Source organism: Callithrix jacchus, chromosome 19 (genome assembly GCF_049354715.1).
Source record: "Callithrix jacchus isolate 240 chromosome 19, calJac240_pri, whole genome shotgun sequence".
Taxonomy (NCBI): domain Eukaryota; kingdom Metazoa; phylum Chordata; class Mammalia; order Primates; family Cebidae; genus Callithrix; species Callithrix jacchus.
The window spans coordinates 21646571-21718659 of NC_133520.1; the positions used below are offsets into that span (position 1 = coordinate 21646571).

A 72089-nucleotide genomic window follows, 5' to 3' on the forward strand; every position below is an offset into this window, starting at 1 on the left:
TTATTCCTAATCAAGTTCTTCAGACAAAGCTACAAAATTCCTCTGAATAAAACAGACAAAGGCATCAGATAATGCACCTTTTTTTTTTTTTTTTTTTTTCGGAAACATCCCTCCTGAAGCCTCCTATCTTCTTGACCCACCTGCACGGGGTATTCCCCAGGCCTGCCCCACACACCTGGGGCTCCACCCATCACAACCTGGTAACTCCCTGTGATTCCCTCTTGTGTGGGACCTGAATCCCAAATCGTTTTTCTCAGTTTACTTCTTTTAAGTTTATTAAGAAGGATGCATGGAAAATACATGTTTTTTTAGACCTTACCTGTCTGAAATTGTCTTAATCAGACCATTTGACTATACCCAGTTGACTGCATATAGAATTCTAGGATAGATGTCATTTTCCCTCAGAAATCTGAAGGCCCGCTACTCAGTTTCTAAGCTTCCAACAGGACTGTTGGAAAGTCCAACAGTATTTGAATTTTCATTCTCTGTATGTGAGCTATGTTTTCCCCTGTGCAGTGTTTTTAAACCTTCTTATCTCAGCCTCTGAGCACACATGCTGACATACTTTGCTGATGTGTTTTCTACTCATCGCGTGCTGGCATGTGGCAGGTAGACCCTGAGGCCTTGCATCTTTCATTTCTAAAATTTTTATTTAAATGACATCATTGACAAACTCTTCCCTCCATTTCCCACATTCTCACTTGGAATTCCTTTTAGTAGGATGTTGCGCCTTGTGGATAGATAATTTAATTTTGTCTTTTTCTCCTATTTTTAAAATGTCTTTCTATTTTTGCTCCAGTTCCTAGATTTTCTCATCTTTATCCTACAGTATTTCTCTTTATTTTTTCCATGTTAAATTTTATTTTAATGGGCTTAAAATTCTGAGTCCAATTTTTGGTCATGTTGTTTCCATTTTAAAACATCAATTTTAGGCCGGGCACAGTGGCTCACACCTGTAATCCCAGCACTTTGGGAGGCAGGTAGATCACAAGGTCAAGAGATTGAGACCATCCTGGCCAACACAGTGAAACCCCACCTCTACTAAAAAATACAAAAAAATTAGCCGGGTGTGGTGGCATGTGCCTGTGGTGCCAGCTACTTGGGAGGCTGAGGCAGAAGAATCACTTGAACCCAGAAGGCAGAGGTTGCAGTGAGCTGAGATTGCACCACTGCACTCCAGCCTGGTGACAGAGCAAGACTCCATCTCAAACAAACAAACAAACAAAAATCAATTTTAAAATCTAAAAATTTACTATTAGAGTGAAACAACTAGTCCACAAAACATTTTTTTCCTCTTGAAGCTTTTACGATGCATTGTACCAATAGCTGTCATTTTACTCTTGAACACAAATGACTCAAATTGTCCATCAGGACAAATGGTGCCAAGTCAGTTCTGGGTCAGATTGAGACTAGGGCACAGATGTGGGATGGAATACTCTTTTAACCTCTGAGATTTCTGGATGGACTTTTCACCTTGCTGCCTCCATCGGCCTTGTTGCTAACTGTCTCATCACACCCACAGCTGCAGACTCTGTCATATCTTGGACAGCAAAACTCTCCCGGGCCTGAGAAGCTCTTCACACTTGAGACCCTGGAAGGAACCACGCCAACTGCAGTGTCATCATGAGACTTCCATATTTTGTTCCTTTTCCAGCTTCTTGCCAGATCTAACTTCTCCTTGCAAACCACTGAACAGTGTGGCCGCTCAGCCCCAGGGTTGGCCAACTCTGATTTGGCCTAGATACCCAGGGTTCTCAACTACGCAGCAAAGTTGAAAGCTTCCAGAGCAGGGAGAAGCCATTCCTTCTGCAATGAGCACTGCTGATGGACAGGTCTTTGGTGCTGAATCCTATGCCGTCATGAGGCAGAGCTTTGCTATAAGCAAAGCATTTCAATAGAAGTAGCCTTGGTCATTGTTTTGACTGGGAAAAAGTGACCACCAGATCTGTGCCTAGAGTACCAGTCACCACTTGACCCATGGGGACAACATTCATTGCCCTGGAGGAATGGTCAGAGGCCCCGTTGGTTTCACGCAGTTGGCAGTGCATTCCCACGGCACCAGCATTCTCATGGTGATGTTAGCAAACAGCTCCCACATGTTGTCACCTGAAAGTGATGCCAACGCTACTGTCGGGGCTGTGGCAATTTTTGAAGGGGGGCCACAGAGTCTCACTCTGTTGCTCAGGCTGGAGTACAGTGGCACAATCTTGGCTCACTGCATTTTCTGCCTCCCAGATTCAAGCAATTCTCCTGCCTCAGCCTCCCAAGTAGCTGGGATTACAGGCATGTGCCAACACACCTGGCTAATTTTTGTATTTTTAGTAGAGACAGGGTTTCATCACATTGGCCAGACTGGTCTTGAACTCCTGACCTCAAGTGATCCGCCCGCCTCTGCCTCCCAAAGTGCTGGGATTACAGGCGTGAGCCACCGTGCCCAGCTCTATGGCAACATTTTAAAAACATGCCTTGGACTGCTTTGGTGGCTTCCTCATGTTTCTCCTGGCCCAGTGGAATCTGCCTTCTAACACAAGCAATGAATCATTTCACACCCAAGGTGTAGGACAAAGAACACACTCTAGGTCTGCTAATGCTTTGCGTTACCAGCTGCAAATTCTTCAACACCACAGCAACAGTCAGAGGGGTCGGCCCGAGATGTGTGTGTGCTCCTGCTTCTGGTAAGGTCTCTTTTCTCTGAGGTGTGATAGGCCAAATAACAGCCACCAGAGATATCCATGCCCTGGTCCCTGGAACCCATTATGTTATACAACAAAGGGCGCTTTGCAGATGTGGTTACAGACCTCAAGATGGGACAATTATCTCAAATTAACTAGGAGGGCACAGTCTATGAGCCCTTAAAAGTAGAGAACTGGCTGATGTCACAGAGATGAGAAGACGGGAGAGATTCAAAGCATGAGAGGGACTCAACTTGCTGTTGCTGGTTTGAAGATGGAGGAAGAGGCCAAAGTCGGGGGATGAAAGGGTGGTCTCTAGAAGCTGGGAATGACCCCACTGATAGCCAGCCAGGAAATAGGGACCTCAGTCCCACAATCACAAAGAACTGAATTCCACCAATGATCGCAATGCTCAAGGAAACAGATTCTCCCCTTGAGCCTCCAGAAAGGAATGCAGTCCTGCTGACACCTTGAGTGTAGCCCAGTGAGACCCACAGAGAACGCGTTTGTAGCGGGGCACAGTGGCTCACACCTGTATTCCCAACTCCTGAGGCAGGAGTGAGGGAAGAGGGGCAGAGGCAGACAGGAGGATCACTTGAGCCCAGGAGTTTAAGTCCAGCCTGAGTAACATAGAAAGACCCTGTCCCTAAAATAAGAAAACACACACACACACACACACACACACCACAAGATAATACGTTTGTGTTTTTTTAAGCCACAAAATTTGTGGTATTTTGTTACAGCAGCGATAGGAGACTAATACACAAGGCATCCGTGGTGGTCGCTCAGTACTTGCTGGTCTCTGACTCACACACGGACCCATCAGTGGGGATCCACGTTCCTGTTTAGCTGTTAATTTATGACCCAAGTGTATTTGGAAGCCCTTTGCCCATGAGGGTCCTTCTCAGGTTTAACTAGCTACAGACCTTTGGTCTGGGTTTCCTGCTTACTAACCACAGTACAGGCTTCTGTGTGCCTTTTGCTTCTCCTCTATATTAGACTCAGGGTCAAGAGGGCTCTGACTTCTTCCATCTCCCCTGATTTTACCAACACATTGCAATGGGTGAGCCCGCCAGTAGGCCGTCAGGTGCAGGGGAGGGGAAGGGGCGAGGCAAACCCTCTTTAGAAGACAAGTGTGTCAAAAGCACTTAGTTCTCTAAGACCCAGGGGGTCTCACACCCCACCATGCCTCCTCCACAGGTTGTTGTCAGGAAATTAAATGAGATCGTTTATGTGAACATTCCCTCTCTCTAGCTTTCTCGCTCTCTTGCTCCCTCTTCCCTTCTGTCTTGAGAGTGTGTATGTGTGTGTGTGTGTATGTGTGAGAGAGAGAGAGAGGTTACTCTCTTTTTGTTTAACTTTTTAATGAAATGCAAACTATTTACAAAAAAAAAGTATACAACTTTCACTGACCTAATTCAAAGTGAATAAACTCAGTATCAAAAATAGAACATCTTCAGACCCCAGATGGCCCCTTCCTGCCCTCACACGACTACCCCAACTCTAACTGCTGTAACCAGCTCCCGCCATTACCCCCAATTATAACCACTATAACCACCCTCCATCACTACCACCAACTATAACCACTCTGGTCTTCTAACGCCACAGGTCGGTTTTGTCTGTTTCTGTTTTGTTCAGATAACTATTACATAAATAGAATAATAATGCAGAATCTTTGGGGCCTGGATTCTTTTGCTCAGCATCACATTTGTGAGGTGCATCCATGTTGTCATACATATCTGTCATTATTATAAATGTTTTAAATACAAAACAATAGATAAAATTGGGTTTCACTGTACACTTCAAATGCCATTTAGAATAATCATTTCCTCCAGTTGTCTTAAAAGCTATCAGCGTGAGCAATAAATCGCTTGTGTTTTAAACATATTCATGTAATATATCTAAAATTATTTCCTTTATACAAAAGAAGTGGCAAGGGAACCATAATTTGTCCGTATCAATTCTCCAGGTGCCTAATGGGCTTTGTCTGAATGTCTCTTGCCTGCTTCCCTCCCACAAGTCCCGGGGAGGGTCCCTTTGCTCCAGGCAGTCCCTCCCCACAAAGAAGCATCCCCTGATTACCCTAAGAACAGACAGGAGAACAATAACAGTAACCAATCTTAGATGCTGCTTTTTCATCTATGTTTATAGAGCTGTGAAAATTAGCAGGGCCATGCCATCCATCTCTAAGGGAAATATAAAGAATAAACTGAATGGGAACAGTGTAACTACCTGCTCACACCAGAGTCTACCATCCAATACAGTTCAGAGTCTACCATCCAATACAGTTACGAGGTCACTAAAATTAATGAAACTTTTCTTTAGCTAACAAAATAGCCTGTGGCCAGATCGAATACCAGCAAAATTCATTAACTTCTAATCTAGGGAGCAGGAGAGCCAAATTGAGTTTCACATGCTAATGTTTCCTGAAACAAAGCAAAATCAAAAACCTCGGCAAAAAGAAATGAGACATTTAGAAGCTTATCAACGGGCTGCCAACATTGCCTTTCTCTTCACCCTCCCATCATGCCTGACTGTTGAACCTTGTCATGTTCTACGTTAGCAAAGTAACCCCACACACCCTATAAAAATTTCTGTAAAGTAGTAAAGAGCCTAGAACAGATATAGTTATTACCTACTGGGCAATTCATGAGAATAGCAGACAGTTTTACAGCAGAGAGAGAAGGAAGATTGATGACAGCTTGGATGAGTGCAATTCACAGATGCTGTGTTGGGTATGCAGGAGCAGGACACAGGCAGCCAGCTTTCACCCCAAATACTTGTTACTTTATTATCTAATTTCAACTCACTTTTTATTATATTTGCTCTAGAAGTCAAGGCACTTTTGTGGCAATGAATCCAACTCAGTGACTTTCTTTTATAAAACAAATTCCCGTCAGTGGCAATATTTGAAGAAATGAGAATGTAACGACACTGATTACAGACCTGACACTAAAGAAAAACAAGACTGTCTCCCAGGGACATAGCAAGCACACACTGGGCCCACTGGGTCTGCAAACTGGTCATTTAACCCAGCAGATGCAACAAGGCCACTTGGAAACACCAAACTGCATGATCTGGGCTCCTAGCGCAGCTGCTAATTTGTTGAAGGCAGAAGTGACCCTGTGAGCCATTCAAAGGTGTACGTTACTGCGAGAGGAGAAGTGAAAATATGGACTAGAAATTGCTCCAAGAAAAAGGAAATCAGATGAGAGAGGAGGAAAACTTCTATGTCGTGACAGTCTATTTGCAAATAAAATATCTAAACATACACCTCTGGGAGCTCTCTTTCTTGTGGATCTCAACCACAGACAGTGTACAAGAGATAAGTGCATATCGGAGTTAAAACTGACAGCTTCCATCTCACACCTTTGGACTTCTTTCTATTGATTTCCATTCCAGAATGTTCATGATAATTTGAATGAGCATGGGTGCTGGCTTCCAGATTTTGATTTCTGATGTCTGCCACCATCCCTCCTGAGCACTGTCACCAGATTCCTCTGCAGAGAACAAGGCAACCTGCACCCGACATTGACACAGTGGAATCTCTCCACTCAGAGAAGTGCAAGCTTCTCTACCAAGCACACAGGACCCTTTGCAATCCAACACCACACCTCCCTCCAGTTTCCCCAGTACCTCCTAACACAAACCCTCTAGTCCAGCCTGCCTGGCCCCTCACTGTGTTCCCTATAGACCATGCACGGTTCTAGGTCTGTCCCGTTCCACCCTCCCCACTAGCCTCCATTCTACTGAATTCTGATAATCTTTTGTGTTGCAACCCAGATGTTGTTCTCTCTGCTCAGGGTGCTCCTGGGGCCAGGCAGGCAGTGTAGAAGCATGATACACATGCAAAAAAGGATTTTGTGTTTTAGGGTATTCCAGGGATCAGACTGGACAAAGAGAGACTCACTCAAGATGGGTAAGGAAAAAAATCTAAATCCTAGCCAACAAGTAGCACTAGGGCACAGGAGTCTGGGAAGTGGCACGAAGCTTCAGGTCCAAAGGGTGGAAGAGGGCACAATGACAAATCCCCTGCACGCATGGTGGGACTGCACACTGCCCCTGCCTGCCACGTGGGTTAGGTGTGGCCACAGGCCAATGGAATGGAAGTGATAATCCTGAATCAGCGTTATTCCTCTTTGCTCTTTGGCTTTGTTTTACAGGATATTGGTGCATACTATTTCACTTGACTTCCTTTCTCCTAACTGCAGTTGATAAATTTATTTAGTATTTGGTCACTCACAGCCACAAGCTATAGACTTCCTTTATTTTCACAATCTCATGATACTGAGTGACAGTATGTGAGAGGAAGAATCTGTTGTGAGCAAGGAGCTCCGAGTTCTTGGGTTAATTTTGTGTGTGGAAATGGCATGCACCTCTTTTTATTTAATTTATATAAACGTTTTCCTTAAGAAGACTTTGACTTACAGAAAAGTTCCGAGGATAGCATACGGAGTTTCCATGTGCCTCTCCCCCAGTTCCTTCTACTAGTAACATCTTACATTTTCTGGCCACCTTTGTCATAGTTAAGGAACCAAGCTTTGTACATTAACTAAAGTCTACACACTACCCAGACTTCGCTAGACCCAGACCCTAAGGTCTATTTTCTGTCCGGGGTCCCATCCAGGACATCACATCTCTTTTTAGCCTCCTCTGGGCTGTGGCAGTTTCTCAGACTTTCCTCGTTTTTGATGACCTTGAGAGTTCTGAGGAATCCAGGGCAGGTATTTTGTAGAATATGCTTCAATTTGAGTTTGTCTGATGCTTCCACCATGATTGAGGCTATAGGTTTGGGGTGGGAAGACCACAGAGGTGAGACGCCCTTCCCATCACTTCCCATTAGGATCATGCTACCAACATGCCTCCTCAAGGATGCACTGGCCTTGGTCACTGGGCCTATGTGACGTTTTCCCGGCTTCACGGAGATTACGGTAAGGTACTATATTAGCTTCTCCACTCTGAGGTCTTCACAGGGATTACGGTAGGGTACTATGTGGTGTTCTCCTGGCTTCACTGTGAGGTCTTCACAGGGATTACGGTAGGGTACTATGTGGCGTTCTCCCGGCTTCTCCACTGTGAGGGCTTCACAGGGATTACGGTAGGGTACTATGTGATGTTCTCCCGGCTTCCCCACTGTGAGGGCTTCACAGTGACTACGGTAGGGTAATATGTGGTGTTCTCCCGGCTTCTCCACTGTGAGGGCTTCACAGTGATTACGGTAGGGTACTATGTGGCGTTCTCCCGGCTTCTCCACTGTGAGGGCTTCACAGTGATTACGGTAGGGTACTATGTGGCGTTCTCCCGGCTTCTCCACTGTGAGGGCTTCACAGTGATTACGGTAGGGTACTATATGGTGTTCTCCCGGCTTCTCCACTGTGAGGGCTTCACAGTGATTACGGTAGGGTACTATGTGGTGTTCTCCCGGCTTCTCCACTGTGAGGGCTTCACAGTGATTACGGTAGGGTACTATGTGGTGTTCTCCCGGCTTCTCCACTGTGAGGGCTTCACAGTGATTACGGTAGGGTACTATGTGGCGTTCTCCCGGCTTCTCCACTGTGAGGGCTTCACGCTCTTCAGGGTGATTATGGTAGGGCACAGCAGTTAAGCCCCGCTACCTTTATATCTGTCCTCTGGAATCCTTCCACCCAGGAGGTGTGTCTCTCGGTGATTGGGCCTCTCTGGAATGAAAGTTTTAAGTGAACAGGAAGGCTTTGCCGTCTTCATGATGCCATGATGACTATAAACAGCAGCTCCATGGCCTGGGTCCAGAGGGAGGACAATGACCCCACGATGTGTAATGTGAACAAGAAATAAATCTTTATTTTTTTGAGCCATTGAGACTTTGGGATTTTTAATGGGTGACTAAGCAAGGCAGTGCTTCAAAAAAAAAAAAAAACAATAAAGAGAAAGAAAAGCCTTCTTTAAATCTAGCCTTCAGCAGAAGAGGGGAAGAAAACGGGCATGCCCTATATTAAAAGAGGCTATCAGGGACTGCTCAGCAAATCTTTTTTCTTAAAGCTGTTTATGCCATGTAATTAAGTTTAAAATTTTCTATTAAGACCCAAATAGGTTACATAACCAAAAGCCAAAGTCAAGTGATTCTTATGAACAGACAACATATAGTTAATCTATAAAATTCTTTTGAGACCTCATACTGTTATAAAGTTTTGTTTCCACAGAAACAAAAGCTTCTTCCCATAACATCCTTCTTTATTCTTTATGATATCTCTTTCGACAGCTCACAGTGTATTTGGTCCTCTGAGAAATCTCTGAGCAAATACAGCAGTCATTAGCCCCAGGTGGTGCCTCTCTTCTTTACTAAACCTCATCAATTCTTCTAGCTCTTATTTATGTGAGATGTATATAGAGTCTATGTTTATGTAAAATATATCTTTATAAAAATGCGTGCACTCTCTACATGGATGCACAAGTACATGATGCACTGATAATCCACACACAAGTTCCTTTGGGATGGACTCTGGTAGGCTTAATGGGAATACACTATACAGTTGATCTTTGAACAACACAGGTTTGAACTGCGTGGGTTCACTTAGACATGAATTTTTTTCAGTACAAATTACAAAGAATGCACCGGCCTCTCCTGCTTCCCCTTCCACCTCCATCACCTCTTCTGCTTCGACCAGCCCTGAGACACCAAGACCAACCCCTCCTCTTCCTCCTCCTCCTCCTCCTCCTCCACCTACTCGACATCAAGGCAAAGAAAAGGAAGACCTTTATGATGATCCACTTCCACTAAATAAATAGTAAATATATTTTCTCTTCCTTGGGAATATTTTCTTTGCTCCAGCTTACTTTATTGTAAGAATACAGTATATAATACATATAACATACAAAACACATGTTAATCGACAGTTCTGTTATTAGTAATTTGCCTCCTGTGGCCAAGCTTGTTATTGGTAAGGCTTCTGGTCAACAGTAGGCTATTAGGAGTTAGGTTTTGGGGCAGTCATGCACGGATCTTCCACTGTGTGCGGTGCCAATCTCCAGCCCCACACTGTGCAGGGGTCAGCTGACTGGCAGTGGGGCCTCTTTTCTCCTCGGGGTACAGTCAGCACGCATGTCATTACAGTTTTACTTTCTCCCAAGTGTATTTCATTGCTTCAGTGTTTTTGTCTTGATTTGAATTTCATTGTTTCCTTCATCAGAATTTATAGACCATCTGCAAAGCAGTAACTTTGGAGGGATTACAATGCTTGTATCAGTCAGCATCCCAGCTGGAAAGAGATGACATACTCAAAGGGGTCACTGAAGGTACTTAAATTGACAGGCTATCTAGAGAAACCAGAACGGGATTAAGGAGACTGACAAGCTATGGCAAAGCCTCAGGGATCAACAAGGAAGGGCTTTATCACCCTTCAGCCTGTTGGGAAGTGGCAGGCAGGGGACAAATATGAGAACTCAGAGCTCTGACTATGAAGAGGGGCTCTTTGCAGGATCTGAGCCTCTACAAGAGGCACGGATTTATCTTAGGGAAGGAGGAGGCAAGAAACCCCCAAGCTCTCTCTACCTTCTTCCATCTCCCCAGTTCCTGCTGCAGACCAAACCCTGTGAAAAGCAGAAATCTAAAAGATGAAGGGGGAAGAAGTTAGTCTTCCAGGCCACACAGCAGGGTTGCCAGGAGTCTGGAGGAACAAAGAGGAAATCCAGGCCAGCACAAAATGCAGTGAGAGAAGCATAGTTTCCTAGAGAGCGGGCATTGTGCACTCTGCATCTTTTCATGACCGTATCTAGTGTCTAGTGCGTGGGTTGACACCTATAACATTGTTGACAAGGGTCTCGCTGAATCCACAAACGGATTAGAAATTAGTTGTTTCTGAAACAGAAGGCATTGTAACTGACGAGAGAACTCATGAACTCCAGCTTTTTTAAACAACCACATATTAGGATTATTTGCACTTCCTCTTTTAAAACAATGTCTTTCTTTTATTAATCAGCTAATATTAAAGGAGAATCTGATAACTATGATTTTTCTCTCTGTCAACGTGTTCTTAAGCTGCACACAGAAAAACTGTCTTCAGAAGGGAGTTGCTGACATCGTTAAGCACCTAAAATTTGGATAAGCAAATAAAACAGCAAAGCCCTCCTAAAGAGAGTACCCAGATTGCAAGACGTGGCCACGGGAGGCAAATTCCAGTTCAAGTCCTGATTCTACTGCCTGTGCTTCCTGGAGTAGGTTACCTATACTCCACATGCTCCCATTTCTTCAGCAAAAATAGGAGTAATAATAGTACCTGTCTCTTAGACACTCACTTCTCGTTCCTGTCCTGTCTTCACCAAATGCTATTATACAGCACACTGTATGTTTCAATCAGTCAATAACTTCTATTGCTTCCAACAACTCAAAATCTCCTGCTTTAATCTGTCATTGCTGGTTCTCTCTAATTGATCCCCTTGCCTGGTTACTAGAATCTACCTTTCTGTCTAGCTTACATGAACTGACACTTTGGCTCTGTTCTTTAGTCTTGGAGATTGTGATTAAAATAGGGATGCCAGATAGAATACAGAACTTTAAAATCCAAGTAAAGACAGGTAATATATAGATAAAATACAAAGTAAAAAAACTTTGAATTTCAGACAGACAACCAATAATTTTTTAGTATGCCTATATCCCAAACATTGCATGGCAACCCTAGATGGGAGGGCACCTCTCGAATCACTCAAGGTCAGGACGCAGCACCTCTCAGCTCATCCCATGCCATGTTCTCCCCCTTCCCTAGAGCCACCCTGGGTCTTGAGTACAAGTTCAGCAACTCAGCTCTTCTGGGAGGGATGTTTAAGTAAATACTGCCCATGGGAAGAAAGTGATCATTTCCCCTCACTTTTTAGATTTATGCCAAGGCTCAAGTGAGGGGAAATGATCACAACACCATAGATATTCTGGTTCTCAATATTGGACGTGTAGTAGCAGTGGGATAAGCTGTATGAAAGTGAGTAGAGGGATTCGGATGATTTAATGGTCAGCTTTTGCTCTCTGAGGATCTGTCAGAATTCCATCTTGAATGTCCTGAGAGAGAAGCTTCCTCTCCCATCTTTTGTCGATAAACCTAAATGGGCTCTGTTTGCTTTGTAAATGTATGGAAAAAGGGGCAGCCTTCCAGTTTAGGGTGTGATAAAGACTGTTGAAATCTGAAAGGCCTTGGCCAGGTTATGGAATTCTGAAGACACTACCTAGAATCTTATCAAATTCAAAGTGAACTATAGATGGTTATCGCTTTCTAAAATCTAAGTACCAGCCTAAGTACCTTGGAGGGAGAATGGAGTCTGTCCACCTGGAGGAGAATGGAGGCAGATGTTGCCATGTGCCCGACAAATCCAGTGAGACAGTTCCAGCTGACATATGGAGACCTCATTGTTACCATCACCATTAGCCAGAGAATCTGCCTTAACTGACTTCATAAAGGTAATTGAGCTGATTAGCAAATTCAAATTCAATAAGGCATGTGGGGAAGATGCTTTCTGCCACTCAAAGTTGTTTTTGAAGTTGTGGGCCCTAATTCTTGCCATCTTATTTATCACTGCTAAGTCTGCAGGTATCATTTTACCAGTCTTATTTCAACACATAGTCCTTTTTTTTTTATTTTAAGGGTAATCCCTTACTCCCTTTCAGTTACAAACTCTTCCTCTGTGCTTACTTTCTGAATGTTAATACGAGTTGGATTGTTGAGGCCAATATTCCAGCTGCAGTGGCCATGAAGATAACTGGCCCTTCTAGAACCACATACTGTTATGACCTCTGTCACATAATAATGTGATTAGTCCAAAAGCCCATCTTCCCTCCCTCCCTGTCCCACCCACAAACACTGTGACCAGGGCCAAAATCCCTACATTCTTTGGATAAGCTGAATGCATGCCCTCTACGTTTTTAAAATATAAGACAAGTTTCTAATCTCCATTGACAATCATTTCATTTCATCCGTTCAAATTCCCCGGTTCTGCCATTTTCTAGGCATCGGTTAAACTTGAACAAGTAACTTAACCTCTTACGTTTTCTCACCTTTCAAATGTAGAAAAAAAAACTAACTCAGAGTAGTCTTAAGGCGTAAATAAAATTATGTGAAACACTGTCAAGCATACTGGAGGCTAACACCCAATCACGGCTGTCACCACTGAGTTGTGAGCACAGCTCAGGTCTGAGGCTCACTCAGTTCGGAAGGCGGCCCCATCTTCCTCTGAGGAATAGCTTGCAGAACAGGTGAGAAGAGCAGATGACTTCCAGGCAGCCCTTTGAGCTGAGGCCACACTCCTCCCAGCCAGGCAGCCCCCAACTAGTCACCTAGCAGTGCAGAGTAATAGGGCTTGGTTACCCCTGCCCAATGTGGGGCTTCTCTGAAAGGCAGCCTGGCTCTGGACTTCCACTTGGATTGATAAGAGACTCCCACGTGTGTCACCAGAAGAGGCTGCCCTGTCAAGCCTACTTCCTTCCCTTTATCTTCCCCAGACATCACTCCCCTCCATAAACCTCTGACACCTCTTACCCCATCTCTTTGCCTACTTCCTAGAGAACTCCACAGTGAGGAAGTTTCCCCAGTGTATATCACTCTCAAATTCAGGTTCACATGGTGATGGTGCCCAGCATTCTGGGAAGGGAATAAAGGCAACTGGATTGGATTACAGCTGGCCTTGGAACAGCACAGGTTTCAACTTCGAGGATTCACTTATACCTGAATCTTCCTCCACCTTTGCCATCCCTGAGAAGGCAGCAAGAACAATCCCTTCTCTTCTTCCTCCCTCCATCCTACTCATCATGAAGACAATGAGGACAAAGACCTTTATGGTGACCACTTCCATTTAATGAATAGTAAATATATTTTCTCTTATGATTTTCTCAATAACATTTTCTTTTCTCTAGCTTACTTTATTATAAGACTATAATATCTGATATATGCAACATACCAAATATATGTTAATCAACTGTTTATGCTGTCAGCAAGGCTTCTGGTCAACAGTCGGCTATTAGTAGTTTAAGTTTTTGAGGGGTCAGTAGTTATACGTGACTACTGGGGGGGAAGCAGTGCCTCTAGTCCCAGCATGGTTCAAGGGTAAACTGTACTGTTAACAAGGAAAGACCTACCTGTATGTCTGGGGAGAGGGGGAGACATTTTGGAAGACAACAACAAAGGCAGTGCCCTGCTAAAGGGTTGGCCCCTGGAGGTCTTCTGGCTTCCGGAAGACCTCAGAGAATCTCTGCTGAAGCAGTATGACTTCACCTGTGGATTGTGTCCCATGCCTGGCTAGAATTCTAAACTGATTTGAAGTAAGCCCGTGACTCCATACTCTAGCCAGCTTTGAGCCTCTGAATTTCCAGTATCTGGCCAGTTTTCAGAAACCTGGTAATCATGTCAACTATTAGCAAACATGAGATTTTTTTTTTTAATCTGTAACTCCTTCCTGGTTCTTTACTCGGTTTTATTCTTATAGTCAGCCTTTGAGGAAGGATTTTTTTTCCATTGTGGAAGCGAAGGCCTAGAGAAGTTGAGTGGCCTGTCCAGGTCCTACAGCAATTAAGCGGTAGAGCCATGGGTTTGAGATTTGTCTGTCTGACCTCTAATCGCTCTAACCTCATGCCCCTGTATTAGGCATTTAGACCCTAACTAAATCTCTGATGCACGAAACAGTAGGAAGAGACCAAAACCAGGGTGGAAGTCAGTAGCCGCGATGCAAGACTGCTGCACCTTGCTGATCTTGATGCTGATAAAGTCACAGACTACAGCCTGTCATTCCGGGACTGCACTTGACCCTCGCCTCAGCAGCTCTGCCCATCACCAGCTGCATCCAGCACGCTCTCTCCGAGCACCATACAGCCGCAGGGCCTTTTGATCTTGTGAACTTATGGAGTCACAGGTATCCTGACTCTCATCTCCCCCTTGACACTGTCTGCAGAGACAAGTTTGGCCAGAATCACCTCCTGATTTGACAAGCCAGCAGGGATGCTCTTTGCTGTTGCTCAGCAAATCATGGTGAAGCGTCAAGACTCACCTCCTGCTAGCTGCCCACTCAGCTGCCGACTCCCAACTGTCACAGAATGTTCTGCTTCTGACAGTCCCTTTCTCCACAGTGACCGAGAGTTGGCACTGCTGCTCCCATCTGGGCAGTGGTGCTACGTGGCTCTCGCATAATTAGTTCATCTCTCAGAAAACTGTTTCCTGAATATTTTGCCAGCTCTACCTGGAATTGAAGCTGTGTTTTATCCTTAGCCTAACCACAGCTTAACAGGTCACAAACCTTAAGGGTGTGCAAATCTGTGCTTCACTCCAGTGAGTGCTTTCTCCCCTGCTCAGGGCTTCTGAGAAACTGTACCCAGGGAAAGTTTAGCCTCATGAAAGAGTGTCCCACAAAATCCACCTGCTCAAAGCTCACCCTGTCTATGCAAAAGCCAGCCTTGACTTGAATTTCTTATAAAACTGGAAATAAGGAAATGGGATCTGATAAAACATCTGATGCTTGTGAATGGTTTGTATGATATAATTGACAGCTACCATGGACGGTCGGGGCAGTGGGGACCTCAGCTGCGTGGGGAGCCACTTCCTGCAGGCCCTGGGAGCAATGCAGATGGGAGGAAGGGTCAACAGGAACTGTTTGTGACAAAATCATTTCACAGAACATGGAAAGAGAAGCTACCTCTAGCTGTTCTGTCTTTTCCTCCAAGGATCCTGGCAAAATGCAGGGTGAAAGGAAAATGCCACCTACTTGAAGTTCTCCCAGGAATGCCTCCAAGACCTAAATGCAGATACCGGAACATCCCCTTGGATTAATGGGGTCTCCTATAACCACTGCCCATTTGCCACTGGGCTCAGCCAGGGTCCGGCTCTCTAAGGTAATCCCAACCCTGATCTTTCCCTGCTCCCCAAGAGCTCATGGGCTGCTCTTGCTGGCTATTTAGGACTCCAAGCCAAAGACAAAGCCTTTTTTCTATAAAAGAATGTTTTATATTTCTAAAGAAAGCCCTTCTATAGAGGTTTTCCCTGTATATAAGCAGAATAACTTTAAAATGTCAAGAAAAGGGAGACTTTGAGAGATAATATAGCAGAAATTTAATACATTTTACCTCTAGAATAAATATGATGCCTTTATCTGTTTATGTGAATATCTGAAACAACAGGTCTATGGTGGGTGCTGATGATTGGTCTGCTCCATTCTTCTAAAGGGTCTTCAAGTACTGGAGAGTGTGGAAGACTAAAAGTTGCATTCACTAGACTCCCTTGCAGCTAGGGTTCTCTAGGGCGATCTTGGGATTTGAAAGGCAGTTGAAGCAGAAAGTTTCAAGATTCTGCATTCTAGTGCTAATTCTCCCACTCTGAGGAGTTGAGACACATTTTGGAAGGTGGCAGCAAATTTCAGACTTGGGGATTGAAGTTCTGGCTCCAATGGCTCCCTAAAAAGGAACCCATTCTATAAAGTTCTGAGAGTCAGTCCTGAAAGTCCAGATTAGTGCTCACCCCTCCAACCCTCCTAACTATTGTGTGAGCTCCTAGTTCCCTGTATTAAATATCTTTCTGCTTAAGATACATAAAGTGGTTGGTTTCATTTCCTGCACCAAATTCTGCCTGACATAAATCCTTTGTCTGAGATCCATTTGGTTGGAAGTTTTTTTGTTTTTGTTTTTTGTATGTTTAGTAGAGATGGGGTTTTCACCATGTTGCCCAGGCTGGTCTCAAACTCCTGACCTCAGTCAGATCATCTGCTCATCTTGGCCTCCGAAAGTGCTGGAATTACAGGTGTGAGCCACCACATCCAGCCTGGTCTGAGTTTAATAATGTGTTTAATCTTTCCCCACTTATTCCAATTTTTACCTCTTGAATTGTTTTCAATGTTCTATTCTTATCCTGCTTCTCATTTTATTTCCCCCTCTTTAGCATATTACTGAGCAGCCATAATAATTTAGAGGAAAATGTATACATTTTAGAGTCAAATAGATCTCATTGTAAAATCCTGCTCTTTCACTTATAATGTCACTTATAATGTCACAATAGATGAAGTTTTTAAAGTCTCCAGCCTCTGTTTTCTGATCTCTTAAACATGCCCAGGAATACCTTTCTTATCAGGTGGTGCAGTTTAGGTGAAAAGTCCTGGGGGCCCCCAGCAGGACAAACAGCAGGACTGAACAAATCTCAGTCTATTCCCCTCTTTCTCCTCCCTACACAAAGAATTCCCAGCATTATCTTCACTCATCATTAATAGTCAGTTCCAGTCCTGGGGATGGCCACTTTCCAGACCAAAGAGACAAGCTGAAGGCCCTCTCCATAGCTGGGATGAGTGAGAAGCTCAGTAGAGGGTCCTTCCCATCCCCATGCTCCTGAACTTAACAACACACACTTCAGCTCTCCCCCAGAGCTTCAAGGTCAAACAGCACTTCCTGTATACACTTCAAAAATATAAACTCCCATCCCTGAGGATCTGGACTCAAAAGCTTGACCACTCTTAATCTTGTTGTAGTCCATGTGTACAGTGCCCAAATCTACTTTTCTCTCTCTCTCCTTAGACATCTCTCTTTCCTTTGCTGGTTTTTACCCATTTTTGCATTTTCTCACTCTCCATGTCTGCTCACTATTTTGTTTCTCACATCTCTCTTTTCCACCACCTACAGGGTGTTTGGCCCCCATTCTGTTGCAACCTGTTTCACTTCCTGTCATTCTTGCTCCCCAAATTTTGATTGTCCCCTAAATGCATGCATTCCTGCATCTTTCTCCCCACCCATCTCTGTCCCCACCCTACCCTGTGGTCTCCCTGTCATACCCCGCTTCCTGAACTATGGCTTCTTACACTTACTAAGTGCTTTCCCTGTCACATTGCTCCTCTTTTTCCCTCCTGGCACCAGGTCTTTCTGTCTTCCATGGTCCCAATTCTTTTCTTTCTTTTCTTCTTTTTTTTTTTTTGAGATGGAGTTTTGCTCTTGTAGCCCAGGCTGGAGTGCAGTGGCTCAATCTTGGCTTACTGCAATCTCCCCGTCTTGGGTTCAAACGATTCTCCTGCCTCAGCCTCCCTAGTAACTGGGATTACAGGGCCATGCACCACCATGCCCAGCTAATTTTTGTATTTTTAGTAGAGACTGGGTTTCACCATGTTGGCTAAGATGTTCTCCACCTCCTGACCTTGTGATCTGCCAGCCTCCACCTCCCAAATTGCTGGGATTACAGGCGTGAGCAACTGCACCCGACCCCAATTATTTTATTCCCCTCACTCCATCGGATGTATCTTCCCTTTTCCAGACCACTTCTACTAGCCCTGGTCAAGATGCCCCCTCCCTGTTTCTCCCCTTCCTCCCTGGAGAGCCCTTTTCACTCTGTGTCTTCTGCTGCTTCTGCTGGTCCCACTCTTTTTCTCTGCTGTTAGTCTCTAAGTCCAACCTCTCAGTCCTCTATTTTGTATCTCATTCGTCTCCCCCACCCCAGACTTTCTAGCTGTCCCTCAGTCTGTCGGTTTCTGTCCCCGACGACCCAGCCTCATACACATTCACAGGTATGGGTGGGGGAAGAGGCCCTGCCTGAAAGAACACTTCCAGTGGTGCTGGGAAGGCAAACACACCGCAGCCAGCCCAGCCAGGGAAGCAATCTGTGCAAAAGAAACTCCGAGGTCACGGAACAAGTGCAAGTCACCTCCTCCAGCACAAGGGCTGGGGGTCCCCCAAGGCGGTGAGTGCTGTGGGGAGAACTAGGGAGCAGCATGGGTTGACCTGAGAGGTCACGAGGAGCTGGGAGTCTCAAGAGATGGTGCGGTCTGCAGAATTCCAGGGTCAGGAGGAAGACGCGGCCACCGGGGCTGCACGGGGTTGGGGGAGGTGGAGGGAGAGCAAAACACTTGAACCCACCCCCAGCTTTGCCCCACGTGGTTATACGAGGTGATGGAGAAGGACAGAAGTCACCCAAAAGGAAAACGACGCAGCAGGCGGTGTCTACCTGGACCTCAGACAGGCTGAGGAAGCAGACTGACTCAGAGCAATTTTAACCCAAAATAATCGCAAACCTGGCGAGGCGACCGAGCCTCGGAAAACCTCACAGCCACGAGGGACTCCACGTGCAGGGTGAGCAAGCCAAGATATTTCAACATACTGGGCAGCTCCTGAACCCCGGCTTCGACGGATCAGGGGGCTGCGGGGTAGCAAAGCACAGATTTGAACCAGAAAAACGGAGTCTTACTCACTCGGCTTTGCCGTTGCTGCGCTCGACATCCGAGGAGTTCATTTTGAGCCTCTTGCAACCAGCGGCAACAAGAAATCTTTAATTCTTTATCCCCAATCTCCCCAAATCTGGAACACAGTGAGACCTCAGACGAAATAAAGCTACCTCCCTGAGCCCTTTTCCCCAGGACGGGCACACCCACTCAGAGCTTGCAGACCCTTAAGACTTGGAGCCCAGGTGCCTTTTCCTACAAGCTGATGGCTCTATTTGCAGGCGGTCTCCAGGATGACGTCCTTACACAGCTTTTCCATATCCCGCTTTGATAGCTCCTTATCGTTTTCCTGAAACACCTGTTACTGCTTCTTTTCAGTGGATCCTTTACAGCAAAAATCTACTTAAAACCAAATGACTCTTAGGAAATAAGAATGTAGACAGAAACGACTAAAGAAAAATATTATATCCAATAGTCAATCATAAATTACATGTTGTATGGTTCTGAGATATAAACCCCCATCTCAAGAAAATTTCTAGCACACGGCTGATTTGTGTGAATATTATTGGGGGTGAGACACAGGGAGAAAAGATTACGAAAAGTTAATATGCTCTTGGCAGCAAGTAATAGGATGTTTGTCTCAAGAGGGCTTCAACTATAAAGGATTTTTGTCGGCTCACGTAAGTGAAGATTCGGAAGTTCAGGCTTTTTTATTTCCTCACTCTGTCCTCCATTTGAGAGCTCAATTCTTACAGAGGCAAGCGGTTGCCAACTGGGACAATATTCATGACAGGTAGGAGAGAGAGTCTCTTATCTAACTGCAGAATTAAACGCCCCCCTCCTTCAATCTCTTTGGAATAACTTACTGAATATACTTGCTCCTGAACCAAGAACTGTCACCAGGGAAATGCCATGCACGGATTGGCTTAAACCTGTTTTCTAAAATGATTCTTGGCAGAGGAATGGAATTGTCACGACTGGCTCAGGCTGGATCTGGAGTCAGTGCCCAAAAAACCATGTTATTTCCACTCTAAAGAGGCAGGGTGAAGCAGATGTTCACACACAAGAGAACTAAAGAGAGGGTCCAGTCCCTCGTTTGGATCAAATTACGGTGAAAGACTAAAGAACATTCGCAAGACAAAAAAGTCAAAATGGACATTACAGTGCAAGTAAGAAGTCCACACCAGAAACCCTGAGGTCTCTGAACGTCCTACAGGATATGGGAAGGGGAGTTGAAGTGGATTTTTTCAGTCACAAAGGCAGGACAGACTGACCCAGCTTTATGTGGGTAACACCTACAAAACGTGTATAACAATCAGTAGGCAAGGGAAAGGGGAACAGTGGGGAGGAAGCATAGTTGCACAAAAGAAAGTATTAGACTAAAAATGCCAAAATGTGCCAGTGTGGTTGTGTGTGCCTCAATCGCAGATACTCAGGAAGCCAAGGTGGGAGGATTGCTTGAGGCCAGGAGTTCAAGGCTGTGGTGAGCTTCAGGCATGCCTTTGAATAACCACTGCACCCCAGCCTGGGCAACACAGTGAAACCCTGTCTATAAAAAGAAATTAAATTAGGGGGAAAAAATGCAAAATATAATAGCATCTGCCCTTAGATGATGGAACTGTGATTGTTTTTCTCCCTTTTACAAGTTTTTCTGTTTTTCTAATAATCTTCTAATGATAATATATTTATTTTATAATTAGAAAGTATTAATATAAATAGTTAATGGTGGCTTCCAAATGTAACTTCTTCCTAAGCATGCAATTCCCATGACTCATTCCCATGAGAAAAGTCACATGCACAGTAATAATTTTTCCAATATTTGTTAAGCATGGAATTGCCAAGCTCTTCAAAGGCCTGGCAAGATAAAAGTCCCTAATTAACAAGTACTCAAGGACTGACACATCTTTGCCATATCATGTTGTTGTTTAAATTGTGGCCTACTTGTGGTTGGAGGCTATGCTTAATTGTTAAAAATTTAATTGTTATTGAGTCAAAAAGAGATCACTCTGGCTCCCCAAGAGAGACTAATTAAGTTGGGAAATCCCAGTGAGAACCCCAACTCCAAGAGGAAGCACACTTATCTCTAGATGACTTTCCATATTCGACAGAGTAAGTTCTTGAAGGGCAAGGATTCCATGTGCTGATTATCACATTAGCATGCACATATAAGTGCATCACAAATTCTTTTATTGATAGAGAGGACAACCAGCAAACCACATGGCCCACACCCTCTTTAATCAACTTCATTATTTTCTCTGTTTTGTACTATGTGAATCCTTCTTCTAAGTTTTACTGTTTTTGTTTTTCACATTAACCAGGTTTTGATTAATGAAGATTCCATTCACTGAACCTCTTGTATATCAGAAAGTGAGAGATTTTCTGTCTTCCTGGAAAACCCTTTATTTATCATGGACTCTGCCATGCTCTTAAGCACCAAAGCTGCCTCTTCTTTCCTCTTGGCACAAACACCGCTGACACACCTCTGACCATGAGCGCGTGGCCAGGTCTCCAGATCCATGCCTAGTGCAATGATCTCAGGACATAATTTTCTCTACTCGGAGCTTGGTGAGAACTACTAATTTCTTAATGTCATATTGGTTTTGCTTAAAATGAAAAATCCTAAACCTGTGTAGGTCAAGGGTGAAAAGAATTTTATTATCTTAAAATAATGGAGAAAAGAAACAATAGAGATTTCATGGCTTTAGTTCCTGGTGAAGCTAAAAAAATTAAAGGCCTTATCCTGTAAGCGTATAGAGCTGGCTGGTGGCAAGGGCAGGATGAGGATCTCAGCTTCCTGGGGCCCTAGGGATACTGGGCAGTCCTCTCAGCTGTGTGCCATGCATCCTGTCCTGGTGTCACTGTGCACATGCTGCCCCACAGCAGTCACTCTCATTTAAATCCCAAATGTGGGCATATTCCAAATTTGCATGCAAGAGGAAGGCAAACTGATGTCTCCAAAATGTGCACAGACAGGGCCTGTCAGAAGAATATGGTGTCATATAGTTTCCCATGGTACAGCTAAACACGAAAATGCCTTGCTCAGGGTGAGGGCGGTGTGAAGAATAAAACCACCTTCTGTAAACCAATTCTACTGCTTTGGGAGATGACTATGGAATGGATGGTGAAGAGCAGTTTCAGTTCTGTATGGAACACAACTACTGAGAATCGTGCTGGTAATCATAGCAGTTTTAACATACATTTTTGAAAAGGGCTTCCTATACCCTGGATGCTATGTTGTCTCAGTTATCCAAATGAAAGCTGAATTCTGTCCGTTCTGCTGGAAGAGGGAGCAGATGGAAACAATGTAGGTCTGCCATCTAAAGAAACATCCAAACTCTATCTCAGCTGCCTCTGCTCATTCAGCAAGGTGCCAGTTTTCCTTCACTGTAAGCATGTACTCTCCCCCAGAGGAGCAAGATTCAGCAGAGTTTAGACATGTTTTCTCAACCTTCGAATAATCAGACACTGACTAAAAGAATAAAGGTGACCAATACACCTTTTACACCAAAAAGCCTGACTTCTAAACCAGTTGTGTTCTCTGCCTGCACAATAATACATATGACCCACCACTCTTCACCCATGATAGATGTGAGCAATGGACTGCACCAGCCCTAGCAGCCACTGCCTCTCTTTCTCACATTAATCCACTTGGCACGCTCATGTACCTGCCCAACCTTCCCCCACCCCCACACACATTGTCTCTGGGCTTGGTTTTAGGTTATGCTTTGACCCATGGTCATTTTAGCAAGCAGGATGTAAATAGAGGCTTGGTGAACCCTTGCACACTGGAGCTGCCTCTCTTGGTACACTCCGTCACAAAGTCAGTCTCATCTCCGTGCTATAAAGAAACTCGAGCCAGACTACTGAATATTAGAGGGCACAGGCAGAGAGCGCTGAATGTGGGAGTCTTTAGACGGTCCGCCCCAGCTGAGCTGCACATTCTGTCTCAGGTACACTTGAGGCAAAAGGCGTGCTTGGCTGAGCCCCGTCAACCCACAGAATCACGAGGAAGAATACAGTAGCTGTTGCTCTGAGCCACTAAGTATTGGGGTGGCTTGTTATACAGCACTAGATAACTAAACCGGCATGTCTCTGCAGGAGGTTTTAAAGAGCCCTTCTATATCCTCTCTATGCAAGAGCAGAAAGGAAGAAGGGAAATTAAGACTTAAAATGGCCTCAAGGAGTAACAGTTCTACCACTACCTCAGGCAAAGTCCCTTACCAAATTAGTCTTTTTGTTTCTCTCTCTAATAATTAAGGACAATAGCAACCAATCCTATGTATGTCCACCATGTATAGTATGAGTTAGAAGAGCTGATATATTTATTTATTCATGTATATCAAACCTGGTCAAGAGGAGACAGTCAGGTTAGGGCAATTGGTGAAATATTTTTCATGCCCAATAAATAAATGTGGTTCATAAATTTCAGAAATTATAATATTTTTAAAAACATTTCTTCACTTATAAACCCTCACTGTTTCCTGGTCTCCTCTGTCAACATTTTTTATAGGAAAAAATGTTCATTGCTTTACCTAAATAATTTTTAGCCTGATTAATTATTGATCCCCTTCTGTTTCCATTTTGAAATAGAAACACTTGGCTTTTAGCAGTACCTGATCAGCTTTGGGGGTGACAGCAAAGTGATTTAGAAAAGGAGCCAGTGTAAAGAAAGAGGCACTGAGTAGGAGACCTGGGCCCGTTAACCACATGGCTGGCGACATGGAGGACTGTCTAACTTTGGGTGGGCTCTCAGCCACACAAGGGCCAACCATAAAAATCATTTAAGGTTGTCACAAAGGCAATAAGTACTCATATAATGACTCTGCCTCATTCTCATCCCTCAGACTGAAATAAGATAACAAAGGAGGTAGATTGTGTAGATAAATTAAATGCATTGCAAATCCACTCATCAGTTACTGTGTCTGGTTTTAGATCATTAACACACAATAATAGCCTATGTGCAGCCCACCTAGCTTCATGGTCTGGTCTGAGATTTTATCTCACAGTAAACATAGGAACCCAGGAAGAGCCAGGAGAGAGAAGACACAGGGAGAAGACAGTCAGAGTAGGGAGAAGTTTGGGAATTCTAGGTGATTTTTCTGTATGTTTTTTAACCAATAAAATATTTGATAAATACAGGAGTCAAGCCAATCTAACTATTTCAATTAATATTGCTCTGCTTGGTGACATTTTAGATATTACAGTCCTAAGTTCCTATTGAGTATCTCTTAGCAGAGATACTTGAGAAGATTCAAAATAAAATTCTGGCTTAGCCAGCTGAGTCTGGTATAGTCTAAGTCCATGACAAATTGGAGTGCAAAGAGCAGTCAATCTTTCTGATCTTCACGGTAAAACCAGTTCTTAGATTTGCTCCTGACGCACATGACTTTCTTTTCCAACACCACTTACAATATTGGTACTTGTCTTAAAGTGAAACCCTGAACCAGCTGTTATCCAGCAGCTGTCAAAGAGTGATTGATGCAAGTGATATTTCCAAAAGCTTGTGTACTAAGGGCTATACTAGAAAGTCTAAGTTCTGTTTGTGCTTTAAGTTTGGACTATAAGAATGCACCCAAAACAGCATGCTTGGACTATAAGAAGAAATGCCCTCCTGGGAATGTTTTCCAAAGTGACAATCAGCATATGCCAAGTTGATGTTGCACCTCCAGCTGTTGGATTAAGAGGAAGTGCTGGAAACAGCTATATGGAGAATGTTTCTCCTCCCTGGGCAAAGCCAGGTAAAAAGGTAAATATTCACATCAACATTTTGGTACCCACATTCAAGGGAAGAAAACAAATTTCCCTCTAGAGCTTCCAGAAAACAACACAGCCTGGCCAATCCCTTGGTTTTAGCCCAATGAGACCCAAGTCAGATTTCTCACCTCCAGACCATAATGTAATAAATCGGTGTTGCTTTAAGCCACTTAAAGCAGCCAAAGGAAACTCATAGAATAAATTAAGTTTGAAGTACCTGTGGGACATTCAGGAGGAAAGCAGCAAAGGGCAATGGGATATTCTGCTCCAGAATACGTTCTCTTTCTAGGGATAAATATTGGGTTCCCAACCACATGCATCTTTCATGTGCAAGCTGCGCCTCTTCAAGACTCAGATTTATTGTTCGTATTGCACATTGTACCAGATAACTGTGGTTGGATGACTCGGGCTGTTAAATGAAGACTAAAAATGTAAGAATGGCCGGGAGCAGTGGCTCACACCTGTAATCCCAGCACTTTGGGAGGCCGAGGCCAGGGGATCTCCTGAAGTCAGGAGTTCAAGACCAGCCTGACCAACATGGAGAAACCCTGTCTCTAAAAAAAAAAAAAAAAAAAAAAAAGTAAGAATGTGCCAGTCTGCAGCAAGAACTTCTTGCATGACAAGAGTAAAGGGACAGCCCAGCACAATGCTGGGGAACGCAGCAGATCATGACTTCCACACAATGCCTGTATCGCAACCTTGTCTGCTGACTCCCTAAATTACCTTTGTACCCTGAATTCAGATTTTCCTGCTTCACCATCTGCAGATTCACTTGTCAGTTTTCAGAGAGGTGGCCCACCCCACACAGTTCCAGCAGGTCAGCAGCAGCAGCCGCAGCAGCTTTGCTCCACAGAGCCAGCCTGTGCAACAATGAACATGATCTATATAATGTTGCTCCGATTTTATAAAAATGAGTGGAAATGAAAAAATGAATGTGCTGTTATCCATTAAAAGTGTAAGCCTCATAAAATTTAATAGAGATGAAGATGGAAACCCTTAGGAGCCAATTGTCACCTCAGTGGGATGCCCACAAGAACTGAGCTGATTTACAGGCGTGTCCTGCTGTGAAGGAAATTAAAAGAATCATTGAAAGGAGTCTACTACGAAGACCATGCAGAGTGAGCATTTACTGAGTGCTTACTGTGTACCAGCACTTTCCATCCATAACCTCATTTGATCAGAGGATGAAAGCATTGGTCCATTGGCCATGCTTATCCACTTGAAAGGTTAGAAAGCTGTTTAGACTCAGAGGGGTTAAAAGATTAAGTAGCTTAAGTAATCAGAACCAGCAAGTGGCAGTGCCAGAATGTAAGCCCAAGCAGCCGGACTCGTCCCCATGTCCCTGGTTGCCACCATCACCACCCATTGTCACCATCCTGACATCATCTCCCTGCCTCTCCTGCCTTTTATCTTGTTCAGACTGGCCTCCGGGACATAGCAGATGCTCGTCTGCCTTGGGGCTTTCGAACCTTCTTTCCTTTTTGAACACTTTTCTCCTGGATGCTTCTCATTCCTTCACTCTCTTTGAATCCATAAATGCCTCAATGAAGCACATGCTCACCTCCTCTACAGTGGCTGGATGTGCTGTCCGTGTGTCCTGGGAAGGCCCAGCCAGGACATGAGAGACAGACTGGGACTGGGTGTGGAGAAACCTCTGAGTCCCTCTGGGCTGGGGTCAGCCGCCCTGTGGAGGCCGGGAAGCCAGCAGGCTTTTGGCACCCCGGCCATGTGTGGAATTGGGGGATATAGTTGTTTTAGTTGCATTCCATGCAGTCTTCCCACTCATTGTGGCTGAACATCCGGTGGGTACGCACAAAAGTTGTATCGTGGCCTATGCAGCACCATGGGGAGCAGAGTGGATGGCTCCATCCTTCATGGGATGACCTTGAGGCTAGAGGGTGAGAGCAAGAAGACTTCGAGCCCCTCAGAATAGTTGCCTCCCCAGGGCAGCATTCCCTAGAGCCCTCGGTACAACGACTGCATCCTCATGACATGATGAGAAGACTGACTTCAAGAACCTGAAGAAACCACACAGAACACAACAGCACCTCTTGGGACCCTCAGGACCTGAGAACCCTGGTCTCAGCTCTACGGCTGGTAAGGGATCATGATGCCCTTGACTTCTAGCCTCTTTCCCGGTGATTTACAGATCTTGGATGTCTGCTCTGCATTGTTCAGGATCCAGACAGCCAGGTGAGAAAGGCAGTACTGTTTCCAGAAGAAGAAACTGAGGTTCAGATCGCTGGCTATCTCAGCTTCATCCCACACTAGTACTTCTCTGAGTCCAGACTTTCAGTTCCAAGAATAGTGCTCCCTCCAACTCACTGGGACATCAGCACACAATCTGTGAGGAACACGTAATCAGCAGGTGCTTACTGTCAGACTATGGCTCCAGAATCCAGAAAACCCCATGCTGCAGAAGCACTTCAAATCAGTTGGAGATGCATTCCCAAAACGCCTCTCAGTGTATGCCATGATGCTTCCCAACGAGTGCTGCTTCAAGATGTGGCTAAACACCTCCAACAAAATCCTTCGATAGAAGAGGCAAGAGCCATTAGATCCATAGGTCAGAATTTATTTCATACCATCTCATTTATAGCATTTTCAAGTACAACATTCTGCCCAACATCATTTACACTTGAAAACAGAAAAGCACAACTTGGTAAGGCACCAGGTTACGATAGTCAGGAGAGGAGGCCTTGCTCCCGCTTTGGCTTGTCACACCTGGGTAGTTTCTCTAGAGTTTGCCAAGCAGAGAACAAGGTTATAAGAGGTCCATTTATACATATGTGGTAACAAGAGATAGCAAACAGTTCTGAAGTGTGCTGTGTGTTGAAATGATAATGGTGGCCTACACTTGTAGTTCAGCCAAGGTGGCATTCTCTAAAGCAAAATTCTTAGAAACTCTTCTCTGCAATACCAAGCTGCAAGTTTAACAATTTTTGAGCTTTGACGTGAACAAATTTTATATTTAACTCAAACACATACTTTGAAAACATTTTCGGCCCCAAACCCTAGGCTCACAAAAGAAATAAAAATGGAGGAAAATCTCAAGTACAATCGTACCTTTACTATTCTATAAAATGTAGCAACATATATTAAAAACTTAAAGGTCAACCCACTAGATTTTTAACAGTAATAGTCCAAGCTGTTATCAATGCCAGCTAAAATTCAACTGTTTGCATAAAGCTTTCAGAACTGGGCCACACAGGTATTCTTCACTAAGCACCTTCCACCTGAGGCCTATAGACAGGAGGTGTGGAAGGCCCCTTCAGGGTGACCAGCTGCAGCCCCATACACTGTTGCATGCATAAAACTTCTTTCAAGTTTTGTGTTCTATCTTAAAACTGAATTTGCATTGTACTCCATGCCATTTACTTTAATATAAAAATAATGTTTCAAATCACTTACCATTAAATAACTCATCTTCCCTCCCACACTGGACACCAAGCAGACAGGCAGAGCCCAGCCGAGGCCAGGCAGGGCAAGATGAGACTATAGTCAATTAGGTCCATTTTAAACATTTCCACAAATAATTTTCCTCCTTCAGGTTGTAACTAAATGCTTCAGGAAACTACAACTGACATCAATTCCAATGTGTTGAATAATCAAAAGTTGACAGTCTATGTATTTTAGTTGTTTAAAGATTAATCTTTTATTAAAGAAATTTGTTAATTTTATTTACTAAGAGGAATACATGGAACCCTAACCTACAGTATAACCTGATCTTTTTTTCTATTGAAAAACACAAACTGGATCTCTTTTTATATCAAAAAGACAACACAAAACCCACAGAAAAATAAAACTCTTCTACCTAACTGGCTTTATAGAGATTTCCCTCATTAGTTGTGGAAGTGACTTCAGTGGCTCTGTCTCACCCACCGCAACTCAGTGTGTTCAGGCTGCCCTGTGGCATGTCAGAGGCATTCTTACCAGAGTAAAAGCTACTCTCCTGAGGTGGCACTTCTTTCTCCAGAAGATTCAGCTGTAAAAGCTGCCACCTTGAAGGATGTATTTCACCGTCACAGGAATCGGCCAAGCATGGGGGCCATGGTCCCGGCATGCACCTGGCTGACCACACGCACCGCCCCTCTGGAGTCCTCAGAGTCCACGGGCATCTGCTAGTACTGCCCCAAAGCCATCTGTGGCTTTCACTGGTTGTTTTAACAGGTTTCAAGATATGTTCATTTCATTTTTTGTTTAGTTTTAAGATGTCCTCAAAAATATATATTTTAAGATAGACCTAAAAGCATACTCTGAATAAAAAAGATGCTGGTTCACAAAAGTGTCAACAAGAGGAAGCCAAGCTTCCCTCGCATGTGTTTTTGTGGCCATGCTTTTCCCCATTAACTGCGTAAGAGTCTGACCTCCATCAGGCTACTGTTATCAACAACAAATACAGCCACACAGACCTATGTGTCTGTGCATGTGTGCGCGTGGCTGTGTACACAGAGAAGTACATCTTGGCTGACTTAAGAAAAAATGATCTGTTTCCTGTCCCACAAACATTTGCTGTTGGCCTTTCAAAAGTATTCACCTCCCTGCCGAAGCAACAGCTTGAATAGGGAAGTTTTAAAACAATCCAGATGGGTGCTCCCCGGTGCCCTCGCTACGTAGGATTGAGGCAGCTTGGTGCCTGTGTTACAGTACCAAAAGCAAATGTCACATTCTCGTCTCCACAGGAATCACTCCCTAAAACATGAAAAATACTGACTAACGCTTCCTTTCCTCTGCACGGCACTCTGTGTTAACACACTGTCAACACAACTGGTCTAAGAAAGAAAACTCCCCATAAGCAAGTTTCCTTTTTTGTCAACACAGTGCAATATAGTCGTGGGATGTTTTTTGAAGGTGGTTTTTTTTTTTTTTTTTTTTTTTTTGAGACAGAATTTCACTCTTGTTACCCAGGCTGGAGTGCAATGGCGCGATCTCGGCTCACCGCAACCTCCGCCTCCTGGGTTCAGGCAGTTCTCCTGCCTCAGCCTCCTGAGTAGCTGGGATTACAGGCATGAGCCACCATGCCCAGCTAATTTTTTGTATTTTTAGTAGAGACCGGGTTTCACCATGTTGACCAGGATGGTCTTGATCTGTTGACCTCGTGATCCACCCGCCTCGGCCTCCCAAACTGCTGGGATTACAGGCGTGAGCCACTGCGCCCGGCCTGTTGGTTGTTTTAAATCATAAGAAACTGGGTATTAGCAAACGACAAAAGTGACTGTTTTGAGGTTTTGTAGGCAGAGGTCTTGCATTTTTTCTCAGAGTTTTGCTCCTTTAAAAAAAAAAAAAGGTATGGTTTGCATGGAGTTTCAAAGCTAAGAATTGTTCCAACCATGGTTGACCCGTGTACGTAATGCACTTTGCATTAAGTAGCCCTTAATCAAGAGAGGGTTAGCCATAGCGCCCTCCCTTTTGTTCTGCTGTACATTATAATGTAGCAGAATTGCATTCTTGACATCCAGATCTGAGGTGTCTTCTTCATATTAGATATCAATTAACCCAGAGGTCTAGAACTCTAAATTTCCAGAGAGGTGAAAAATGTTTAATTTACTTCAAAAATATCTTGCATAAGTATCTCATCCCTAAGCTCAAACAACAGGAAAATTAAAGGCAAGAAAGAATGCATAAGTTGAGAGCTCCTCCTATAATACATATACACACACTCTCTATACAGGTTCTACACAGTAAAAGGAGTTGTTTCAGCTAATATAGCTTCTAATATCAATTTCATCTGAAAATAGCCTTTCTGGGTGTCTTGCCAGCATCATACGAAACAGCAGTACTTCTTCCACCAGGACTTGGAGAGGTTTTTCATTTTATCTGGAGTCCTGCTTTTAGACTTCTTTGGCTGTTGCTGAGTGTCCGAGTATTGAATGCCAGCGACGATGGCTGCATCAAAGACCTCTTTGAGGTTTTTTTGAGTCAAGGCTGAACACTCGATGTAGGAGGCGGCTTTGATTTCCTCGGCGCACAGCTTAGCTGCCTCTTCAGGCACTGGCTTTTCTTTGCATTTGTCCAACTCAATGAGGACTTTGACGTCTTCTCTGAGATCTGACTGCGTTCCAACTAGGATGATGGGGGCTTTGGGACAGTGGCACCGAATCTCTGGCACCCATTTCTCACTGACATTCTGGAAAGATGAGGGGCTCACGACACTAAAGCAGAGCAGGAAGATGTCTGTGTTGGTGTAGCAGAGAGGCCTCAGCTTGTCAAACTCATCCTGCAACCAAGCAAAGTCCCCAAAAGTTATTTTTTAATCAGTTCTCATCAGTAAAAAGATCATCTTCACATTTTTCCTGAAAGGGTCTGGCAGGTGATAGAAGACTCACTGGTCCTAGGAGGAAGAGCCAGCAGCCTTGAAACCATCCTGCTGTTTACCAGGCGGAGCCAGTGCACAGCAAAGGTGTGGCAGCCGCCTGCTGTCAGGGCCAGCGACGGCCTGAACACTGACAAGCATGTTCAAAATGTTCATCGACACTCAAGACTACTTGCAGCTTAACATAGAAAAAATGCTCAAAGCAGGTGGGTTCTAGAAATAAAATAAAGTTTAGCCTGCAGCTGAGTGTAACCCAAACTTACTCTCAACTCTTGGTACTTAGCTACTCTTATAAAATTCAGACCATACCCACACTGATCCTCAAGACCCGGACTATGAACCTCAAGAGCCCAGTCTATGAACACAGCTCCTCTCTTTATGAATCCAGCCCTGTCTTTCCCCACAGCAGCTCTGAGTGATGCCGATTTCATCCCATCTGCACTGTACACACACTCTGCCCACACCATGCACAGCAGTGTAGAGTAATGCTAATCAGACTCCAGGCCAGACCAGAAATCAGCGACTCGGAAAACTTGTGCTTCTCAATGTCACTTACAGACACTAGTTAATACATCCTTATTCTAGCTTTATCTTCTCTGCCTCCGTCCTTCCTTCATTTTCTCCTACTTCCTTTCTCCTTGCCAATACCCATGGCCTCCATGTACAGTGTTGGACAGACAAGAACTGGAGAATAGGCACGAACACCCTACCCTTCAGGTATAGAGAAGTGGATGGAATAAATCAGAGTTGATTATAAATAAACCAATGGTTGTGCTGCCACTGCTCTCCCACGGTCAGCCAGTCAACAGACAACACTGAACATCACCTGCACTCAAGACACAGTGGCAGGCGAGGGGATTTGGGTGTGAACAGACAGATGCTGGTCTCCAAATGAGCATTTCTTTATAGCAAACATCCTATAGTTCCCTGTAGTACCACATTCAGCTAACTGAAAACTTTCACTCAAATCTTTTGTAGAAAAATATTTACTCTTTCCTATTTAAAATGTGTATCTGTTGGTGCCAACCATCCTCAGGTATAAATAATTTCTCAAGAACAAGACAAAGCTCAATGCCATTCATGTTTTTCATTACTCAATTGACACAATCTGATTTTTTACTAAGTACTATTTATATCGATATTATTCTCCATCTGTGGCTTTTTTCTCTCGGTACAAAAGAAACCTGTAACTTATTTGAATAGACTTTCTTCATTGTTTCAATTACGGGACACCAACCAACCAACTAATCACATTAAAGTCAACCAGCTAAAATGCTCAGGAAACAACATGGTATTTCAGAATGTCACTGATATTTGTGAGGCTTCTGCAAGTGCAAGTTGAAAAAGAATGACTTACCCAAGTGTGGCAGCACGTGCCTATGGTCACAGTTACTTGGGAAGCTGAGGCAGGGGGATCACTTGAGCCCAGGAGTTCAAGACCAGCCTGGGTGGCTTAGAAAGACCCCTGTCTCTAAAAACAGTTTTAAAAAGAAAAAGAACGACTTAAGTTTCTTCATGCCAACTTTGTGCTGATTAAATAAACACAGAAACGCAGTCAGGTAGACTACAGCTCAGCTCTGAAGATGTTTTAATGGAATGCTCCCTCTGTTCTTAGAGGGCCTTAAAGAAAAAAGTATAAAACTGAGACCAGCATTAAGGCAGCCCCTCAGATACCTGCCCCTTTAGGTAGCTGCCCCCTCAGGTAGCTGCCCCTCAGGTACCTGCCCCTTTAGGTAGCTGCCCCTTTAGGTAGCTGCCCCCTCAGGTAGCTGCCCCTCAGGTAGCTACCCCCCCCAGGTAGCTACACCCTCAGGTAGCTGCCCCCCCCAGGTAGCTCCCCCCTCAGGTAGCTGTCCCCTCAGGTAGCTACCCCCCCAGGTAGCTACACCCTCAGGTAGCTGCCCCCCCCAGGTAGCTCCCCCCTCAGGTAGCTGTCCCCTCAGGTAGCTGCACCTTGGCCGTGCCCTGGCATCTGGGGTTGCAATACTGAGAAAAAGGAAGGCAAGTACAAGGGCTGAGCCTTCTGAGCGGGCTTTGGAAAGGTATCTCCCCAGATCTCTTGAGATTCTGGCTAAGGAACTTGAGAAGTAAAACAGAAATTAGACCCTCTTGCTCAGTGCCTAACCAGAAACCTTAGATATTTGATGAATGCAATACACACGTGTAATGAGGACAACTGGAATGCACCCTTTAAAAAAAAAAAGGCATTCTGAGGCCAAGCAATTTGCATGTGCTTGCCAGATCTGTGGTACAGACGCTGCACAGGATTCTGATCAGGGTGGGCGGGGCAGAGAGAGAAGACTGGATTCTACATCCCTCTGGTTTGGCTGCAACTTGAATTTTTTTTTTTAGTACCTATGGGTCAAAAGGCCAAAAAATTTTCAGCTTCTATTGGCAATTCTCCAGTGAACTACTCCTATTTCAGCAATACTTTTTCTCTTATGCCAAAGGTATGTTTTTTCAAGTCTTCAATCTGTCTCTGATCAATCTTCCCTTGAGACTGTAAGCCCAGTGTTAAAAACTCCTTTTGACATCTTATAGACTCACCTACCCTCCCTAACCAGAAAAGCTAAAGGTACAAGAAGTGATTTCTTCAGCCTCTAGAGCTATACTCTCCTTCCATCAATTTCCATGGGAAACCCACACTCCAGCTCCACATCCCCAAGTTCCAGCCTATCTGTGTTCATACCGATTCTCCGGGCATCTGAAGTGGAGGTCAGTGGAGTCACTTGACCCTCAAGGTTCTTATGTCAGCTGCCTAGAAGAGGTATGTGTTCCTTACTCCATAAGGAAACATGGCAGGTATCACAGCAAGTCCCCTAAAATGTATTTTATCATACCAGGATGAGGGAGAGTAAAAAAGAACTACCACTTTGACCAGCTTGGCTAGTAGTCTGAACAAAGACTAACTTATAAATGGGGAAACAGGAAAACAAAAACACAAATACCTGACTTACCTTACCAGCAGCATATTTTTCATAGTTTTTAAAGTTGGTTTTCTACAAATTTTTAGATCGTGGTCTTATTCATTAATTAATTGGGTATTTTCGTCTAACACAAAAGTTAATAAATACAGTAAATCTCATTGAAAATATTGCTGGGAGGCCAGAATAATAATTTCCAAACAAACTGAAGCTTATAAATGTAGCACCAAAACCTTCATTTTTCCCTAATTATAAACTTTTTTGGATAAAAATACTTCTAAAGTGATGTATGTGCTTCCGTGATTTTTAAACAGATTATTCTAAGGAACGATTTAACTCTTCCTTGAGAATTCAGAGTCATTTTTACAAAGTTTTTCTAGTAAAATTCCTATTTGTCTTTCAAAACTCTGCTGAGAGGGTTTCCTGCCAGGCCCAGCTAGCCTGCACCTCTGACCCGGAGCCTCTTTCCTTCCCTTAGCTTGCTCCTTCACAAACTTCCATAAACTGGTTGGTCTTCCCTCCACACTGTAAGTCTATTAAGGGGCAGGCCCACGACTTATGGTTGCACCCTTACCACTGGTCCTCCTCTGGTTCATCCATTCTATAAAATCACAAAATTAAGCCCTGCTCTGTGCCAGGCACTACACTGGGCACTGGGCATGAAACCCCAGCTCAAGAAGCTGCATCCTGCTTAAGAGCCAACACTTAGGAGGAGCCCAGTGGTGGACAGAGATATTTGAGTGACATCCTGAAGCAGGTAGGTGCACTGAGACTCTGCTCCTCCCCATAAAGCTCCCTGGTAACTGTGCCTTTGGACCTCCTGTGTTTTCCTGACTTCCATCTTATCCTCAGGCTCTGACTTCAGCAAGGATGACTGTGCTTAATGAGATGTTCCTCTGCTCGTGTTTTAAAGATCAGGAAACCGGACCCCCAATAGGCAAAGCATTCTCACTTCATACAAGGAAATGAAGCTTGAATTATAAATACCACCATGGCCTTCAGGAAGATTCAGTACTAGAAGTGACTGTATTCTTTGATTTTTCTTTTTTATCTTTTTTTCCAAGAGATGATCTTTTTTATCTCTTTTTCCAAGAGACCATCTTGCTCTGTTGCTCAGGCTGGGGTGCAGTGGCACCATCATAGCTCACTATAGCCTCAAACTCCTGGGTTCAAGCCAACCTCCTGCTTCAGCCTCCCAAGTGGCTACTGGCTGGGACTATGAGCATTGCCACCACACCAGGCTAATTTTTTTATTTTGTAGAGATGATGTCTTGCTATGCTGCCCAGGCTGGTCTCAAACTCCTGGCTTCATGCAATCCTCCCACCTCAGCCTCCCAAAGAGTATAAACCACCACACCCAGCCTGATTTTTGTTTTCTACAGGCAATACAATACCGATAGTGCTTGGTTTTTCCAAGCTGAGGTGCTCTCATGCTATGGTCTCCACCAGCCCAGTGTTCCTTGGAACTCAAGGCTACCCAGTCTTGTATCATCTTGAGGTTTAAAACAGAATACCTATCCTCAGTTCTGAATCTGCTGTCCCAGAGTAGGCGAGCAACTTGGAAGCTCTGGCTTAGATGAGGCTCTGGAGGCCAGTGGAAAACCAATGCCTTCCTAAACATACATGGTCTTGCAATGGCACCTCAGAAAGTGAAGGGGGCACTTTCATCTGCCTACAAAGTATACCCGGGATTTGCTGAACCCTAGAACATACTATAGAGACAAGTTCATTAACCATCACTTTGCCAAAATCAAGTACCCCTGGGAGTTCACAAGGCACAGCCTGACTTCAGGGACTCAAGGACCCAGCAAGCAGGGGGTTCTTCTGGGGATCACGAAGAGGGAATCCCACACTCCCTAGCTGTTTCCTCCAAGTACCCAGCCCTCGAGACAAGAACCAGCATTCACAATTTGGATAGAACAAGCCCAGTTAGTTCATCCCTCCAGCTTAGGACGGCTCTGACAAATGTGTCTGTGCTTCAGGGAATGGGGCTGGTCCAAAGGAGTCAAACCACAGCTCAGGAAGGGAAATATTAACCCTTACTGATATAAATTCCATCTTTTTCTTGAGCAAATTTCTTAAATATCTGACTCACTGGCCTTTAATAAAATGATTTTTATTACTAACTTACTTTGGGAAATGACGACAAAACATCACTGAAATTTTTTTCATAAAAACCAGGGGAGTAAATAACAGAAATCTTTTAAGATAAGAGCTGTTCTTGACCCTGCTCCCTCCCTTGCTTGGCTACGTAGAGCTGAGCCAAACCCTGTTTTATTAGTTTGGAGGTATCTTCCTCTGCTTCCTGTCCCCCAACCCCTAGTCCCTGCCCACCCTCAGAGAGAGGCCAACAGCAGGGGTGGGTCCACTTCACGAGGCTTTAGAATGACCTAGTTACTGACTGAGGGAATCAAAGGTTATTTGGAAATCTTTAAAAGGCTGTTTCCTTTCCCAGCACTGAGCTGTAACATGATACTGACCTGTCCGGCAGTGTCACAGAGCTGGAGTCTCACAGGCCGCCCATCCACAGACACCACAGCTTAAAAACAAAACCAAAATGACAATCAGGAGGTGTCTTTTAACCACTTCCAGAATACTAATAGTTTTAGCTTGCACTATCATTCTCACTCCAAACTCCTCTGCTCCTATTCTAGGTCCTCTAATGAATTAAAGACTCACCTAAAACAAGGAGGCCCTGTGGAGGCGTTTTTGTATACAAACCGGGGGCTGGCAAGTCACTCCATTGCCATGGACCAGGCAGCAAATTCCCGAGCCCTTTGATGGTGCCCCCAGAAAGGCCTATGCTTTTCTCCCAGTCCTGGAAGATTTATTTTCCTGTCACACTTGTTTCAAAGGCCCTAAAAACAACACTGGAGGTAAATGGGAAGCAACGCTGCAGTTTTAAATCAGTGGAAAACCTCACAAATAATTCTGTTTTCCCTTGGGAAAGTTTCCCAACTTCAGAGTTTATCATAAAATTCTAGTTTGTTTTGAGAACATGTGCAAACACGGACTGCCCGCATTGTCCCGTTTAAAAATGAGGGCACTCCTTATCTCTATGGCAGGTCAAAAGGAGATTAAAAAAGAAGAAAAGAAAGCCATGCCCACCTTTCCAGTGGGCTCCGGGACTCGAGGAGTGTGGCAAGGCCTGCAGCAGACATGTTGTGGAGGTTTCTATTTTAATTAAGCACTCACTTTTCTCTCTTTCTACACAACTTTCTAATTGTTTCTAAATGTTTATACTAGTCAGCAGGGTGGGAGGAGAACCCACCAGTATAGCACCCATTTTTCTAGGGTACCTTTGGGATGAAAGGAAGGTCAGAGAAGCAACTTTAAAAAAAGAAAAAAAAAAAGAAGAAGCAAGACAGTTAAGTGTTTCATACTAGCTTCTGTGAATTTTAACTTTTTCTTAAATTTCTAAAAGACCTGAAAATCAAGACAAAGTATTCCTTTATCATTTTACCTACCAAGGGAAATGACCTCGCTTCGGTACATAAGGGCTTTAAGCAGCTTAAAGGGATCCTGAAAAGACACCAACAACCAGAATCCGAGCCCATGCGGGTGGGGAAGGTGGTGGGGCTCAGAAGAAAGAAACGGTGTTTACTCTTCAGGTTTCATCCAAACCTAAGCCTTCAAGAGGGCTGCTCGGGCTATTTTCACGAAATCAAATGTTTTCCCGGCGTCTCCGCCGCTCTTTAAAGTGGAGATGCCCCTCGTGAGCTGAGCCGCCAGAAAGGAAAGGGGCTACGCTCAGGGCCACAGGTAAGGCACCTGCGCGTCACCTTCTGATTGAAACTCCGCAGCGGCGCCAGTGACGTCGCCCTCAGGAAACTTTGTTCTAACGCAGCAAACTGGCCGGGCAGGCTGAACTCAACCTCTTTCACTCCTGCTTATCTGTTGCTTTTTTTTTTTTTTTTGGCTCTGACTGCCTCTCCGCCCTCCCCTCACCAAGCTCTGGTGGCTCCCCATTCCCCCGTGGCCCTTTCGTGTTTGCTCCCTGCTTGCCTGGTTCCTGAAAACTCAGGAAACGTCCTGCACTCCTCATTCGCCCGGCTTCCCCGCCGGAGCGGCGCGGGGGCCCCGCAGCCCCCTGGGGAGCCCAGCGACCCTCGTGCCATCCTCCCTCCCCTAGGCGGACCGCGGCCACGCGCCCCCGGCCCCGGCCCCCAGGCCAGCTCACCCGAGAAGTTGTCGAAGGCGGTGGGGATGTACTCGGTGGGGTAGCCATTGGTGGTGTAGCTTACCACCAGGCTCGTCTTGCCCACCGCGCCGTCGCCGACCAGCACGCACTTGACGCCGCGCCCCTCGGCACCGCCCGCGCGCCCCCGGCCCCCCGGCTCCCCAGGCCCGCGTGCCCCGCGTCCCCCGCGCTCCCGACGCGGCGGCACTGGAGGGGCCTCGCAGCGGTCGGGAAACGCGGGGTCCCCCTGCTGCGGGGGCATCGATCCGCGAGAGCGGGCTTGCGGGCGCGGGAGAGCAGGGCCCGGCCCGACCGCCCCTCCGCCCCGGAGGGTTGCGGGAGGGAGGAGCTGTCACCGACAGCTGCGGGCGCGTCCCCGGCCCCTGAGAGTGGTGGTTCCAGGCCGCACGGCTCGTAGACAAAGGCGGCCGGGGAGGGTCGTGGCTCCTCGCTCCGGCGGCGCCAGCCGCTCTGCCCCGCGCGATTGGAGGACAGTGGTCCGAGCGCCGTGGATCCCGAGCGGAGCGCTCTGTCTCCGCCCGGCTTCCCGGCGACACGACGCGTGGGGGGCGGGCAGGCGGGCGGGGAAGGGAAAGAGGCGGGTCCGGCTGGGCAGCTCAGTCCCGGCGCCGAGGCCACAGCGCCCCCCGCCTGCGCGCCGCGCGCTTGCACCGGTGCCCGAGGCGGCGCCGCTACCCGGCAGGCGGGGATGCGAACGCTGGCCTGGGAGAACCTAGAGCACACGTTCCGGAGGACCCCCCGCACCCGCTCCGGGAAGCGGCGCTGGAAGGAGCTAGGCTGGCCTCGGCAGCCTCCTCCCCAGCTCCCGAGACAGTGACCACCGCGCGACTGGCCCAGGCCGTTCCGCTTTCTGGCGCCCACGCCAGCCAGCAAGCCCGAGCCGCCTCCTTTTCCCTGCTGGCCACCGCTCCACCCAGGGGAGAAAACCAAGTGTCTTGGAGGCTTGTCCTGCGAATAAGCTTGAATTAACGTGCAGCCTTTTTCCTTGTTTAAGTCTAACTGCAGCTGATCGTGTGATTTTTCTCGTTTTGAAGCAACAGGGTGCCAGCTCCGTTGTGAGTGCTCCTTTGACTCTCTTTCGGCATGCCGTGCACATTTATACATCTATGCTCCAGCAAATGTTCTATAGCCCCACATCTTTCACCTACTTAAATGTAATTCGGAGACATTAATACATCTGAAAACAAGTATTCCGTTCCTCTTTGATTCCTTTCTCTCTCTGCCTTCCTTCTACATGTGGTCGACAGTCCATTCAGAAAAAGGACGCCTCTTCTGGGCCAAGTCAGAACACGGACAGTCCTGGGGGTGTACGGTGTGGTGTGAGAAGAGCCACGTATTATTAATATACATATTGATACTATTACTATTACTAGTGGTAGTAAAAATAATAATAAATATTGAGCTTTCATAATGTGTCAGATACTGTTGTAAGCACTCTTAGTGAACTAATTCTTTTAATCTTAACATTACTTATGGCCATTTTACAGATGAGAACACCTGAGACACAAAGATATTGCATAACATTTTTGGATTCCACAAGCTAGTAAGTGGCAGTGCCAGAATCCAAACCCAAATAGTCCAGCCCCAGAGCCTGAGCTTCTAACCAAAGTCCTGGAGGCAAAAGTAAGCCAGTCTGAAAAACTAGGCTTGAACGTTGGGCCATGGTCAGAATGCAGAGATGGATTAATCAGGAAGTTAGAAGCTTGAATCCAGGACCCCTGACTTGCAAAGGACACGTTCGCATTGCTGGGAACCCTAGCAATGTGCACCCATGGTAATGTTACTGTAAATTTTGAAAAAAAAAAAAAAAAATTTTAATCACCACCAGTTAAATTCACCGTCTTTTTTAACTCTAACTTATCCTCATATTGAGTGACTTTGAAGAGGCCATGAACAGACCAGGGCCGGTGTTAAGTTTTGAGCCTCAGGTGCCTGGTTTGCCTCTCCCCAGCCCTGGCCTCGACGGGCTATTTTATGTGGTTTACAGTTCTCCCCTGGAGTTGTGCTGGTGCTGGCCACCTAGGTGCAGGAACAGCTACCACTGACATACCTACTACCCTCTATGAGAGTCACACTGGTGTCCTGAACGGTCTTATTTCCCCAACACTAGAAGGGTTCCAGTAGCAAAAGAGTAGCAGAGTTTGAGATGGGCCGAGCTGGAAGCTAGTCTGGCAATTCTCTCCATCATAAAACTCCTAGCATCTGCTGGTTCAGTGGCTCACACTTGTAAGCCCAGCACTTTTCGAGGCTGAAGCAACCAGATTGGTAGAGGCCATGAGTTTGAGAACAGCCTAGCCAACATGGCAAAATCCTGTCTTTACCAAAAATTTAAAAATTAGCCAGGTATGGTGGCTCACTCCTGTAATCCCAGATACTCAGAGGCTGAGATGGGAGGATCACTTGAACCTGGGAAGTGTAGGCTCCAGTGAGTCCTCGATCGGCCAGTGCACTCTAGCCTGGGTGAGAGTGAGAGACTGTCTCAAGAATAAACAAACAAACACAAAAAAACACAGCATTGTTAGAGAAGGTTTGACTCTCTCAACTATACCTGATCAAGACAGAAGTTCTCTCTTGTCGGAAACGTACCTGTACTGAAATGCAGCAGATACAGTTATAAATGGACCATATATTTTTGGAGAAAAATCACATGAAGTAAATGATCTGAATTCCCGTGTTTATGAAGACACGAGGCTATAGTAGAACAGCAAAAAGCAAGTTCGCCTGTGTGTGAAGTAGCTTCCTGTTGTTCCTATAGAAAATGTCTTCCAAAACCGAAGCAGTGATGAGAGGGTATGCTACTGAAAAATGTAAACAGTGTAATAGAAGTGTGTCAAGCAGCTTATTAAAATATTATGTCATGTATTTCTGAAGTTTATGGGATTCATTAGTTTTTTTTTAATTTGTAACTTATTGTGATGCATTTCTCCCTTTAAACATGTATTTTTGTATCTAACTTTCTATTCTTTTTATATATTTTTTTCTTAAGTCTCACAAATGTGATAAGCCTCAGGCCCTACAAAACTTGTCTTTGCCCCTCCATCTGGCCAGCTGTCAGCTTTTGGGTCCTGTGCCTCCCTCTCTTGCTTTACCTGCTCTCATGCTGAATATCATCCCACGCCCACTCATTTGGGCCCATTTGTCTGGATTCAACTTAATCAGCTCCCTGCATTGTTATCTAAAATGCCCAGAACTAATGTTTGCCTTACTCATAAGACTCTTTTGTAGGCGACATGGGAAAGCAGACCCCACGCCAAACAGTTCAGTATTTCATCTAAGTCCAAAAGCAGAGAGATGATGGAATGGCTACCACCATTGGGGGCTACAAGAAGCCCTTCAAGGTGTGTGGCTTCAAACTGTATAATATATTTGTTTGTTTATGTGCTTATTGCCTGTCTCCTCTTACAAGGTCCATGAAATCAGAAACTTAATGTTGCTCGTTCCTGTATCCCACACTTAGAAGCATGTGAGGTGAGCAGTAGATGCTTAATAAATACTTAAGCAGTGGGAAATATGTAAGTGAAAGTAAAACATGTTTTGAATTGACAGTTCTGTAAAAAAAAAAAATTGAAAAGAAAAAGAATGTAAAACATGGGCTCTCAAATCACAGACAGTTGTATTTTTACGCTTTTATAAAATAGAATGAATGAAGGGAATCTGACCACTTCTTGCAGCTATTAGTATGAAGCCATGTCTTTGCTCAGTTTTAAGACAAAAAACTGTGTTATCCCTCATGTATTCCCATTTGTTTTTCACCAAGACAGTGCAATGCCTTCATCGTGCGGTGGGTTTAGTAAATTCAGAAAATACTGGCACATGGCTGGGTGCACAATTTCCGTACTTAAGATTTGGTCTCTGTGAAGTCCTCCAGCCCAGCTGTGAGCTTTCGTTTCCCCACCACCACCACCTACCCACTACACCCCCTCCAGGACTTCCAGCAGCCTACCCCTGGGCCCCCAACAACATGTCAGAGAAGCTGTCTTCCCCTTGAACTACAAGTCTGTAACCCCATCCTCTTTCTTCTGCAAACTTGCTCTTTCTCTGCTTAGGTGTCACCTCCTCCAAGAATGTTTATTTTTGTGCCTAATTTTCTATGCTTAATTTTGTATTCTCTTTCTGAATGAAGTCCTCAAAATGCCATAAGCTTCAGGCCCTACAAAACTTGGCTTTGCTTCTCTATCTGGCCATCTGTCAGTTTTTGTGTTCCACAGTCTCCCTCTCTTGCTTTACCCCTTTTTATGTTGAACTGCCCCACACCCACTCATTTGGGCACATTTTCTGGACTTGACTTAATCAGCCCCTTAACAGCCTTATCTAAATGTCCGGAACTAATGCTTGCCCTATTCATAAGAATCTTCTACACCCCAACGCCAAACGGATTGGTGTTTCATTCAAGTCCAGAAATGTTCCCTGATCCCTTATATGGATGTACATGTGCTTGTCCCTATCACAGAACTTATCTAGTGAAATCATCTGCTGGTGACACAGCACCTACCCTTGCTCATAATCCCCTAAAAGACAGGATCCTCAGTTCACAAAACTCTTCCCCACAACACAGTACTAATACATTTTCTAGGATCTTTTCCATCAAGTTATTTTAACTGTTCCGCTAGCAAATAATTAATTAATAGTGAGTTTGTAGTTTTTTACTAAAATGGTAAGAAAAAAAAAAGTCCTAATAGACTTTCCACTGTACCTGTGATTTTTGTATATTTTGATATAGTTAGGAAATAAATTTTTATCTGCTCAACATATTCCTTGTCAGGTGTCATTGCCATCATCACATTAATGTAAAGCTGCTTTTCTTGCTGTTTATAACATTTCACCATTTACTGTATACCAAATCAGAACAGCACAGTTTTTGGATCTTTCATTTTAGCAGGTCGTATAACTCTGTGTGTTCATTCACTCTTTAAACCGTAACCCTTTGCCTTGGACACATTAATCTGATTTCTTTCCTTCAGCAGTGCCCGAGATTTTTAATACCCTATAAGAGGACATCAGAAAAAATATTTCCCTAAAGCTGGGCAGTATATTGCCAACATTGCTGTCTGCTCCCAGAATTCCCTTCTTTCTATGGCTCTGGGCTAAAGTTGTCCACAGACATGATTCTTAGAATTGGGAAGACTGAAGGGAAATGGAGGAGGGTCACATGGTCAAACATATCAGTGGATGGACACAGCGGGGCCCAGCGTGTCCTCACTAGCCTCCAGCTTTGCAACATCATCATCTCTCTGCTGGCTCTGCTAACCCAGAGCAGCCTCACCCTGCCCCTGGGCCCCAAAGAGGCTGCAGTCCCTATACCTCCTGCCTTAAGCTGCCCGTCCACAGCCCCCTAGCGGCCACATCGGCATAACTTACCATTGGTTTTTCTCCACCTACCCACTGGTACCCTGCACAAGGGCTTCAGCTGGACAAGGTTAGGCACTGCTTTCCCCTGAACATCCCCAGCAAGTCCCGAACTTGTGAAAGCTCTCCTTCCTCATTCCTATACCATGGAGTGGCTCTGATTTCCTGACTGAGCCCTGACCAATAGTTTCTTCTTTTCCACTGCGGATGTCATCCTAGGAAAAAGAAAAAAATGACAAGAAAAATGTCTTGACATGTTTCACTAAAGAAGGTGGGAAATCATATAAATGTCACCAAACCAGCAAATGGGCTAGCAGTGGCTCCTTTCAGGAGTCACAAACATCAGCTTGTGTCACAGTAAGGGCTCAGACCACGTGGTTGGATGCACTGATACCAGTTTTCCTGCCTCCAGAAGTCCTTTCCTCACCTGCCATCACCTTGTTGATAACGAGAATGAATTACTTAAGCTCTCCTGTTGGTATCATGAAAATTTCAGGTGTAAGAATCAATCCTTAACTTTGATTATAAAATAATATTTCTGAAACTGGTTATGTTGTTTTTACTAGATTAGGCTATGCTATCCTGCAGTAATAAGTGAACTCAAAATTTCAATGTCTAGAAACATAGGAGTTAATTTTTTGATCATGCAAAATTCACAGCAGATTTAGTAGCTCCCTTTAAAGTGGTGACTCAGGGATGCAGTCCACTTGCATCTTGTAACTATGCCACCTGGGACATACGTTTCTGTGTGTGTGTACCCTGCAGTTGTATATGTGAACGTGTGCATTCCTGTCTGTGTATGTACTCATGCATTTCTATGAGTGAACACAGATATTTCTGTGGGTGAACAAATATGTATAATGGCAATTTTATAAGAGCTCAAAACTAGAAACGATATAAATGGATGAGTTACTTTTGAAATTTATGTTATACTACAATTCGGTCAGAAAATGAGTAAACATACAAGAATGAATCTCATTAACTCAATGAGAAGTGAAAGAAGCCGGACACAAAAGAGTATAAACTATTTTATTTGATTTATATAAAGTTTAGAAATTGAGAAAACTCGGCCGGGAGTGGTGACTCACGCCTGAAATCTCAGCACTTTGGGAGGTCGAGGCAGGTGGATCACAAGGTCAGGGGTTCGAGACTAACCTGGCCAATATGGTGAAATCCCATCTCTACTAAAAATACAAAAATTAGCCATTCATGGTGTCATGCGCCTGTAGTCACAGCTACTTGGGAAGCTCAGGCATAAAAATTGCTTGAACCCGGAAGGTAAAGGTTGCAGTGAGCCAATATTGCACCACTGCACTCCAGCCTGGGCGACAGATCGAGACTTCAAAGAAATTGACAAAACTCATCAGTGCTAGATGTGAGAGTAATTGAGGGCACTTGTTATATTCAGGAAGGAAAGGGGCCATGGGAGGCTTCTGATATTCAGGTGATGTTCTATTTCTTGATCTGAGTGGTGATTTTATAGGTGTGCACTTTATAGTAATTATTTGCCATATATTTGTTTCATTCACTTTTGTGAATTGTGTTATATTTTTAAATTTTAATAATTAAATAAATTCAAACATATATCTGTTTGGTAGAAAGTCCCGCCATCTTTCCCCCAGGTTTCTTGCCCCCACCCTCCCCCCAGGCTTCCTGCTGCCCTGAGAAAAGCCCGCCAAGCCTGCTCTGTTCAGCCCAGCAACAACAAGCAGCCAATCATTGCAGCAGGAAAGCCCGCCAAGCCTCGGCCTATCCTGAACCGACACGTAACCCTCTGAGCCACCTCAGCAGTCTGCCCAGAGACGGACAGCCTATCCTAAGCTCCTAGGACACTCCGCCAGCCCTGTGTCCACGCCCCGTCCACCCCCCCTATAAAACCCTCCTACCCCAGCTGCGCAGTCGCAGCCAGCCCCGATCTCCTTCCTTTCCTGGCCTGCCCGCTGGTCCCAATAAACCTGAACTCGGCTTCCAACTCTCGAGCTGTTATTTGGGGTCGGGTACCGGGCAGGGGTCTACAAGGGGGTCGCACAATATCATATTAAATAGAACTCATGGTTATTTGCATTGCAAAAAAACTATTTGCTTTAGCCTAGCACATTGCTAATCACATATTGTACACTTTTTGAATTAAATAACACTCTTATAAAATTTAAATGTGATTTGAGAACCAAAATCCTCTATTTATACAAAGCTTTTCCAGGAACATGAAGTACTACTGTACATCGTTTACATCTCTAACATTTATTTTTAATGGGGGTATCATCTTCCACCAGGACTATTTGTGTTTCAATATCTTTAACTAACTGAACTGGTTCTGCAGAATTATCACAAGAGATAAATGTTAATTTATATACACAAGTTCTGGAAGAAAAATGAAACCATCAGGGAGGGCCCTTAGAGGGATGGCAGGTAAATTTGCCTAGATAAGAAAGGCTAGACTTGCTTCTAACATGGAAAACAGATGCTGTGCTAGGCAGGCTGAGCTATGCTGGTGGCACCATTCCTGCATCAGTCTTGGTTTATTTTCCTCTGTTAAATCCCCTTCTCTGGGTCTTCTCAGCTGTTGCAGCCCTGCTGTTCCTCCTTGATGAGAAAGGCCATCTCCCCCTGGGACCTGGAACTGCTGCAGCAATCCCAGTTGGTCTTCCCAGCCATCTGACTCCTCCTTTGAATAGAAAAGCCTCCTTCTTTCCAGACCTTCAGAGCAACTGATATGTGTCCAACTTCCCTCCCCAGACACACATCACAGAAACTCCCCAGGCGAAAGTTCTCAAAATGATAAGAACTCATTAGAAACCCCTCTTAGCTATTGCAAAACTGTGGTCTCGCCTAATTTGAGTTTACATGTATAGAAGGAGGCCAGGATAACTCCAGGGATGGCCTGACAAACCAAACTTATCATTGACTGAGAAATGGAAGATTCCAGCAAATGGCAGTTTTGGGGAGAAAGATTAGAAAATCAGTTTGTACATATGAAGTTTGAGTTGCCTAGGAGATGTCCAAGAGGAAATATTGGACAGACAAGTGAACATACAAGTCTGGAGTTCCAAGGGAGGTGCTGGTGAGAGGTATAAGTTCATAGTTTCACCAGCATGTGGACGAAGGATGAGAGGGCTTAGAAGGGGGTGAAGACCCAGAAAAGAAGAGGCCCAAGGACTGAGCTCTGAGGACTCCCTTGTTAAAGAAAAAAGACTGACATTTTAAGAGCTAGAAAGTATTAAGACCAAATATCAGACACTGAGAAAGAAGAAATAGAAAAGCTAGCTGCCAAAAACTCTGTCTGCAGGAGTAAGAGCTTATCCACACAGGTACCCAGCACCTTACTGCAGTTAGCCATTTAGCCCCTTTGAACTTGAAACAATTCTTGTTTCTTTTGATTACAGTGTGGCCAGTAATAAATCTGACACAGCACTGTTGCCACCCTATTTTAAGGGCACCAGCCACTGCCTATTTGCCAATGAGTTGTTACATTGGTTTCTGGAGCTGGGTTGGATTTCAGTGAAAGAAGTTCCAACTGCAGTGGAAAACAAAGGCTGGGCATGGTGGCTCACACCTATAATCCCAGCACTTTGGGAGGCTGAGGTGGGTGGATCACTTGAGGTCAGGAGTTCAAGATCAGCCTAGTTAACATAGTGAAACCCCATCTCTACTAAAAATACAAAATTAGCCCATGCTTGTAATTCCAGCTACTTGGGAGGTTGAGACAGGTGAATCTCTTAAACCCGGGTGGTGGAGGTTGAAGTGAGCCAGGATTGTGTCATTGCACTCCAGCCTGGGCAACCAGAGCTAAACTCCATCTCAAAACAAAACAAACTGGGTAGTCATGGGGATGTGTCCTCAGGGCACAGCGCTGAACCAAACAGTCCGGTTTTCTTTGTCCAGTGCACCTAGTGGATCTTGTTGTGTCAGTAAACAGACCTGCTCAGAGTTCATTTTCTCTGATAAGGCCCACTAGTGTTCCAAGCTTACTAGAACCAAAGGGACAAGGGCTTGGCTTTGACTAACAATGAAACCGTAGTCATCTATTTCCTTTTTAAAACCATTAAGATATCTTGTTTCTGCTTTAGAAAGAAAAATATTCTCTTGAGTCCTCTAAATTATGAGTGAAGCTCTTATAGCTACTCTTTCAATAGACAAGGTAATGAATTCTATTTTTTTTCTTTTTTTCTCTCTTTTTTTTTTTTTGAGATGGTGTCTGTTGCACCAGCTGGAGTGCAGTGACACCATCTCAGCTCACTGGGACCTTCACCTCCCCTGTTCAAGTGATTCTCCTGCTTCAACCTCCCAAGTAGCTGGGATTACAGACACCTGACACCACGCCCAGCTAATTTTTGTATTTTTAGTAGAGATGGGGTCTCACCATGTTGGCCAAGCTGGTCTCAAACTCCTGACCTCAAGTGATCCACCTGCATCAACCTCCCAAAGTGCTGCAATTACAAGTGTGAGCCCCCAAGGTGATAAATTCTAAGCCATCAGTGGGAGTTCAGAGGCCAGACATGACCAGGGAGATATCTGCTGTGCAAACCTGGGAAGGCTGTGGAGGCTTCTTTAGAGGAAAGTGCTGGTTAATGTTTCTTATTTCCCTGGAGCATGGTCTGGAAGGGGTGCGGGGCCAGGGGTGGAAGATGACTTCTCTACACTGTTCCAGAGCAAATGAAGGATATTTTCCTAATTCTCTTTCTGAAGCAAGTAGAATATTGATACCTGAACTTGTTACAGAGAATAAAAAGATAACATTACAAACCAATATTATGTATGAAAATTGAGGTAAATTTTAAAAATAAGATATGTATAAACAATTTAACACCACATTAAGAAAATAATACACCGTGGCCAAGTGGGAATTATTCCAGCAATTCAAAGTTGATTCAATATTAGGAAGCCCATTAATATAATTAATACACCATATTAATAACTTTGAGAAGAAAAACCATATGCCTCCATTGAGGCTATAAAACCTTTTATAATATTTAACATCTTCTGATAGTACAAAAACTCAAACTGGTCTTTCTCTACTCTCATACCACAGTCAACACAGAAGACTTCCATGACCAAGCAAGCAAGCAATTCTGCAGCAGACACGAGCTGAGTATCCTCCAGTTCCGTTCTGAGAGCATCTACCTGGAGATAGGGTCAGATCCCGCAGTTGGTCAGTTCTGTAAGACTGCCCCCACTCCAGTGCCAGTAGCAAGCCCCAGGTTGTTTTGCCTGTGCTTCCAACTGACCGGCTATAAAACAGGGATCCTACAACCTCTCCTTGGTTTTGATTAATTTGCTAGAGTGGCTCATAGAGCTTACTTATGTTTTCCAGTTTATTATAAAGAATATTACAAGCTGGGCATGGTGGCTCACACCTGTAAATCCCAGCACTTTGGGAGGCCAACGTGGGAGGATTGCTTGAGGCCAAGAGTTCAAGATGAGCCTGGGCAACATAGCAAGACCCCTATCTCTACAAAAAAAAGAGGTAAAAATATTTTTCTACAAAAATAGAAATTAAAAAATTAGCCAAGCATGGTGATGCATGCCCCAAACAACAAAGTTACGGAATGGCAAGGGGAGCAGAGCTTCCATGCCCTCCCTGGGCACATCATGTTCTAGAAACCACCGCATGTTCAGCTCTTTACAAGCTATCTGAACCCAGTCCCTTTGGATTTTTGTGGAGGCTTTATTACATAGACATAATTGATCAAACCATTGGCCATTGATGAGCACCTCAACCTTCAGCATCTACCCTCCCTGGAGATCAGGCAGTGGGGCTGAAAATCCCAACTCTCTAATCCTGCATTGGTCTTTGGTGACCAGCCCCCTGAAGCTACCTAGGAGTTGCCAGCCCTCAGTCAACCCAATAGCAGAAAAAAAGACACATCGCTTTGGAAATTCTAAGAATTTTAGAAGTTGTATGCCAGGAAATATATGCCACCAAATATATACTTTAAAATATCACAACATTCATCATTCATCCCTGTTTTAAAAAAAGAGAAAGTTTGAAATTAATCTATATAAATTTATATATGAGATATGTGTATATATATATATACATATAGTTAGACTCAGATATCTGACTATGTCAGGCAGATACTGGCAGTAAATGGCAATACTGCAGAGGGTGCAAACTCCAGCTTTGGGCATTTTATACACACACACACACACACACACACACACACACACACTCTATATATATATGGGTTTTTAAGATAGGCAGCTCTCTCTCTCTCTCTCTCTCTCTCTCTCTCTCTCTCTCTCAGAGCCGCCTATCTTAAAAACCCTTTTACAGAAGAAACATATCTATAAAAGAAATTTCCATTTGAAAGGTTGTCTGACTTTGGGAGGCCGAGGCAGACGGATCACGAGGTCAAGAGATCAAGACCATCCTGGCCAACATGGTGATACCCCGTCTCTATTGAAAATACAAAAATTAGCTGGGTGTGGTTGCGCGTGTCTGTAGTCCCAGCTACTCAGGAGGCTGAGGCAGGAGAATTGCTTAAACCCGGGAGGCAGAGGTTGCAGTGAGCTGAGATCGCACCACTGCACTCCAGCCTGGCACCTGGCAACAGAGCAAGACTGTCTCAAAAAAAAAAGGAAAAAAGAAAAAGAAAGGATGTCTGCGAGGGAGGACTGGGTAACTGGAAACTCTTACTGTTGTTTTAAATTTATATAACATGTCTTGCCTTTGTTTAAGGTGCTTTTCCTGGCCATCTTGTCTTAACTGGACCTTTATGTACAGCCTTTTCCCTTGGTTTGAGCAACTGATAGTACAATATTTAGCCCTAAAATCTCAGCTCTGTGCTTTTGAGATATAAATTTTCTATCTTGTTTCACCGAAGAGTCATCCCCTTTGAAGGCAGATAGTGAGCAATAAAACAGATAGTTCTAAGACTGATAGTACAAACGGGGAAAAGAAAAGCTATTTGAAAGCTGACAAATGAGAATTCTTCATGGAAGCTGTACGACCTGCTTATGTCTATATATGTGTTTGTGATAATATTTGGCATAGAAAACTAGTTTTTAAATTGTTGGTAAAATAAAATAAAAAGTGACTTCAGGATTGTTACTTAAATATAATATAGACACTTATGCCTGAGTCTGCTGGTCAGACAGGTTTATGCTATCTCTGCTTCCAGCTTTAAGGTCATAAAGCTTCTGCTTCCATTATATTTTTGATATTCACTTGATTTGACTGTGAGCTTATGTTTTTTATTCTGAGCCCCTGGATTCTGGGGTCCAGATAGGTGGCCTTGGTACCATCTGGAGACATGTCCTCAAGCGCCTATATCGCCACCCCCAGGCACACAGTCAAGCTCAAAATGACCCCTTTCTCCCCGGCCCAGCTTTGCCTCCTGGCCATTCTGTGAGGGGTTGAATGCTCCAGGCATCATCTTCACAGGTGTCTTCTGTCCTATATTCTACACCTAGTATGTAAATTTAGGACCCAGATGGGCTCTCCCCTTATAGCCATCCTAGGTGTCATGTGGCTACTTGAGACCCAAGAGGACTGAAGAAAACATTAGAGGGTACCTGTGTCATAGTATTAATATTATTTTCAATAATTTAAAATCTTAAAGTCATACTATTTTAAATTAAGTACCAGACAATCATAAAATGTCTGAGTTTTTTATAAGTATGTTAAAATACTAAAATATTAATTATTAAACATAAATTTAAATGTATTTACTTTGGCATCTTATTTTTCTGTGATATAAAAAAAGCTAAATAAATATAGATCTGTTAATGAACAAAAATTTGAGCAAACATGCCTTCATGAAAATTACAAAATGGTTTTCATCTATAAATACTGATATAAAACAGTTCAGAATTACTTACTTTTTAGACTTTTACTAAAAATTAGGGTGACTAAGAGTTAAAATTATAGTTAACATATGTAATTAAAACTACATATATAAGAGAATTTTATATACAAAGAGTACTAACAAAAAATATATGCTTTGGTGAAAAACGCTATAAAAGAATACAAATACATAGCTGTTGAGAAAAAATCATTTTGTCCAGTTTAGAAGTTAAAGATTATTTTACAATAAAAGAATTTTAAAACATATAAATAAAACTAAATAACATAAAAAGTAAGGAAGAAAAAGAACTTTTAAAATTTTGTAAGAGATTATAAAATATTGGCCGGGAATGGTGGCTCACCTCTGTAATTCCAGCACTTTGGGAGGCCGAGGTGGGTGGATTACTTGAGGTCAGGAGTTCGAGACCAGCCTAGCCAATATGGTGTAACCCTGTCTCTACTAAAAACACAAAAATTAGCCAGGCATAGTGGTGGGCACCTGTAATCCCAACTACTCAGGAGACTGAGGCAGGAGAATCACTTGAACCCAGGAGGTGGAGGTTGTAATGAGCCAAGATCACGCCACTGCACTCCAGCTGGGTGACAAGAGCAAAACTTCATCTCAAAAAAAAATAATAATAATAATAAATAAAATAAAAAATAAAACATTTATGAAATCTGCATGGTCGAAAGCTGACTGAGATTAGTTTGTTTATAAGGTTTGATGAAAATCAGCTTTACTATTGATAATTCATTAATACAAAAGTAAATTTTGGTTTTTTCTTTTAAACAAAACTTCTGTGAAGTAATAATAGAAGATAAAAAAATTTTCTTCACCTTTGGAAACAACTCAAAAAAAAAAAAAGAGAGAGAGAGACAGCAAGAAGAGAAAAGGAGAGACAGATTCTGCCTAATGCTGTCTTTATTAGATATTTTAATCTTTTGGAAAACTGGGTCTCCTCTTTATCAAAGAATAAAAGGTTTTGCTTTTTAAAACCTTTTAATTATCACTAACAAATGACTATTATTTTACAGTGACCTGTGATCATACTTTGATTAAATGTTCTAAACTTTTGACATATTTGATAGTCCTCCCAAAATCAAATATAAAATTCAAAATTAACCCTTTTTAAACTTCAAACTAAATTTGGAATGCTACAGAGGGTCCATACTGCATCCAAAAGACAAATGAACAGGCTTACTTAATATATTTTAATATTTTTTGAGACAGGGTCTTACTCTTGCCCAGGCTTCAGTGCAGCTCACTGCAGCATCACCTTCCCAGGCTCAAGCAATCCTCCTACCTCAGACCCCCAGGTAGCAGGGACTACAGGTGTATACCACCCTACCTAGCTAAATTTTTTTTGTAAAGATGGGGTCCTGCTCTGTTGCCTAGGCTGATCTCGAACTCCTAGGCTCAGGCAATCCACTGGCCTCAGTCTCCCAGTGCTAGGATTACAGACATGAGCCACCATGCCCAGATTAATATGCTAATATGAAAAGTATTGTCAAATAAGAAATAATTTTCAGTTAACTTTAAGTTGTATTTTTATGAATATATTATTTTAATATATATTTGAAAATTGTATAGCATTTTAAAAATTCTGATATGTCTTGGTATATTTTATCAGTCATAATTATGATTATTATGTCCTTAGAAATAACTGAATTTTCTCATCAGTTGCATCTTTAATCACGTCCACAGTTAATGGCTTCATTCTGATAGAGTTTTCAAAAGCTCTTTACAAGCAAATAAACTCCTGAAGCACTCTACCTTCAAGGAAGCTCATGAAAAAGAGAAAAAGTGCTCTGACAAAAATTCTTAAATTCAGATTTGTCCTGAATCATATCATTTAGACTGGGTAAGGGATTTCCAGAACTCTAACAAAGGGGCTGATTGATTTATGAAACTGTTAACACGAGCAGGACAAAAACTAATTGAATACCAAGAAAATACTTTGCCAGATTTTCATGCTCAATCAGCCAGTACTAAAATTGTATAGATATGCAATTTAAATGAACTCCATGGTTCAAGCGATAACCTATCTAATAAGCAGTGCTTTGCACCTAAATTACAGAAACAAAATTGGTAGTTAAGAGGATATACATCAAATGTTAAGCGTAGACTCATGGAGAACCTGGATGGCTACTTGGTTCTCCCTGAGTCCTTAAAACTTGCATTATATAAAGTTCTATATCTATGACTCATTGTAAAAAAGATAAAAGGATTCAAATTATGTATATAACTGTAGTGACTGTTGCAGATTACTAAAATGGTTTAAGACCCACGTTTGGTTTGTTAAACCTATAATTCTAGAAAAGTAATAAAAAGTTTAGGTACATTCTGCTATCTGATAGGCCAACTAAACATTTATGGAGAGATTTCATTCCATTGTCGTTTTCAATGCATGTTTTCTGATTGTATAGAAGCTTTCCCAGGCAAGAAGACTGATGCTGTGATAGTAACTAAAAGGTTACCAGGACATGTTTTTTCCTCATGGAACATTCTAGAAAAATCTCCACCAATACTTGTTTCACTAGACATGTTATAAAACAGTTAAGTAAAGCACTACAGCTACAATTGCATTAGGCATAGCTAACTGAATTGACTGTATTGTCCTGATCAAAAGTTTTACAGATTAATGACAACCAGATCCCCTGCTCACGGAAAATATAAGCTGGTCTCTTACGAAATAATTACTTGAAGACCTGTGCTTCTAGTAACAGAACCTCGTGGACCTTCTGCTCCTAAACTCTCATATAACTAAACACTACAGACTTTTTTTTTCTTTTTGAGATAGGGTCTATCTCGGTCACCTAGGCTGGAATGCAGTGGTGCAATCGTGACTCACTGAAGTGTCAGCCTCCTGGGCTTGGGTGATCCTCCCACCTCAGCCTCTCAAGAAACTGAGACCACAGACACACACCACCACCCCTAATTTTTTTATTCTTTGTAAAGAATTAAATCCTCATGCGTCAGCTTCCCAAAGTGCTGAGGTTACAGGTATGAGCCACCATATGCAACCCGATATGTCTTTAATACATTATGCCAAAGTATATTTTCACCAGGTTAAGAAAAAGAAAAAAAGAAACCTTTCATAGTTTACCGACTGAGGACAATCAAACTCTTCATGAGCTACAGCCCTGAAATTGGGTTTTCTGAACCGCAAAAACAGAGAAAGACTACTTTTGCCACCCACACTACAATACTTCTCCATTATCCTGACACTCTTCTCTCTTAGCTTTTTCCTTATTTATGCCTCTGTAATTGATAAAATAAGAAAGGGAGTCTAGTGTACAGTCATGGTACCTTTACTTGCGAAAGATTTTACAACCAACTTTACACATGGACAAATTTATGCCTTAGTAAGAAAATATAAAGGGCCAATGTGGGGGAAAAACAATCTAGTGGTACTTTTGTTACTTCATGATCCGTCAGAAACAAAACATTGCACCACTCCTCTTAACCTACGTCTAAGAGAAGTTGCCAGGCGGCCTTCACGCTCCCAGACAGGCATGGTTTGTCAGGTCTTTTCTTCCATGGTTTAGAATAAATGAGACAAAAGTTAGGAAATTTATCCCTCAAAATAAATTTCTATAAGGCTCTATAATAGATTCTACTGCAAAGACTATGGTTACACAGCAGACTTCTTTAAATTCTCATACTCAAATTGTGGTAAATAACAGACTTATTCTAGGTTATGTGCTGGCTAAACAGAAAAGTGTCTGCACAGTTATTGACACTTCTGGTTACTCATAGGTAACTACATCAGGTACTACAGAGATTTAGTTGTCAGATATTAACAGACTGCTTGGTTAAAACAAGTAGACTTGTGTCTAGCTCATTCTTTGATCTATTTAATTTTTGTTGGTTTTGTTGATGGGGACCTTGGCTAAGGAACATACTTCAAACTCTTGGTATTATCTTCCTAGTAGTCATACTAGTAGTCTTTCTGGTACACTGTATTCTCTCAAAAGTTTTAAATGTTTTCGTATAACCATCCATAAAATATCAAATGGTCTCTTTGACTAGAATGACAAAAACTCAGAGAAATGCATGCTCTGAAAAACTGTACATTTTTAAATGTTTACCATAGTTTATGTTATGTGTGTTTTACCAAATAAAAAAGAAAACAAACCACCCACAGAATGTTCGAAATTGCAGTTAGTCATTGTTTCAACTCCTAAGTTTTGAGATGATAAATAACTGGAAAAAACTTAAATGATTGCTGTTACATGGATCAAGCATAGGCTGCCCACCTATTTCATTCCTAAGGATACTGTGACAAACTAGTCACCCCAAAAATCTCGTGGTTCAAAACACTAAGATTACTTCTCAGTTCTAACTATAGAACTGCCTCAGCTTCCCAAAGTGCTGAGGTTACAAGTATAAGCCACCATACCCAACCCGGTAAGTCTTTAATACATTATGCCAAAGTATATTTTCACCAGGTTCTAACGACCCATGAAAATCATTTGCCCACCTGGCCTCTGGTGGTTTTATTGTCCCTGGGATCTCCTAGTCCTCTAAAATCAGGGAGCACATTTCAATGGCATCATCTCCCATCAATACCAGGCCCGAGAACGGTGACTACAGAGCTCTTCAAGGATGTGGGACTTCCTTCGTTGGCACATTTCTCAGCATCTTAGAGAAAGGGATGCCCTCTGGATTTGGGGACATGGAGGCTGCAAGTCAGCATGATAAACCTGTTTCAGATTTTAATCTCTCTGTCCTTTAAATTCCTTCCTCCGCACTGCCCTCGGGAAGTCCTGGAGACTTAGCCTCACTGATTGTTGGCCAATACTACTGGTCAACCAAGCAAGCAGCTGCTGAAAAGTCTCCCTAAAAAATCAAACCACACATCACATCTGGATCCTGTGCTGGCTCTAGGCCAAGCTTTCCTCCGGGTCTCTATGCCTGTCTCTTTGCAGAAAATAAAACAAAGGGAAAGAATATGAAGGGTTTTTGTGCCTTATACAAGATGAAATCTCATGACAGGGTAGGGAACCCGTCATTCCTGAGGGAGCCCTGAATCCTAAAGCGAACAGGAAAGTGTTGACACGTTTCTGCGTTTCAAGCAGTCGCCATGTCTCTGGAAAGACAAGAACATTGCATATTCAGTGTGCAGAAGGCTGTCAGAAGGTTTGTTTTTATTACATCTAACTGTGTTGTGTTTTCAGTAATCCTGGTGGCCTGGCAATATGATCCTGAGCCAGCTGGGATCATCAAACCATCTAGTCAGATCTGGTGGGAGCACTGATGCCAGGAATAGGTAGACTTCAGAACTCAAACTTCAAGGGGACTTTTACTCTCTCATGTCTTAGGATTTATTATTTCTTATATGCCAATTTTCTTTACTTATAATTCTCATCAATCATGTCAGTCATTACTTTTGGCATACTGTGCCTCATGCCTCTAATCCCAGCACTTTGCCAGATCGAGGTGGGTCGCTTGAGCCTGGGTGTTCGAGACCAGCCTGAGCACACAATGAAACCCCACTTCTACAAAATGCACAAAAATTAGCCAGGCACAGTGGTGCATGCCTGTAGTCCCAGCTACATGGGAGGCTGAGAGGGAGGATCGCTTGAGCCCTGGGAAGTCAAGCTGCACTGAGCCGTGATTGCACCACTGCACTGCAGCCTAGGTGACAGAGCGGAACTCTGTCTCAAAAAGAGACAGAGAGAGAGAGATATATAAAAGTGCTTGGTTAGACAATAAACTACTAAGAGGAGAAACAAATAAATTCTTAGACATAAGCAATCAATGCCTTATAATGCCTTATAAAGCACCTTCCTTCCAAGGAGAGGAAAAAAAGCAATGGAAATTTTGTTAGTTATCTCAACCATCATGATTCAGCTTTTCTGCTAATGAATAAGAAATGGAAAGGTTTAATATTTGGAAATCTCTACTGTGAGTAAACTTCTTCTACTTCTCCTTGAATGTAAAGCAGCTTCAGAGTAAATGTTTCAAAGGGACTTTGTTATTTTTAAAAAAATGTATAGCTTTCATACACATAAAATAATGCAGAAAAAATAGGGGGGGGAAGAAAAGCAGGGAAAACATTAATCCAAATTCGAACAAAACTACTATTAGTTTGTTCAAAACAGCCTTTCTTTACTATTTTCTTAAATTTCAAATTGTGATACTGTTAAATATTAATATATATTTGGTTTCTACCCCATCTCTTGGCATATAATTCCTAAACTCCTTAGAATCTCCAAAGTGATGTCTTTTTATGCTAATGATTAACTGATGGCTAGCAGTCCCTAGATAGCTTCAGGACTGGTCACCTGAAAGATCAAGGCAGGGTCAGAGAGCTGGTACTTTCAGCCCCGCTCCTCAATCTACAGGGAGGGAGAGGAGCTAAAGGTTGAATTGGTCATCATTGGCCAAGGGTTTAATCAATCATGCCCACATAATGAATCCTCCGTAAGAACCCAAAGGACTGGGTTCAAAGAGTTTCCAGATAGCTGAACAAATATGTGGAGGTTCCTGGAGGGTAACTCGCCCTGGAAATGCATGAAAGCTCTGCCCCTTCCCTTATACGTGCCCCCCCCCAACTTCACACCTTTTCATTTATATCCTTTGTAATATTAATTATAATGAACCTGTAAACTGAGTTCTGTGAGCCACTCTAGCAAATTAACCAAACTCAAGGAGGAGGTGGTGGGACCCCAAGTCATAAAAACACAGGTGAAACAACCTGGGGCTTGTGGTTGACATCAAAGTGGGGAGCAGTCTTGTGTGACTGAGTCCTCGATCTGAGACTGAAGAATTTGATGCTATCTTTAGGTAGTACCAGAAATGAATTGGAAAATACCCAGATGGTGTCCACTACAGAATTGATTGCTTCCTGGTGTGTGGGAGATTGGTCACAGAAGTCTTCTGTGTTGATTGTTGTGGGATGAGAGCAGAGAAAAAAGCAGTTTGTGTTTTTTCTAGGCACAAATGCTTACTCTTGGCTGGGCACAGTGGCTCACATCTGTAATCCCAGCACTTTGAGAAGCCGAGGTGGGTGGATTGCTTGAGCTCAGGAGTTTGAGACCAGCCTGGGTAACATGTCAAAACGCCATCTCTACCAAAAATACAAAAATTAGTCGCGTATGGTGATGCATGCCTGTGGTTTCAGCTACTTGGGAGCCTGTGGTGGGAGGATCACTTGAGCCTGGGAGGCGGAAGTTGCAGAGGAGAGATCGTGCCACTGCACTCCAGCCTGGATGTTAGAGTGATACCTTGTCTCAACAAATAAATAAAACAAACAAATAAAGCCTATTCATTACAATTATACCCTCCTATTGTTTCTATACCTGATCTTGAAATGGAGGTGTAAAATAATTATCATAATGCTGTACTTAGTAAGTAAGACACCTAGAGGCAGATATACCATTTGACCCAGCAATACCATTACTAGGAATATACCCAAAAGAATTTAAATCAAAATATAAATGCATGCCTATATTCACTGCAGCACTATTCACAATAGCAAAGACATGGAATCAACGTAAATGCCCATCAATGAAAGATTGGATAAAGAAAATGTGGTACATATACACCGTGGAATTCTATGCAGCCATAAAAAGGAATGAGATCATGTCCTTTGAAGGGACATGAATAGAGTTGAAAGCCATTATACTCAGCAAACGAATGCAGGAACAAAAAACCAACCACTGCGTATTCTCACTTATAAGTGGGAGCTGAATGATGAGAACCTGTGTACTCTTGTAGGGAAACAACACAAGCTGGGGCCCATTGAAGGGAGGGGAAGAAGAGCATCAAGAAGAATGGCTAATGGATTCAGGGCATAGTACCTAAGTGATGGGATGATCTATGCAGCAGTCCACTATGGCACACGTTTACCTGTGTAACAAATCTGCACATCCTGCACACGTACCCTGAACTTAAAAGTTAAAGAAAAAAATACGCAAGACAGAAAATAGGCCACTATTCTAACCATAGCGTAGATTCAAAATAAAATGTTCTCTATATCTGCATATTATGTCTGGAAATCTTGGTTTGGTTATTAAATGTAACCGTATTTACTCCAATTGCGGAGAAACAATGTGTACAAAGTCACCCAGCTACAAAGAAATAATATTGCTCTGAGCTGTAACAATAGCTAATTCAATGCTTCATGGAAAGAAATATCTGTCCTGGGCAATTCAAATGGGTATGGAGCGATGGAAAAAAATATTGAACTGCAAATGTTGAGATCGGTTCTGGCACTGTCTAGATTTAAGATCTTATCTAAGCCAATTTGTAGAACATGGACAATCTCTGTAAAAGTCAAATCTTTGATAGGAAAGTTTGCTCTTTCTAGCTCTAAAATATTATTCTAATGCTTTAATTTCATTCATCACCTATTGCTGGGGAAAAGAAAGAATACTACCTTGATAATAGTTAATATTAACTTAAAAATTATCTTTTAGCTTCACAGTTGTCAGCTTAAAATTATTAACATGAGCTAATGATGGGACTTCTAGATATCAGCAGGGTATCAACGTCTTTTTCCTTGATATCTTCCTATACCACACTTCAAATAGTTTGAATCCTATCTGAGGATCAAAGATAAAACTTTGAAGTGCTTTATCAGCCAGGAAACCCATTTGAGGGCACATAGGCAGAGGTCAGTTCACACTGTGGCTCTGCTGTGTCACCCCAAGTGGCTGGAATCAGGTGTCAGCAACACGAATTGCAAATCAAAAACGCCTGTCCTTATAACAATTTTCACAGTGGTTTTTCTTATTGAAAAGCCTTTATTTATTGTTTTCTTTCTCTTTTTAAGTCATAGATTAATAACCAATAGAATTATTACTGAAGAGAATACTAGTTTATCTTGTTAAACTTTCCCTATTTGAAAAGGCCTTTGTACCCCTCTTGCTGAAAACCAAGTAAGACTCACACGAGTAGTTTTTGGGCATCTGCTTACTGTATATGGTGGGTGATCCTGCAAAGCTATAAATAAATCTAATTTTCATAAATGCAATTATATATAATAATGTATTGGGGAGGTTGATAGTTTACAGAAGGTCTTCAGTAACAACTTTACCAACAACTATATTGTTATGTAAATACCCATTTTCTAATTTTCTAATTGCTTTATTCGAAGTTTTGATTTTTTTTTTTTTTTTTTTTTGAGACAGAGTGTCACTCTGTCACCTAGGCTGGAGTGCAGTGGCGCAATCTTGGCTCACTGAAACCTCCGCATCCCAGGTTCAAGCAATTCTCCTGCCTCAGCCTCCCGAGTAGCTGGTATTACAAGCATGCATCACCACGCAGGCTAATGTTTGTATTTTTAGTAGAGACGGATTTTCACCATGTTGGTCAGGTTGGTCTCGAACTCCTGACCTTGTGATCTGCCTGCCTGGGCCTCCCAAAGTGCTGGAATAGCAGGCATGAGCCACCTCACTTGGCCAAAGTTTTGATTTTTAAATATACTAGATTTTCTTAAATCAGGGCACATCCATAAACATTGTAAAAAATGATTTCAGGGCTGGACACGGTGGCTCACATCTGTAATCCCAACACTTTGAGAGGCCAAGGTGGGAGGATGGCTTGAGCCCAGGAGTTCAAGACCAGCCTGGGTAACACAGCAAGATCCTGTCTTAATTTTAAAATATTTTTTAAAAAATGATTTCAGAATCACCAGAAGACAAAAACAAAACAAAAGAACAAAAAGTAGCATCTGAAATACAAAAAAATTAAGTCCATGGACGTCTAATCTCTGTGGCCAAGTAAGTTCTTCACTCAGCACAGAGCAGGGACAGGTGGGTGGCAAGCGGCAAGGCAGAGGGTCTTCTGTGATATTTTGATGGCAGTAGAGTTGGGCCAGGGCATGGTAGCAAATAAGAATATAAAGAAAACTAGAAAATAAAAGATTTCATAAAGTCTTTGGGAAGCTTTAAAATGTTTAACCTTCAATAATGATCACTGGAAGAATGTGTACATCTCATTGACACATACATTGGATTTTCTCCTCCAGGTACCTGTTGCTTTCAATTCTACTCATCTACCAGTCTCGGGTTTTCAGCGCTCAGCTGTCACCAGGATCTGAATTTAAAATATCTTGGGCCAGGCGCGGTGGCTCAAGCCTGTAATCCCAGCACTTTGGGAGGCCGAGGCGGGTGGATCACGACATCAAGAGATCGAGACCATCCTGGTCAACATGGTGAAACCCCGTCTCTACTAAAAACACACAAAAAAATTAGCTGGGCATGGTGGTGCGTGCCTGTAATCCTAGCTACTCGGGAGGCTGAGGCAGGAGAATTGTTTGAAATCAGGAAGTGGAGGTTGCGGTGAGCTGAGATAGCGCCATTGCACTCCAGCCTGGGTAACAAGAGCGAAACTCCATCTCAAAAAAAAAAAAAAAAAAAAAATATCTTGGGCACCACGCTGTGGTCCAGTTGTTTCCACGCTTTGTAAAAGGGCTTATGCAAACTATTTACTCTTTACTCCGTACATAATTACAGCCTAAAGTATTTACGGTTAAAAGCAACCACTGCATGTTTGAAGGTCTCATGCAATCAAAGGGAAAGTTCATGATTGCATTTAGCCTGTACTTAATGGATACTCTTAGTCTAATCATTTCCAAGTACAATAAACTTTGGCTAATGTGATTAAATGCTTCCGCCATGGTTCTTTCAACCTTCATATTGAATTTGCAAACATTTGAAATGGTAAATGGTTGCCTTGGTGAGAGGGCAGAGCAGAAACTAGATTTATAGCTATACTGCTTGGGTCAAATTTTACCAGCCACTGTTCCTAGATACAGAAGATTAAGGATGAAAAATTATAGCCTGAAAAACTTATGTCTATACAAAATCTGTATATAGATGTTCATGGAAGCTTTATTCAGAATTGCCAAAACGTGGAAATGACTAAGATGTCCTTCAGTAGGTGAATGGATCAGTAAACTGTGGTACATCCAGAGTATCATTCATCACTAAAAGGAAATAAGCCATCAAGCCTCTAAAAGACATGAAGAACCTTAAATGCATGAAAGAAGCCAGTCTGAAATGGCTAGATACTACAAGATTCCAATTATATGATATTCTGAGAAAGATAAAACTATGGAAACAATAAAAAGATGAGTAGTTGCCAGGAGTTGGAGGGAACGAGGGATGCGTAAGCGGAGCACAGAGGATTTTTAGGGCAGTGGAACTCCTCTGTGATATTGCAGTGGTGGAAACATGTCACTACATGTTTGTCAAAACCGAGAGAATGTACAACACTAAGAGTGAACCTTATTGTAAACTACAGACTGGTGATAATAGTGTGTCAATATAGATGTATCGATTGTAACAAATGTACCACTCTTTAGGAAATGTGATAGTGAGGGAGCCTGGAGAGGGAGCATACGGGAACTCTGCACTTCCTGTTCAATTTTCTGACAACCTAAAAAGGTTCTGGAAAATAAAGTCTATTTTCTTAAAAATGTATAAGCTGAATCCTCACAGTTAATTTATCTTCCTTTCACAACCAAACTTTTACAAGTAACTGATTTAAGTCATTTCCTCCCTAATTTGTAGGCACTATTAAATTATAAGATAAAAGCACAAAACAGTACGTAAGCACTATGTGATGTACTCTTTTAAAACTAATCGTCAGCACATGGTCTCTCAAGTCGCCCACTTTGGCCCTTTTTCAAGTGTGTCTTCCTTCCTTTCCTTCCTTTCTTTACTTCACTAAAGCTTCTCAATAAACTTTCACTCCTGCTCTTAAAAAAAAAAATCTCTGGCCGGATGCGGTGGCTCACGCCTGTAATCCCAGCACTTTGGGAGGCCGAGGCAGGTGGATCACGAGGTCAACAGATCGAGACCATCCTGATCAACATAGTGAAACCCTGTCTCTACTAAAAATACAAAAAATTAGCTGGGCATGGTGGTTCGTGCCTGTAATCCCAGCTACTTGGGAGGCTGAGGCAGGAGAATTGCCTGAACCCAGGAGGCGGAGGTTGTGGTGAGCGGAGAATGCGCCATTGCACTCCAGCCTGGGTAACAAGAGCAAAACTCTGTCTCAAAAAAAAATTTAAAACAATCTTCTAAATAAAAATCAGTCTGACCAAAGAAAATTACAGCGAGTATTACAGAGAGGTAGTTCTCTGATGATTAATAAATGTCTTAAGTGTATTGTTTAGGGGAAAGGACACACTGAAACAGCATTAAGAATTGAGTTTGCAAATTAGCCGGGCATGGTAGAGAATCACTAGAACCCAGGAGGTGGAGGTTGTGGTGAGCTGAGATGGTGCCTCAGCTTCCCAGGTGCAGTGGCTTATGCCTGTAATCCCAGCATTTTAGGAGGCCAAGGCAGGCAGATGACGAGGTCTGGAGATTGAGACCATCCTGGCTAACATGGTGAAACCCCATCTCTACCAAAAATACGATACACTAGCCAGGTGCGGTGGCACGTGCCTGTAGTCCCAGCTACTCAGGAGGCTGAGGCAGGAAAATCACTTGAACCCAGGAGGCGGAGGTTGTGGTGAGCTGAGATCATATCACTGCACTCCAGCCTGGCAACAGAGAGAGACTCCATCTCAAAAAAAGAAACAAAACAAAAAGAAAAAAAAAAGAATTGATTCTTTACTCTCCCATTACAATTTTTTGAAATCTGGATTTATGCACACTGGAAAGGGTGGGAAGAGAAAGTTCTCGCTAAAATCTTGATTAAATTTTCAGTTTCCGGGGACTGACCCAGACATTTTATGGTTCACAGATGGCTTATAACAGTGGCTCACAACATTTTTGGCGCCAGGAACCAGTTTCATGGAAGACAATTTTTCCATGAATGTCTAATGACACTTTCATTAGATATTTGAAAAATTATAGAATTCTAAGTTTAGATTACTTCTAGTTAAAATTTTGAAAAAATTGATCCCATTTTCTGGTTTCTAGTGTTGCTGTTAAGAAGTCTCATCTCCACCTTATTCTCAGCCTTTATAGTTAGCAAGCTGTTTCTCTCTGGAACATTTGAAGGTGTTCTCTTTGGTGGTGGTGTTTCAGATTTCCCCTCGCTTTACGGAAGCATCAATGCACACAGTGACCTAGAAGAGGGGTCATTGATGGAGTTCCCCTTCAGACACATGGTAGGGTTTCTCAGCCCAGTGCCTATTCACTGAGGGTCATAGGGTGGTCTGAGGGTTAGTTTTCAGTATCTTTATTCCAGGCTGGTAGCCCCTTTAGCAGTGAAGCTCTCTCAACACCTGGCTTTTATCAATTTGATTTTCACCAGTGACATGTGGCAATAGTCACACCGTGATAGCCTTCTAGATGGCCCTTGTGATTCTAGGTATTCACTCCTGCATGAGTTTGCTAGGGTTACTCTAACAAAATACCATAGGCTTGGTGCTTTAAACAGCAGAAATTCATTTTGTCACTTTCGAAAGCTAGATCAAGGGGGCAGTGGCCAGGCAAATCCAAGATCAAGGTGTTGGCAGGGTTGCTTTCTTTCACAGCGTGTCTCCTTGGCTTGCAGATGGCCACCTTCTCTCTCTGTCTTCACATGGTCTTTCCTCTGTGCACATACATCCTTGGTGTCTGCATGTCCAGATTTTCTCTTAGAAGGATACCAGTCCAGTTGACATAGATCCCATCAGATAATTCTAGGGCTCCCTACACATTTTATTCTACCTAAAGTTAGGTATTTTAATTATGAGATAAAGTCGCCTCGTTAAAATTGCAACACTTCAAGCATTTCTTCACATGGCGAAGCAGGAGAAAGAGAGTGAAGGGGGAAATTCCACACACTTTTTAAACCACCAGATCTTGTGAGAACTCACTCACTGTCATAAGAAGAGCAAGGAAAAAGTCCGTCACCATGATCCAGTCACCACCCACCAGGCTTCTTCTCCAACACTGAGGATCACAACTCCACATGAAATTTGGGTGGGGACACAGAGCCAAACAGTATCAACATCTATGCTGGGGATGAGGAAGTAGGAGGATTTCATCCAGGTAAGGCATCACAGAATGTTCCAGAAGAATGTAGAACTGGTCTGTTAAGTGGCTACTCTTTTTATCCCTTTTAGGTTGGCTTTTCCTAACACTTCACTCATCCTAAAGGAGAGACCTTGGGAGGTGAGAGATGCTGTTCACTCTTCAGTTTTCTCTTTTCCATTGGGACGTTCTCACCATTTGTCTGAAGGATTGATTGACACGCTGCTGAATTCCTCCAGCTGATGTTTTTGTTCTCCTTAATTATTAGTGTTCCGGGCAACTGCCCAGCTAGTGGAGAGGTCCCTAATCTAGCTCTGCAGAGGAAAGGGGGTGGCGTTAATGCTTATCTGGGCTGGGCCACGTTTTTGACAAGGATATTTCTCAGGTTTTAATTGACATTTAAGTTAAAAATAGATGAATCTGTTCTCTTCAGAGAGGTCTTTTCTAACCTCCAACCCCATCAGCATCATTCACGCCCTGCCACAAGATTCTGTTTCATCCTCTTCACTGCCCTTACTAGTACTATGATTAGCTTATCTGCTTACTATTCTGCATGAGATCCTCAGTAGCAGAAACTTTGTTTATCCCATTGCCAAGAGCAAGGCCAGGCCCACTATAAGGTCTTGATGTTTAACCCACTTGACTGGCTACTGAGTATGAGCATGGAGGTTTTCAAAGGCAACGAGTTGCCTGAACTTCATGCTTACATCCTGGCGGTCATTCTTTCATCACGTAGCTCTCAGCACCCTATGATTTTCAGTTTGAAGTGCACAAAAGAGCAAACCGCATCCTTTAAGCATCGCCATGACTTTGAGAGAATTCTGGGCAGAAATGTACTTCACAATGAAGTAGCTAAGATGCCATTAATTTCTAGGAAATTATACTCTTCTCCATACTGAATGGTCATGCCATTATTTTTGGGTTCAGAAAACCTAATAATAGGTGTGTCATGTCTACCATAAATTAGAATTAGAAGATTATATCTAAGTTAAAATTTTACTCAAGCAAGTTAAGGTCTTTTAGTTCTACTCCACTATATTTCGTAAGTTCTTAATCAGAGCTTAATAAAAGCTCCTGGATTGCCTCAGTCCTTCAGTTACAGCCTGCAGAAAGAACATTCTTCGATTTAGCTGTGCTGGCTCTCAGGAGAAAAAACTAGGAGGTGAGAGTTTTTATTTTCCAACTTAAATATTCCATTCAAAAAAGCACAGAGGCTTTAATGCAATAAACATGAGCCACCAAGACTTTGTACTGCTGGCCCAGGCTCAGCATCACCCAGGCCTCGCTGAGGCCTGGAGGAAGCTGAGAAGTGATGACGAGCGGAGAAAGGAAGTTGCTTGTCCAACTCCTGTGATGGAACCACCAGTAAGAGCCGCACTGCAAGTGTTCCAGCAGCCCTAGGACCCTGGAAACAGCCAGGCTGATGACCCTTGCAGAAGTTCAAGGGTCAAGCTCAGTGTACTATCCAACTCCTGCTTGTTATAAGCCTTGAGAAAACACCTGTTGCCTGTCCAATCCCTGCTGTCTAGGTGTACATAACATAGCACTGCCCTGCTTAGTGCCTTCCAGGGACACCCACTTCCTACATGGGGGGATCTCAGACACCATCAAGGCCTATCCCGCCTCTTTTCATTCAGGCCACTATCCGTCCCTGACTTGCCTGATTCCGCAGCTGGCCCAGGTTCCTGGGGTTTCCCAACCTTGTCATGTCTGTGATAGGACAGAAAGTCAGAAGAGGAGAAAAGTGATACTACCCAGAACAGGCAGCTAGTCTGCTGGCTCAAGCCTTCAGGGTAGGCCGGGAAGGACAGCAGGGAGGTCAAAGTCGGATCAGAAATGAGCAACCCAAAAGCCTGCAGGTGGTATCAGGGCTGGGTGAGCAGACAGAACACAGCTGTCAATTCTAAAACAAAGCTCTTTTTATAATTTAGTGCCTTTGAAATCAGAGTATGTCTCACAACCAGTGACATCTTAGCACTGTGTTATTGCTACTATGATCTGTTTCTGCCCACAGAACACTTCTGTGCCAAATGTATGTGGAAGTTTGCCGTCACTGACCATTTCTCCGACACCAGCTAAAGTGTTCTACAATTCAACCCTGGCACTCTCTACCCAGAGTTAGCTTGGAACTCACAGGTTAACTCAGTCCCACAAGACTGCCCCCATTTTACATGCAATTGCAATTTGGGGCCACCCATCCTTCTCATCAAGTGGCTATAAATTGGGGGTTTCTATGACCCTCTTTTTTAATTGGACAATTTGCTAGAAGAGCTCACAGAACTCAGCATTTTACTTACATGTACCAGTCCATTACAAAGGACACACATGAACAGCCAGGTGTAAAGGTATATACAGCAAGGTCCAGAAGATGCGCAGCGCATGCTTCTGTCCCAGTGGAGCTGGGGTGTGGCACCCTCCCAGCAAGTGGATGCGTCCACGAACCTGGAAACTGTTCAACCCCATTGCTTAGGGGTCTTACGGAGCTTCCGTTACATAGGCATGATTGATTAAATCATTGGCCACTGGTGAGTAACCCTCTAACCACGTGGTTGGTTCCTCTGGCAACCAGCTCCCATCCTAAAGCTATCTTGACACCCACCAGGAGATATCTCATCAGCATCAACTCAGATACAGCTGAAAGATGCTTACTATAAATAACAAAATACTGTCACTCAGGAAATCCCACCAGTTTTAGAAGCTCTGTGCCAGGAATCTGGGCCAAAGACCAAACCCTTATGTTTTATTATATGACAATATCGCAGAACTGCAGGTTGTCAATCCTTTGGACTCTGGGATTTATATTAGTGTTCCCCACCCCACTCTACCCAAGATACCTGAGTTGAGTCATTCAGAAGACTAGGTAGGGGTTTACTGAGGGAGCTGGCAACCCATCCCTGACATGTGTGACCCAGCCTGAACCAGGCAATAGGAGCCTCCCTGCCTTCCCTGGTGCTGCCACATAGAATAGCTACAACCTTTTCTGCAGACTCAAGCCTGACAGTGAGTTCCCTTGAGAAGGTAGGATCATCTTCACCTCTTTACCTTGATTTCCTTATCGGTACAGTGGAGATGGTAATAATCGTATCTAAATCTTGGGGTTATCATAAAGATTAAAGGAATTAAAGCATGTGACATGCTCAGACCATGCCTGGTGCATAGCAGGCGCTTTATAATCATTTACTTAAACAGAAACACAGGTCCTGGAGTCAAAGGCTTGGCCTTAACTGCTACATGAACCAGGTGAAAGTCACTTAACTATTCTGAGTTTCAGTTTTCTTTTTTGTAAAATGAGGATAAAATAGTACGTATCTTGAAGTACTTATCATGAAGATTAAGCTAATAGAAGGAAATCACCATAACAGCCTGGCACCGCAAATGTTAGTTAAAAAATCTTGGCAAGCCAGGTACGGTGGCTCTCGCCTGTAATCCCAGCACTTTGGGAAGCGGAGGCAGGTGGATCACCTGACATCAGGAGTTTGAGACCAGCCTGGCCAACATGGTGAAACCTCATGTCTACTAAAATATAAAAAATTGGTGGGGTGGCCGGCTCCTGTAAACCCAGCTACTCTGGAGGGTGAGGCAGGAGAATCACTTGAACCTGGGAGGTGGAGATTGCAGTGAGATCGCATCATTGGCTACAGCCTGGGCAACAAGAACAAAACTCTGTCTCAAGAATCAATCAATCTTGGTTCTGTAGGGTAATGCTGCCCTCTGCCGGAAAATTTGGTTTCTTGCTTTTTTTTTAAAGCTATTGGGTTTGCTCCTAAAGTCCCACAGCCAAAAGGCTAATCAAAAAGATTTTCTCAGAATACGTTTCTTGACTGCTGCGTTCAAACATGATTTGTTTATTCGCCATCCACAAACGGCTTTCCTCACTTGAACAAATGAGCCACTTGGAAATTTATTTGGGCTGCAATTTCATTTCCAATTTTACCTTTATGAAGAAATCCAGGTCGCTGCGCCGTGGTTCACACCTGTAATCCCAACACTTTGGGAGGCCAAGGCAGGGGAATCGCTTGAACCCAGGAGTTCGAGACCAGCCTGGGAAATACGGCAAAACCTAGTCTCTACGAAAAATACAAAAAATTAGCCGAGTGTGGTGGCGCACATCTGTAGTCCCAGCTACTCGGGAGGCTGAAATGAGAGATCACGCCAGCCCGAGAGGTCAAGGCTGCAGTGAGCCGTGATGGTGCCACAACACTCCAGCCTGAGCAATACAAGAAAACGGGGAGGGAGGGAGGGAAGGAGGGGAGTGGAGGGTAGATCCAGCTATGTTAGCCAGGCGTGGCAGCTCACGCCTATAATCCCAGCACTTTGGGAGGACTAAGGCAGGCGGATCACTTGAGGTCAGGGGTTCGAGACCAGCCCGGTCAGCATGGTGAAACCCTGTCTCTACTAAAAATACAAAAATTAGCCGGGTGTGATGGCGGCGCGCATGTAATTCCAACTACATAGGAGGCTGAGGAAGGAGAATCGTTTGATCCCGGGAGGTGGAGGGTGCAGTGAGTTGAGATCATGCCACTGCACCCCAGCCTGGGGAACAGAGTGAGACTCCGTCTCAAAAAATAATAATAAAATAAAAATAAAATCAGCTATGTTGAGATATTGCTGCTTTTTTTTAAAAAAATTCTTTTTTCTGCTTAAACTCAATAGTAAGAATCTGCTTAAATTTTCTAATTTTCCTTATTATTGCTTTCCCGTGAGTTGAGAATATTGTGACAAGTGCCTAGTCTGGTAATTTGCACACACATTGTATTATCTTAGCACAGCTATAGTGTGATAAAATAAATAATAAATGAAATGTCATAGCATGGCAAAAAGTATAGCACTTGAAACACTGTGGTGTGCTGGTCATCTCGCTGTGGTTTGTGATGTGCCCAACGCAGGGGGAAGTAATGAGGACACCGCACAAGGCCCCTCTCTGTCCAGACTGTTCAGTTCTGACCCTTGGACCACGAAAGCAGCCGTAAGATACATAAATGAATGCGTGCAACTGCGCCCTCATAAAACTGTATTCATAAATGTTGAAATTTGAATTTCACGTGATTTTCAAATTCTACAAAATATCACTCTTCTTTTGATTTTTCTCAATCATTTATAAAAGTTAAAACCGTGGCCGGGTGTGGTGGCTCACACCTGTAATCCAAGCACTTTGGAGGCCAAGGCGGGCAGATCACCTGAGGTCGGGAGTTCAAGACCAGCCTGACCAACATGATGAAACCCCATCTTTATTAAAAAAAAAAAAAAAAAAAAGTTAAAACCATATACAAAAATGGGCTGCCGGACAATTTGAGCACAGAATCTGTAGTTGTGGACATCTGGTCTAGAGTAATCCACCAAGAGTGGCCAGATCCTGAGAGGACAGAATGGTGATTTAAACAGAAATACCATGGGGACACTACTGCATTCTTTAGACCCTTGAGGGTTTCAGGCATCTCTGCCATTCCCCTTGAAGCACCATTTTGTCTTATTCTCTCTCTCAACTGGGAGTATAGTTCTAAGCTTCTGCTTGGCTTTCCTTTTCTATGATGAATTTCACCTCACAGTCTTAGGATATGTTGAGGATTTTTACATCACTCTTCATATGGGATCTTATTCTACAGTTTTTTCTTGTAAAATTTTCATCTTGCTTTTGTATCAGGGCAATGGTAGCCTCAAAGAAAGAGTTAGGGAGTACTCCCTCCTCTTCAATTTTTTTGGAAGGGATTAAGAAGGATTACTGGCCAGGTGCAGTGGCTCAAGCCTGTAATCCCAGCACTTTGGGAGGCCGAGGCGGGTGGATCACGGGGTCAAGAGATTGAGACCATCCTGGTCAACAAGGTGAAACCCTGTCTCTACTAAAAATACAAAAATTAGCTGGGCATGGTGGTGCACGCCTGTAGTCCCAGCTACTCAGGAGGCTGAGGCAGGAGAATTGCTTGAACCCAGAAGGGGGAGTTGCGGTGAGCCGAGATCGTGACATTGCACTCCAGTCTGGGTAACAACAGCGAAACTCCATCTCAAAAAAAAAAAAAGAAGAAGAAGAAGAAGAGACGGGGTTTCACCATGTTAGCCAGGGTGGTCTTGATCTCCTGACCTCATGATCCACCCGCCTCAGCCTCCCAAAGTGCTGGGATTACAGGTGTCAGCCACCGTGCCTGGCCTTTTTGGTTTTTTTTTTAATGTAAGCATTTCACGCTATAAATTTCCCTGTTAGCACTGCTTTTTCATATAAGTTTTGATATGCTGTGTTTTCATTTTCATTTATTTCTGAGTATAGTTGAGCCTTAAACAACATGGATTTGAACTGCGAGGGTGCACTTATACAGGAACTGTTTTCAGTAAATACAGCTGGTCCTCTGAATTCATGAATTCTGCAACTGTAACCAAAGGCAAATTGAAAATACAGTATTCACAGAGTGAAAAACCTGAGGATACAGAGGGCTAACTTTTTTAATACCCAGGTTTTACAGGGCCAACGTCAGGACTTGACTCTGTGTGGATTTTGGCATATTTATAGGGTCCTGTTACCAACCCTCTGTGGATACTGAGAGCCAACTGTATTTTCTGATTTCCTTTGTGGTTTCTTCTTTAATCCATTTGTTGTTTAAAAGTATATCTTAATCTGTTCATGTTGCTGTAACAAAATACCTGAGACTAGATAATTTATAAACAACAGACATTTATTTCTCTCAGTTCTAAAGGCTGTGGTGTCCAAGATCAAGGCATCATCAGCCCATTCAGTGTCTATGGAGGGCCCAGTGCATCACTGCTGCACCTTTCGGAGGGAGGGACATTGTGGTTCCACATGAAGGAGATGAGAGGGAATGAACCCACTCCTTCAAGTCCTTTTATGAGGGCTCTAATTTCATCCATGAGGACTTCTACCCTCATGAGATAATCACCTCCTAAAGAATCCCCACCCGCCCCCCACCCCGGCTTTTTTTTTTTTTTTTTTTTGAGACAGGGTCGCATTCTGTTGCCCCAGCTGGAGTGCAGTAACCATATTATGGCTCACTGCAGCCTTGACCTCCCAGGCTCAGCCAGTCCTCCTGCT

General features: G+C 43.5%; 1 protein-coding gene across 1 annotated transcript; it reads right to left on the reverse strand.

Moving 5' to 3' along the window:
- Nucleotides 1-27113: 27113 nt before the first annotated feature.
- RHOU (ras homolog family member U) lies at nucleotides 27114-38464 on the reverse strand. The gene is made up of 3 exons (XM_002760598.6): nucleotides 37972-38464; nucleotides 36272-36330; nucleotides 27114-30771 (listed from the first exon to the last, which is right to left on the reverse strand). The coding sequence occupies exons 1-3, from the start codon at nucleotides 38231-38233 to the stop codon at nucleotides 30316-30318; spliced, it is 777 nt and encodes a 258-aa protein (XP_002760644.1). The 5' UTR covers nucleotides 38234-38464; the 3' UTR covers nucleotides 27114-30315.
- Nucleotides 38465-72089: the final 33625 nt, after the last annotated feature.

Coding starts and splice junctions, on each gene's coding strand:
- RHOU (XM_002760598.6), bottom strand. CDS start 38,233: ATGCCCCCGCAGCAGGGGGACCCCGCGTTTCCCGACCGCTGCGAGGCC. Junction 36,331..37,971: donor CGCCTTCGACAACTTCTCGG/GTGAGCTGGCCT, acceptor TTTGTTTTTAAG/CTGTGGTGTCTGTGGATGGG. Junction 30,772..36,271: donor TCTGTGACACTGCCGGACAG/GTCAGTATCATG, acceptor GCTTGGTTGCAG/GATGAGTTTGACAAGCTGAG.